Source organism: Besnoitia besnoiti, chromosome VIII, assembly GCF_002563875.1.
Source record: "Besnoitia besnoiti strain Bb-Ger1 chromosome VIII, whole genome shotgun sequence".
Taxonomy (NCBI): Eukaryota; Apicomplexa; class Conoidasida; order Eucoccidiorida; family Sarcocystidae; genus Besnoitia; species Besnoitia besnoiti.
The window spans coordinates 2,983,866-3,051,760 of NC_042363.1; the positions used below are offsets into that span (position 1 = coordinate 2,983,866).

Consider the following 67,895-nt stretch of genomic DNA (forward strand, 5'->3'; position numbering starts at 1 on the left):
GCTAGCGACCGCGTCTTCTGTGGCCTGCTCCCGGAACGCCGGCGACGACGACGGATGAGCACAGCACACAACTCCTCCTGTCTCTCTCCCGCAGTGCGTGCCTGCACCCGTCGGCGGCGGAGCAAGTAACGCGACTCGTACACTTGGTAGATTCTGCGGCGCTTGGCCGAGTCGCTGACAGCCGGCGGAGCGGAGTCGCTCCCTCCGCACCCACAGACGCCCAGTTTCCGTCTGCAGGTGGCCGCGTCGGGGCAGCGTGCAGCTTCCTGCCACCGCAGCACGCTCGCATGCTTTGTCACAGACAACCTCATCACGTTCGGCCGGCCTGCGGCGTTTGAGCCCGACAGCAGTGTCTAGCCCGTCCGTCGCAAACGCCTTGTCCCAGCCTGCATGCGCCGAGTTCTCAGCCTCTTTCGCCCCTTCTGCGGCCTCGGTCCCGCGCGTGTGTTTCTCACGTCTGTGCTGGCCTGACGGCAGACACACAGCTGAATCCGCGTCAGCTCCTTCCTCCGCGCCGAGCGAGGCCTGGAGTGGAAAGAAGGCCTTCATCACGGAGTCGCGCGCCTGCTGAACGAGCGAAAGTGCACTGGAAGTCGATGGCGAAGACGAGGGGCCCGCGCCGCTGGCCGCTGAGCTCCCTGCCAAGCTAGAGACCGCGGCCGACGATTTCGGCTTTGCTTTTTGTGCCTCCTCAGCATCGTCGGTATTATCGCCACAGGACGAGTCGCTATCGTCTCCTGGAGCTGCCGGATCGCTGGCAGCAGAAGGCACCTGTGCGGGAAAAAACGAGTTGATAAAAGATATCAAGATGCATAGACGCGCAACAGTGCGAAAATGAGGCACCCAGCCAGGGCCGACGAGAGTGAAGACGCAAGGCGCGACGGAAGCGCTGGGAAAGACGAGAAACCACGAAAGAATCAAGACGAGTGCATCTTGCCGCGCAAGCGGCTCACTGGAGACACCACGCCCTATGAATAGCCCCGAGCTCCGTGCGTAGTGTCGCACCCAGACAAACGAACAGTTTGATCCCGAGACACACCGCAACTTTTCTCTGGGCCTGCCACTTGTACCGGCGATGGCAAATCGTGGTCAAGACGGAGCGTGGCACTGGAAGCCTTTTCCAATGCCACGCTCCCTCCTCCCTCCGTCTTGCCCGTTTACCCTCTCACCTCTTGGCGTCCTCTTTCGTCTGTATCGTTTAACATCTGCGGCGCTCCCACGCCTCGCTCCTCCTCTGGCCTGTTGCTCCACATCGACTCGCGTCTGCAGGCTCTCTCCTTCTGCCTGCTCGCTCGGACGCCTTGATGCCCGCCGCACGCCCCTCCCTGCCCCCCCTCCTCCTCTGCTGCCTCGAGTCTCCTCCCGTCGCCTGCCTCCGCTTTGCAAACTGGCTGCAGCTCGGACTGCGCCGAGCGCGAGGAAGGCGACACGCGGCGCGACGCGCACCTCGCGCGCCGCTCTGCCGAGCGCGGCTTTCTTGCGGTCGCCAGCGCGCCCGACGGCCAGCCCACGTCGTCGTCGGGCGCGCTGCCAAGCTCCGCGTCCGCATTCTGCCTCGAGACGCTCGGCTTCGCAGACTCGGCCAGCGACGCGCTCCGCGGCTCCTGTGCACGCATCAGGGCAAGCAGCTCCTCCACTTCGGCCTTCAAATCCGCGAGAAACTCTGGCGGCGGAAAGCGAAACTGTGAGGGCGCGCTCGTGGGCGCCACCGCCGACGCCGAGGCAGCTGTCGACGGAGCCGCAGACCCTGAGCCCGCGGTGGAGGAAGGCAACAGCGGAATCGAAACTGGCACGCTGCTGCTGCTCAGAGTCGCTCGATACTGGAGCGACTTCTCGCTTTGCTGCAGCACAAAGGTGCGCACCGAGAGGCAACGAAACAGACACAACAAAGCCGCGGTGCACGACGTGAAGGCCAACGAAGCTGTGGGAAGTGGACGAAACAAGGAGCCACGAAGGCGAAGAGAAAATCCGTGAAAATGATCATCGCGAAAGAGACGCAGAACTGAGGCCGCCCCTAACGGGAGCTTCTGAGTACAGTCACGCGCATCAAGCACTCTACGCACAACTTGTCCACCCGCGTGCCGACACGCCCACAGGAGCACAGCAGAAGGTGCCTACTCTAAACATGTGCATGCAGGCACCCGCGCATGCGCTCTTACCCATCCACCCATCTCTCCACGTTCCCACCCATCACTTCTCTCTCTGCGAGCCTTCCCCTCACAAACACACACACACGCAACTACAGCGGGTCCGCTGCGTGAACCGCCTTCTCGCACGGGAGTGCCTCCGCCGCAGCAGCGTTTCTGTTTAGGGAGAGACGCCTCACTCGCATCTGCGACTGCGCCTCCTCGCGCCTTCGCCGCTCGCGGTGGGCATCTCGCTGGGCGGCCTCGCGCCGCCGTCGCTCTCGCTCCAAGTCGACCAACGCCTTCTGCAGCTCCTCGCCTTGCTTCATGCAGAGAAAGTTTAGCGCGTCGAGCTGCCCCGCGACGCGCTCCAGCTGCCGCTCGCGCAGAGCCAAAATCGCAGTCGCGGACTCGGGGGAGAGCGCCGCACACGCCGCCAACGCGGAGCCCGCCGCTGCGGGGGCGGGCGGCGGCGAAGGCGGTGGAGAAGCGACAGACGGCGCCCGGCGCGCCCTAGCGAGCGGGGAAGACGGCTGAGAGACCTCGCGCACCGCCGTCGACGAGGCCCGCCGCAGAGGCGCTTCCGCCTCGCTGCCGGCGGACGCGGACGGCGCAGCAGACGAGGAGGCGGAGAGCGCTGCGCCCCTGGCGGCGCGAGGCGCGAGCGACGAAGGAGACGACGTGAGGCCAGGAATGAGGGAAAACGATGACGTACACGCAGACGTGGAGGAGGAGGCAGCTGCTTCTCCTCGCTCTCTATCGAGGTGCAGCCCTCCCTCGCTCCGGAGCGCCTCGTCTCGCGCGTTCCCCAGCGCCTCCGTCGACCGTCTCTTGTCTGCATCGCCACCGCTCTCCGCGTTCTCCGTTTCGCTTCGCGCGTACCTCCCTGATTGCTCTGCGGCGCCGCGCTGGCCGCCTTCCGCCACTTTCTCCTCTCCCTGGCGCCCTTCGCCCGGTGCTACGGCTACGGCTGCCGCGGCGGCTCTGTTCTCAGCTGCCGAAGCCGGGACCCGCCCCGGGGGAGGCCCGCCCTCCTGCGCGAGCGGATTAGTCTCTCGTGGCTGCGCGTCTGCCTCGCGCTCAGCTTGGCGCTCGCGGAGGAGCTTGATCTGCTGGCGCTGCTGCGCCTCGATCTTCTCGAGAGTCTCCAGGCGGCGGTCGCGGAGCGCCAGTTGCTCCTGGAAGTAGGCGAGGTTCAGCTCGAGGATGTGCACGAGTTCGTCGCGTCGCTCCACGTCTCCACGGAGCTTCTCAGTCACCCGCTGAAGCTGCTCTTCGATGAACAACGTGCGGTCGGAGGCGAACACGGCGCGCAGTTCCGAAGCCCGTCGGGCCTCCACTTCGGCCGCCAGCCGGTCCTCCAAGGCGTGCACACGAATGACGTAAAACTGAGACAAAAACCAGAGACACGGACGAGAAAACAAACAGGCAAACATATCTCCAAAATGCAAGAAAGGCTGCGCAGAGGCAGTGCAGCTTCACGTTGAAAATAACGACGACTTGAAGGCGCTCAGCGCGGCGAGCACGCATGCCTGGCAGACTGCAGCCCTGACCGCCACCACCGTCATCACCCCAGGGCAGGGCTGTGGTGCGAAACGTGAAAAAAACTTGGGGAGCTCGAACCGAGATCAGAGATACGGGAGAGGGACGGAAGCAGAACACACAGACAGGTGTGCGACAAACCGCGGACGGCCTATCCACCGCTCTGTCTTTCTGTTCGTCTCTCCTCGTAGGCCATGTGTGGACGCTGTCTGTCTGTCCAGATAAGGAAGTCTGAGGGCCCGAAAGCATGCCCAAATACATATTTATATGTCTACGTATATAATATGTATATAATATATATATTTATTTGTTGAGTTTGTTGAGGTTGGGTCGGGGCTCTGCATGCTGACAAAACGGACTCCGCTGCTCCCTGGCTTTCCGCGCGTTTTCTTGCTGGGTTTCACTGGCTGCCTCGGCGAGCGGCTGCGCGGCTCTCGATGCGCCTACCTGTCTCACGGACTCGAGCGTCTGTTGAATCCCGTAAAACTCCTCCATGAGCTGGAGCAGGCGGTAGCGGACGGCGGCGCCGTCGTACTGCTGCTGTGAAGAACTCCCGAGCGAGAGGGAGGACGCCGAGTGCGATACCCCCGAAAGCAGCGACGAGGCCGACAGCACCGGAGACGAAGACCCCGCCGCGGCGGCGCTCGAGTCCTGCAGCAGGCGCGGCTGCTGAGGATCTGCGGCGGCATGAAAAGGAGAGGAAGAAGCGGAGATGATCGAGACCGACGGCGAGGCGTCCGCCTCGGGCGCGGAGGCGGACAGCAGTGAAAACCGCTCCGCGCTGCTGTAGCTGCTCTTGCGACGCTGCGGAGAGAAGGCCGCCAGAGGCGAAGTCGGCGACGCCATGCCGTGAGGCGAGGAAGCTCGCGAGGACGGAGACGAGGCAGAGGACAGCGAAGACGCCGACGACGCACTCGAAGGCGAGCGAGAGGACGGAGAGGAGGCCGGTCCCTCGGGAAGGTTCTCAGCTGCTGGGGCCTCTGGCGGGGAGGCAGCTGGCCGCCTCGCGCGGCCTTCGAGGAGTGGCGAAGAAGCAGCTTCGAGTGCCTCCGCGCCCTCTCCACGACCCGAGGTGGGATCCTGGTTCACTCGCGCTTCCTCCATCGTCGACCGCCAGGCACCAGCGCCGCCGCAAAGATAGGCGGAGGATGGCGCCGGAGGAGCGCGCGCAGGGGCAACTCCAGTCGCCGCACAGCGAAACGACGGAAATAACAGAAACGACAGAAGAGAGTGGTCCGAACAGCAAGGCCAGAGACGTTGAGAAGCCAGAGTCTGGCTGACAGCAAGCCACATAGTACTGGTGCTTCACACACGGCTTCAGAGTCGTCCGCCTTGAGTGAGACAGGCACAGACCAGCCTGGGTAGCCTTGGCGAACGCCGCGTGTCGGGGTGTGTCTTTGTCGAAAGAGCCGTTTTTCAAATTGTCGTAACCATTCTATATGTATAACTCTACTGGAGGCGGAGAGAAGAACCGCGTGAAGAGCCGAGCGCCGAGCGTCGAGCCTCGAATGAGACTGCGAGCCCCAGAGTAACCGCCCAGGCGCTGCGGCGGCACCAACCCGGGACCCCAGTGGGCTGAGGCCACGATGGTTCCACGAAACGCAGGCGATTCGAGGCCCAAAGAGAAGCGAAAGCTCCCCGAGAAAGCTACGCGATGCTCCTGGGCTTGACTCGTGTTCCGGAGCGAAGAGCCCTGCACACGACAGTTCGCACGCGTGCGTCCGCGAACGGCGGCGAAGAGCCTCCGCTGGCCGCCTTCACAGAAATCCGTCTTTCACGAGGCAAGGCTGTGTAAGTGTAGGGTGACGAGCCATATCCGGCGAAGTCCAGGATTCGAGGCAAAAAATAGGTACAGCCAGACGCGCGCTGGCGCGAGACGACCGAGTCGGCGACAGTGCCTTGGCTTTTAGCGACAACTTTTGAGCGGCGCCTGGCAATGTCCATACCGTTAAGTTGGAACGCCCAATCGTCGGCTGCGTTTAGAGCCAGAGGGACTCGGGAAATCCTTTTTATAGGACGCTCTCTCTCGCCGGCCTGTCGCTAGCCACCGTATCTTGCGAACAGTTTCTTGCAACCTTTTCCCCGGTGTGCATGCAGGCAGCTGCCGGACGTGCGCGTCTCACAGACCCTGTCTCGGGGATTTGAGCGGCTTTTTCGTTTCATCCACCCTAGATACAACCTCGTGGCGGAGAGTCGAAATCAAAGACACTTTTTTTCAGGGGTACGCAGGAAAAAGAGGGAAATGCAGGGGTAGTTGTGCAGAGTCTCGCTGCCATGCGTAGCCGTGAAAAAGCCGAAGCTGGCTGAGGCGGCGCGCCTCGCTGAAGTGAAAAGAGCACCGGCGGTCATGAATCTGAGCAATTTGATAGAATCGCTGAGACTGATTCGCTTGCTTCAACGCAGTCTCATACAACGAGCAAGGTGCCAACGCGTGAGTTTTGCATCCTTCCACAATTCGAGAGGAGTCTCGAAGGTCTGACGAGTTCTCCCGATGTGCTCTTTCATTTGAGGCTCTCAAGTCGCTTCCACAGCTAACAAGTGGCACCCTGAACCGAGCACAGTCTAGTCCGTAGCGGGGCGGACAGTTGAGCGTTTCAAACGGCGGATAGGCGGCAAACGCGGTGGTTTCATCGTGGTGTCGTCGCGCGCGTGCCGGTTTCGAACTTACCTTCTTCACAAGCTTTGCCGAAGCTGGCATTCTGCAGCAGGCACGTATACACGCCGAGCCCTTATGGCGTGATAGCACTGGAGGAGGCCAAAAAATGCAGAAAGGCACGATCGTGCCTCCTGTGGAGTGCCAGTGCAGTTCTATAATCATGTCCGGTGTTTCTCAGGGCACCAGAGCTTGCCAACGGAATGAGAGAGGGGCGCAACGCCGAATTTCCGCTGCTTGCCAGTGAACAGTGCAGGCGGCAGACAAGCAGCTCTTGATTTAATGGCTGCCGATCAACGCTCACTCGACACGTCGTGACCGAAGCATGCGGACACGAATCAGGTGCCTATGAGACTCGAACAGCGACAAGGGGTGGGCTCACGCAGGAAACGGCAGGCTGGCAGGGAGCTTCCAGCTGGGAACCCCGCCTAACTGCCACGCGCGGACAGAAAGCAGAATTGAGACCACGTAGTATCCAGGCTGCTCCACGCTCGATTTTGCATGTTTTTGATCTTGCTCTGCACTCTTATCACCACATCGTGCTGTGCTCCACGGAACGATGTCGCGGGCGCGCATACGCCATGCCGATAGCAGAGGAAACGAAGTTGTGGTCGGAAGCGCTAAAGAAAATGAATCCACTTTCGCGTTCTGAATCTTGCCTTTCGTGAAACCTGCAACACGTTTGGATTGGCTGAGGCCATGCAACCCCGCGCTGCCACGTGAGTTCTCCACAGTTGCTTAGAAAAGCAAGATATATGTCCATCTTTGCACGGATTCTCTGAAGAATTGTTTGTTCCCCCGCGTTATTGCCATTGCACATCCGGTAAGCGCCAGAGGCGGAAACTCTGCTGCCTTCTTTTCAGCTCAAGCGCGTTTGCTACCCCGAGACTGTTCGTTAGGTCAGCAGGTGAGTAGGAATTAGACTACAGCAACATTATCTACTTTACAAAGGCCAGCGCACGAAGGCAGGGTGACACTGGCACGAGGCACGATTTCGACGATGAAAGAGGATACGCTACTCTAACTTTCTGGCGTCACTGCTCGCGGAGCAGCCGCAGATCTGGGACACAGCGCATGCTCTTTGTACGCATTGACAAAAGTGATGAATGAAAAATCGCGTCACAGGAGCATCACGAACAGACAAGCTAACACCGCCGCGCGTCGGTGGCAGCGTGTGCGCTACCATGGACTTTGCGCGTGCACCGAGGACGGTATCGGCGGGAAAGCGTGCGGAAAGGGAAAAACCATGCAGAGGAACCTGCAATTGAAACTAGACAGCGGAGCACGTTCCAAGTGATTCCTCATCCTCCCGGCTTCGCGTCGGTTGAGTTTAAATTGTAACGGCCCCTGGCCTGTGCCCGCTGCGCAACCGACTTGCCGGTACATGTGGCCTCCAGTCTTTCTTCGCGAGCGTGTTGATCGGTGGCAGTCAAGTGGCCGCGAGAGCTAAGACTATGGGTCTACGAGGAACTCTGTCTCATTGGTGGCGATGCCGCCCGCGCCGCGCACCGAGTTGAGACGGTCGCTTCTTCGTCTGATGCGCTCGCGCAACTCGCTCACGAGGTCCTTCGCCCGGACGTCGCCCCCCACGCTCTGCTGCAAGTCGACCGATTCTGGGATGCAGGCGACTTGCCACTGGCAACTCTGCTTCCCCGTGGCGCGACAAAGGAGGTCGGTGTCCGACATGCCCCAGTAGATCTCTGCGCCCGCGGGGCGGTCGTCGCTCACGATGACCTCGTAGGCTCCTCCGGCTTCTTGCGCGGCTGCTTCCGCGGCCGCAAGGCCCTCGGCAGCCCTAGACGGGCTCGCCTGCGGCTCGTGCGAGGCCCCGCCAGCGAGCGCCCTGTCCTCTGCACTCTCGACTGGGGAGGCGTCCACGACGACGGGCTCGGCAACTCGCGGACGCAAAAACAAAAAACACTCGCACCAGTCGCCGCGCACATTCGTCTCGGCTTCGTGCTCAAGTCGCCTCGCCTCTGCAGCGCGACGCGAGGCCGCGGCCGCCACCTCTGCGTCCGCCGCCGCGGCAGATGCCCGCGTGGGTTTCGTGTAGCACTTCTTTTCCTCCCTCTCAGGCCCCCCCGTCGGTGCTCCCGATGCGCTCGCCACGCGGCTGCGGCCGAGCCAGGCACGCGCGTCTTGGGTGAGAGAGCTGGGGCGGCTGCTGGGTCCGCCAGTGACGCTCGCCAGCGGACTCCCACCCCTGCGTGGGTGCGAGGCGCCGTTTAGGTTGCACTCGGCTGCGATGCTGCTTGTGACAAGCAGTCGAATCCAGATTCCATCGAGCTTCCCAGCCTTGATTCGCTCGAAGCACGCACCGCCCTCCGGCGGGCAAGCGGCCTCGGCAGGAGCCGCAGATGCCTCTTTCGGTTCGGCAGCTGAAGCGCCCGACAGACCTCCGAGCCGCGCAACTCCCTCCCAGTCACTTGCCTTGCGCGGCGCGAGGGCGTCGCGGGAATGTGCTTCCCCGTTCCGCGCAGAAGCGGCGTTTCTCTGCGTCTTCGGACTCGCCCCGGAGATGCGCAGAGACGGGCCTTCCCTCCCAGTGCGCGAGGCCACGAAGGCGTCGAGGTCAGTCAGCAGACCGAAGAGGTAGGGGCGCTTTTCTTTCGCAGCTAGCAAGAGACCCAGCTGCAGCACGAGCTGCCTCCCTAGCTCCCGTTTCTGCGACAAGCTAGCTGCGTGCAGCTCTCTAGGCATCGCGTACGAAGACGGGAGGTAGTCCCCCAGCTCGCCCCGCGAGACGAGGATTTCGTTGATCATTCTAGTCGCGAGCGCCTCAGCGGCCTCGTCTCCGCGATGCGTCTTTTTCTGTACGTCGGTGGCCTTCGCTCCACGATCCTCGAGCTGCGTGTGCAGCGATGAACCCGCAGGCGGCCGCGACGCCGACGGAGGAACGTTCCCGAGCTCCTCCCCATCCGTGGTCGACTCTCGCCCGCCCTCGCTTTGTCTTCGACTCCCGTCACTCAGAGCCTCAAAGGAGCTCTCCGGCTGCGCACGGGCGAGCCGCCCGCGCGCCACGCCCGCCGCATCGGTGCTTCCGACGGAGTTCCTCGGTGCGCGTCTCCCTGCAGCTCCCTCACCGTCGTCTGAGATGCGTGGGGAGTCCTCCGCAACCGACGACGTATGCGCTGCAAGCAGCCTCGCGCGACTGAGTCGATTTTTCGCCTCTTCGCCGTCCCGCGGCGACGGGGACGCGGACTCCTCGCTATCCGAGCTGCGAACCGTTGCGCGTCTCGTAAATTGGGTCACGAGGTCCTTTACGAACCCATCTCGCACGCCGGCGCGCGCAGCCGCCTCGCTCGCGAAGGCCGCCGGCAACGAATGCCGCACGCCCCGCTGGCGAGCCGCCACGACGGCCGCGCGCGGCGACAGAACTGCGTCGGGCGCACGCAGACTGCTCGCGCGCGCCACGCCAGCCGCTGCCGCTGGTGCCGCAGCCTCCTTTGCAGAAGGTTTCTCCAGCCGCCCCGGCGAAGGGGCGCTGGACGCGGTGGTCGCGCTCAAGCAGCGGCTTCCAGACCGCGAGGTGTGAGGCGTGAAGAGATCGAAAACCGTGTGGCCCAGGAGCCACTCGCCAAGAAAGGCCGCCAGCCTGCAGTCCACACTGTGGAGGAGAGAGGCGTGCGCCGAGTGGTAGCGAGACGACGGATCGAAGGCGTAGCAGTTGTTGATCCGAAACATCAGCAACTGGCGCAGCGACAGAAAACCGACATCCGTCTGGACCGTGCTCACGTCGTTGGGAAGAAGCTGATGAAGCGAGATGTCGCCTGAAGGGAGGAAGCAGGGAAACGCCAGACCTCACATCCGAGCTCAGTGGAGGAAATAAAGACACACCCGAAAAACGAAACCACGGCTCCCAGGAGCAGCGCACGATCCACCTCAAAACAATCTAGCTGGTCTGCCCTTTCTGTGGAACAAGTCTGGACAGCCAAGCCGGCGGAGCCACAAAGGGGGGAACACGGGGTATCCTGCGAGCACCTAAGTGCGCCATAGTCAATGGAGGTATCCTCGTGAGTCGAAGACTTTCGGCGGATAAAGCTTCAGCCAGAGACAGCGTCCAGGCATGGCAGCGTGCCCCCGACACCTTTCGAGCCGCGCCGCCCTCTCTCGCCCCCCCTCGCAGAGACGTTCCTGCGCACCGCTTCAGAAGAGCGAAAAGCATGACTCACCCATCATGAGTTCCCGCATCAGCTTGCGTCCGCGGACGGCATCGTGGAAGGTCTCCAACTCGGCGATTTGCCTCCTGGCCTCAGGAGACGGGTCGCTCTCTTCCCACTGCCTCGTGGTCAGACTGGCGCGCGCGGCGAGGGCGCGGCCGCCGATGCCGTCCACCAGCGAGATTGCCAACAAGCCTTTCTTCATGATCGCAATTTCGCTTACCCCTGAGATGGTGCATAGAGGCACGGGCCTCAGGTGGTGGGCATCCGCCCACTTCGACAGCTTCGATCTCTGAGGCTCATCCTCCTCGCCGGTCGTGTGACCCGAGCCAGGCGCTGTATGGGGCAACGCCTGATTTTCTCTCGAATCGGACTCGTGGTCAGCAGCCGCGGGCACCTGACGCGGCACACTGGAATCCGCACAGGTCTCGGGAAGGCGAGCCTGTGCGGCTTCGGGGACGGCGGCGGCCGGCTGCAGAGGCAGGTCGTCTTCCCTTGGAGCGTTCTCAGGGGCCGCCCCATCACCATTTGGCCGCGGGCTAGCTAGGCCCGCTTGAGGAAAACTGGCAGCTGCGTCCCCACAGCTTCCGCACCGAGCGACGTCCCGCAACGAGCCAGCTCTGCTCAGGTACGCCGACGCCGAACGAGAAGTCCATGGGCAGACGCGAGCCCCGGGTGGAGGTGGGCAGCCAGGAGAGACATCCGCTGAAGGGGATGCCGCATCCGTCTCGCCCGAGAAATTCACATGACCACTCGTTGAACCGTAAACATGGCACGCCGATGAGAACGGCGAACCCTCAGCCGAAGTCTGCATAGTGCCGTCGTCTGCGAGGGGCGACCAAGAAGACGGCATCCGCCCCGCTGCCCTAAGGCCTGAGGCGGTCGGCGCCTCGCCCTCGCCGACGAGTACCCCGCTCAGACTGCGGTCGCCAGTTTGTTTCCCTGGCGCCCGGGCTTGTGCTACCGCCGCCGGATTGGGGAGTGAGGACCCCCACGGGTAAAACGACATGGCTACCGCGGTGAGAGACGTGGAAGAAAAACGACGGAAAAGACTTGCGCATGCCCAGAAAACCTAGAGCCTTCAAACAGGGAACGACGTGTTAGCCATAAAATAAAACACTCACTGAAAAACGAAGACACCTATGCAGCTCTGGTCCGATTTGCACACATCGGAGCCCCCATCACAGTAAAAGCTGCACGCCCTCATGCGCGGGATGCCCAGAGTGGCTGCTACCATAGTAGCATGACCCCAGAGGATCACGATCAGAGGAGAGAGAGGTGGAAATAAGCTTTCTGAAGCCGCAACAGGGAGTAGAAATCGCGTGTGAACCGGGGGTATGCGAGGCCACCTGTCTGCCGCACACTTACGAGGCGCTTTGTGTCGGGCGTGCCCTCCGCAAACAAGGAAGCCGAAGTCGAGGCATGGAACAGAAAGAAGAGCTAACGTACCAATGAAAAAGCCTAATGGGAGATAACCTCGTGAAGTGGCGGAAGGAAGTTTGCGCGAGTAGCTGCGTTTCGGTAACTTCCTCGCTCACACGAGTGCGCCGCAGCTGGCGTCTGTGGCGCACAAAACCGCATCATCTTCCAGATGAATGGGAAGGCAACTAGAGAGTTCTCAGTGATGCCGCATGGCCGTATGAAAATGCGATGATGCCTCGAGAAGACACCAACACCCTTTCCCCATTTAGTTTACGCTGCACTGCATGTCGCAAGTGAACGCAGCACTAGAACACGAGAAGGGCTGAAGGAGCCGCTAACACATGTAGAGAGCCACATGAAAAAACGGATATAACGCCGATATCAGACAAGGTCATTCTTTTGGCATATCCTGGTCTTGCAATCAAAAGCAAACAAAGGGAAAACGAATGCTGACGACAAAGCATGCAGGGACCAAGATGGTCCCGTTCGTGCTAGTAAAAGCGTCAGCCACGGACCAAAAAAAAACCTGCCTATGCACATCTTCTCCAAAATCCTCAATCCCGTGCGGAATCACATGACTTAATAGAGAGTAAGACTACAATGCTAAGGAGGGCAGTTGTCAGGGAGCCGAAACTCACGCAGCCACTGGCGTGCGTCACAGCGGCTGGCAGCCTACCAGGGTCGCCGCACCCTTTGGGTAATCTTCCCGAAGCACGGGACGATGCTTCTGGGCAGGAGGATTCCGTGGGGTGGAAGGATCCGTCCTGCGCCTCACGCACTTTTCCAACAGGACACAACCGACCTAATAAGATTCTTTCACAAGCGATTCGCAAGAGGTGCTGAAACTGGTAGAGACGGTATCGCATTTCCGTGTTTGCGGAGATACACCATAGTGAGCACGAGGAGTCTTCAGTGCCGGAGCATGGCTTTCAGTGCTACGGAAACAACAAGTAGGAACTACGATGGTGGCAATGTGGTAGATGCTGGCAGTGCTGTAGAGAGGTCTCATTGGGCACCGTCTGGCTGGCCTTTCACAAGCCATGTTGGGATCTATTACCGCAGGAAACATATTTGGTAGTTCATACACCCGTCTGGCAAGGTCATGATTGAAAGCAGGAAGTATAAAGCTTAGGTCTGTGGCGCGTCTCTCGTTCATCGTCCCTGCAAACCTGACGCTTCGCGCGTTCCGGAAGACGGAGCGGCTCCCGCGTCTCCCATTATACCCACAAAGCAGTTCTATAAAACGACCAACAACGATATTGTCGGTCTGCGACAATGAAAATGTCGTATTCAGGAGGGTCCCACGCAGGCGGCGACACACATATGTTGTAGTCCTGCTCTCGATGAGAAGCTTGCTGAAGGATGCCGGAAGTCGTTTCTGGCGGTCAAGCATCATCAGTGTTTATCGAACTCTTCTGTGCCTGCCATCAGTAGATTAAGTGTCATATCTAGAGTCTGCCCGTCACGATCTAACCTGCCTCCGAGCCTGCCTCAATTCATAAACCAGGCGCTCATTACGGAGCAAGGCCCACTCTACAAGCTCAGTAAATATCTTCATCTCGAGCCCTTCGAACTGCAGGAATCGCAACGTCATGTAGCGTCAAAATCAGCAAGCCAGTCGCCTTACATCTAGTGAATCCAGCTCGTCAATAGCCTTTTGCAGCATCGCCGCAAATTCGTCAGCCCTGCTCGGTTGGATTCACATGTTGCCCCATCCACTAGCCTGGAAGTTTGCATTACTTTATCGGTTCCCCGCCAACAAACTCCGGCTGATACGCCATTGTGACTCCTTTCTATAAGCTGGCGCTACGTTAACACGACAGATACGGCCAACTCTATATGTAAAGTCTCGGTTGTTTCGTCAAAACTCGCTGATGCCTGCAAATCCAGGTGCCAACGCCACTGACACTGCTCGGCTACTGGAGCAGCTCTTCAGTCTTGCCCCATAAAGAAACAGGATGGAAAAGTTCAACAGGCGACAACCGGAATCCCCATCACGCGAGCATGTCGGCACTACAGCGCAGGACAAGGACCACTGAATTCCCACTAAGTGAGCGGTGTACATCCAGCACCCTCAAATCCGGGAACAGGCCAACAGACTGTGTGTGTGTGTGCGATCTGTATGTAAAAGCAACAGAAGGTGCGAACGGCAAAAGCTCAGCGCCGGCCGCCATGCTAGGGAAAATCGATAATTCAACGTGTCAGCTGTTTGTTTTCTTGGCATTCTCGGCGATCCCTTGCGAAGGTCTCCCTCCGGCTAAAACCTGCAAACGTTTTCTGCGGCGAACCGTAGTGGCCACGGCGTGGAACACCAAAATCACTGATGCACACGATACACGTATCACGACCACAGTAAGACAGAGGATGCGAGACGCTACAATCGACGGAATTGGCCTGCAGTTGAAAAGAACGAAATTTCTGGAAATAAGATTCAAACTCGGAACTTGAGGGGATGAGCAAAAGCTGGGCTCGCAAGCAAAGGTGCGCCATATGGGGGGTCTGCTGAATGACTCAGTTTGATGAAGCCTCTCTGCTGCTGAGGGCCTGACTCAGAGAGACCCGGCATTCGCCAGCGATGGGTCCCAATGTTACGAGGTAGCAGATGTGATGAAGAGTAAAACTTATTCGCGCTCACGTCAACGAGAAGCCACTTGCACTAAACTTCAACAATTCTTTGCCCGCCTATTCATTATCCTGGCCGTAACACTCATTCACCATAACGGAAGGACGCACCATCTGCCTTCCGATGTGCCCAATCCACGACTCCTTTTCTTGGTTGTTGTCGGCTATAAGAAAAAAGACGCGATTTGGAGTGTCCACTCGAAAAGCATTCTCTTTCTGTATGTCCTCATCCGCACTCTTCACGGTACTGCAGTCTCTCAAGTAAAGAACCTGCAAAAAGCACACACGCCGGTACCAGAAAAAACGGTCTTTATGCACCTCATCACGCTCGCGTGAGCCATAGCTGCGCCAGCATAATGCACACCTCTTGTGTCACGATGGTGACATTCGTACGTCATCCATGCCCAATACTGTGTGTCGCCTGGTCCGACTAGCATTGAGGAACCTAAGGACAGCTAATCCTTGGGGTGCACATTCGTGAAGACTCGCCACCGCTGACGAGCCCTCTCGTGTTGCACGTACCTCAGTTGGCTTAGACCTGTAGATATCCGAAGTCTTGTAGCTGCACAGGCAGTACGGAGTCAAAACGAACCAGCGTCGTCTCCAGTCCTTGAGGAACTTTGATTGCTTGCACAGCCAGCCTTCTTTTACCACATCACCCCGGCCGATGGTGATGTCGGAACTAGATGACTGAAAGGGGTTCATCTTCGCCGAGAAGCATGAGCTCTGTATGTGACACGGCACGTCCCGCTATCCTCAGACTCCGTGAAAGAACACCCGCTAATCAAGACAACGACAGGTCCGTGGCGGGAATAATGTCTTCCGGCAGGCCGCCGTCCAAGGCATACAACACAACGGAGTACGGGGGCCGGCCCGGTTGACTTCCCGAACAGTGGCTTTATTAGAGGAACTAGCCAAAAAGATATGTAGAATATTTTATTGTGCACGCCAAAACGACTTGCAACGAGACCGAGACCAAACGCAATAACTGAGACACGGAAGAAACTAGGGCTCCCAACCCAAGCGTTGCTCAGGACTCCGGCACTAGCCACTATACGTTATCACAATAACCCAGTCGAATATACGTCAGCTCAAGCTGGTAGGCGTAATTACTTACATCATAAGGGAGGACCTCGTGGTGCCGAAAAGAATTAGTCAAGATACAGGTACGCAAGAATTTATCGGCTCTGATTGTGCCGCTGTCCTAGCAGGATTTGCATGCGCTGAATGCCCGCTGTCCGGAATTGGCGGCTACACGCAGAAAGCTGGAACGAACGTGCTGCTTCGAAAACCGAGAACGCACAACTGTGACCTGGGATGAAGCATCACCTTTGAGTGTGTTTAAGCCCTGGTTCTTGTGCTGTGGAGTAAATCTGCCGCTTTGGGGGCGCCGTGCTGCAGTATTTGCTCCTGTCTTCTTGGCTCGACTCTCGTTAAGGTCCGCGGCGTAACTCAGTGTGCAAGGCTGTCGCCTGATGCGAGTACGTCAGGAAAGAATAATCACGAACAACCACCCTTTTTTCTTCGTACCGCTATATGCATTGCAACAGAAACACGGGTTGCATCACAAGGTTTTGCTAGTGCTCTGTTGAACAGGCGTATTCCCTTGCTCGTGACGATCCGCGAACACGATTGGGCTTCATACAGGTCACCACACGGATGCAGTCTATCTACTCTGGCAGGTCACAGAAATCTTTTGTCCTTGGGCGCACGCCGCATGCTGCCTGATTGCTGGTATAGCTGGCTTTTATGGATTCTTCTCTAGATCCGCAAGGACTATGGCTAAGAGCCACGTAGCATTCGACGATGCGTCTGGCGGGTCCGTCAGGCTTGACTGGGCGCAACGACGAACTTACGCGCAAGCTAGTGCATCTAGAAATAAAACGGTGCTTCTTGCCTTTGCTGGAAGTACTTGGTAGACAATGGCTTTGTGGGGGTGATCCTGAGGTTATTCACTATGCGAAGATGTACCTTGACGAACCGACTGCGAGGCCTGAGCCATGCTTCGCTTGCTTATTGAAACAGATACCACAGTCTTGGGGCTGAGGTCAGGCAAGGTACTGTTACAGGTTCTGTGCCTGGATGGCTGTAACCTACATCAGCACTATTTCCCAGTGCCCTAGTGCAGAGGCACGGTAGTCCTCGTACGAAGGAATCACTTATATTATATCGCGAGTGCTCGCCTGAATCATTGTTTTGAGATCGGCTGCAGCGCAGCGCGTAGGTTGCTGATTGAAACGTGCTTCATGTCTGTTTTCCGGGTTTGACATTGGTGCTCTGCCTCTAGCTTGACTTCACTGAAACCAGCGTACTGTAGCACTACGTCTGAGGACCGTTCGAATGGAGTGACGATGCAAACTACATATCTGCGGCAAAATAGTAGCACCATGCCACTTTCTCCTGTAGTTGTTGGCGAGGACAACACCGCAGCTGGATCATGATATTCCACGGTGGCGATCGCTGGCATCAACTCAGCTGCACCTCTGTCCGTAACGAGACTCGTAAACGATAGCTATTTCAACAAGGCAATGTGGGGGTCATCAGGCAAGGACCGAGATCCAATCAGCACCTGGATGCAACAGGTGGCGGGCGCCTACCCTGCGTGCCATATGAGGTCACTCATTGCGCGCTTCTGTGACGGCGCGCTCTAAGAAGCTCAGCGTGTTGACCCGCTGAATGTGGAACCTTCGTATGATGCAGGTATTTGGTTCTCTTACGGTACTCGTCACATCAAAGCCCCGGTGCGCAAAGGCCTGATCAAGCTATCCTGACGGTAATGGAACTCGAATCGAAGTTGTCGCTTCCCATATCTTGTGGTGGTGTTCGATTTCCTTCAGGAAACACACGACGTGTGCACACACATGTCAGCCTGGAAATGCTGTGTACTTCCTGGTTGTTGTCCTTCCAGAAGCACTGGCGTCTCACGCTTCTATTGCGTCTCCGGCCTTTAGAGATCTCCGTGTTTTCCTTCTACCAGCCAGCCTTCATCGAGGTCTGTGGCAATCGTGCCCACCCCGGATGCTTGAGAAGGATTCAAAGGCTTCTTGACACCCTCGGAGAATCCGTGTGATCCCACAATCTTTGTTGTCAGTGACGGCGGAGGGTGGGTCGATACGCCGACGTTTGCTGGGAGATTGACAGGCGGGAGGGGGAAAAAGTCGAGCCGTCGCAGAGCCTGGTGGCAGTCAAACAAGCAAAACAAGCGCCTGCGTAACGCGGCCATAATGACTAATGCCGAGGACAGTGGAACACACAACCGAAACAGCCGTCATATGTGGCGCGGAATCGATGCAGGTGGACGGTAGCAAACGAGATCTACGCGGGGGCAAGACTCTGAGTCTGATCCTCCCCAGTCCTTCCTCCACTGTCGCCGCCGCATGACCTCCAGGTTGCTTTCCGTTTCCGCCATACACGAAGACGCAGAGCGAAACTGAAAGCAGACGGTGAACCGATCCGCTGAATCGTTCGGCTCATTCGGAAACAAATGCAAATCGCACATTTGGCGCACGGTATCACGCTAGGCTTACCCTGTCTTCTTCGGCCTGGTTTGGCAGTAAAAACTCCTCCCAGGACTCGTCCATCTGGACGCGCCGCTCTTTGACAAGCCAGTCCTCGGGGCCTAGCAACTGACGAATCGTGCTCACAGCCTCTTGTAAGCCCAAGCCGAACCGAGCGGAAACACCTGGTACGAATTCATACAAAGAAAGCAACACGGCAACCGATGTTAAACCGAGTACCACTACCAGCAACGAAACCCGATTAGTCGGTCGAGACGGAAATGGGTGTAGGGGTTCGGGTGCCAGAACGTCGCGAGGTAGAAGCAAGCGGGTTCGCTGCAAGAGTCCGTACACAAGCCTCAACCTGGCAAAAAACAAACGGGTTTAGGGATAGGGTAACCCTAAACCCGTTTCCATGCCGTTCCGCCACTCTAGTTGAGCTGTGAGTAAGCGCCGAGAAAAAGGCATTCGGCAGAACTCACCGACAATCGGGATCTCGGGATACTGGCTCCGCAGGCGGTAATATAGAGAGTCGAGGTGATAGAGCGACCCCCGGTGAAGGGCGTCGCACTTTGTGGCGATGATCTGAAAGGAGCATCAAGCGCATACACAGGAAATAGAAACAAATCATGCCAGACGTGGCTGCCGCGTCGCACACACAGACGACAACAAAAGACTAGAAGACAAAACAGCCAATCCATTCTGGCCGCCACCTTGCCAACACCATGCACGTTCCTCCGTTAGTCTTCCACGGCGCTACCTCAACCAACGCACTGTTGCCAACGCAACCCCGTTCGGCTGCGTGTGATGCCTCAGCACCAAGCTCAATCGCTTCAGACTCTCACACACCGTCACTCGCCTTCAAATGGTGCCGACGCCTGCCACGGCCCCCCCTCCGCTCCCGCCCGCTCCCCACGACCTTCCACCCCTGAACGCATACTGTAGCACGGCGTTCAGATAACAGGTATCCGTCGAGCTCGCCAACGCGGTGTGTACATACCAACTCCTTCTTGCCTTCGTTGTCTTTGCGATGCTTCATGACCTCTTCTCGCAAATACAAGAAGTCCTCGAGCGGGTCACCCTGTCCGGTAACGCCTGCGTAGTGCGCTTCGCCAGCCTCGCCCTCTGAGGGCGACCCCTGGAAGTCTGTATCTCCAGTCAGCAGCAGACGATCCTTCTCCTCTTTGATCGCAGGCCGGCGGTGGACGGAGCTCCCCCGGGCGACATCGATCACGTAGACAAGCAGGCGAGACCGATACAAGTGCCGGAGGACGCGCATGCCCCTTTTTTTGTCCTGCACAGCCACGACACACCGGGAAGAGACAGTCAAAGGAACGCCCATTCGCGTATGTGCTGATGTCAGCCCCGTTCCGCCAAAAACGCGCTCTGACCCCAAAGCGATCGAAGTGGAATCCGAGTGAACTCCAGTTCATGCGTATCCAGCGGGGAGACGCGTGCCCCCGCGCTTGCCTGAAGGCCGCTTGCTGCCATCGATGCACTGGCAACGAATGCTGGAGCCGGCAAACGTGCGGCGCTCGCGCAGTTGCTTCTTCCAACGTAAATGATACGGGATGCGGAAACCGCGCCGGCGCACAATGGCATGATGAACCGTGTCGCCGATCTCAATATCCTTCTACAGGGATTATTCCACATCATTTATGCTCTAGCGTAATATATGGAGCCGTCGAGCGTTCGTATTGTACCGCTTGGTCGGTGCTTACCTGATGCGCTCCGGGGCAAAGCGCAGGCAGATCCATGAGCTTGAACTCCACCCCATCGACGTAGCGCAGCGTGCCGATGTGTGGTCTGCGCGTTTGTAGGCCTTCCGAACCGATCTTGGATTGGTATCTACAGACAACAAGCCAAGACCTCGTCCACGGGCGGCTTTCGCAGACAACGTCCGGTCCTTCCCAGCCACTTGGCTGAACCACATCACGCAGCTGCTGCCGATGCACATGCGGCGCTGGAAACAGAGCGCGAGACATCAGCCCCTCCGACGCATGCAAGCGGCAAAAGCAAGGTGACAAATCAGGCCGCCGGCGTTGCACCGCGCGACAGCGGCCCCCCCCTCCCCCGCGGTTTATGCGCACCTGGTGACAGCTGCAGCAAAGGCGGTCTTTCCGCTGTTTGGCGCGCCGAGCAGCGCGACGTCGTTCAGCAAGCGCAGCTCCAGCTCGAGGGAATTCCGTTCGCCCGGCTCCGGAGGCCTGCCGTCTTTCTTCTTGAAGGTGCTTGGAGCGATGCCGCCTCGCCCCCTGCGGCCACCATGAGGCTCTGCTTGTCGAAAAGCAGCTGGTACCTGAGCGCGCGCGAGACGGAGTGCAAACGCGACCAACTGACCTCAGTGCGCTTCTTACAGCCCTGCAGATTCAGCGTTTTGTGCCACGGGGAGAGGCACGCGCACGCTGCGCGGCAGAGACAGAATTCACTGAAAGGAGACCCGCAAGGTGGGCGTCGCTCACCAGAAAATGCTCTCCTTGTACCGGCGGCCCTCGCGGCTGAGGCGCCCGGTCGGCACGCGCTTCCTCACGATTGTGCCTAGCGGAACCTGAAAACGAAGATGGCGACGAACGCCGACGGTCACGCGCAAGACGCGAGTCGTGTTTGAAATGAACTCAGGCGGAAATACACGTCCAGATGAGCCAGCGCGGACGAGTTTCAAAGACAGCGGTGTGCACCCGCTCGCAGCTGTCAATGCGCAGGCTTCAGTCCACGCACACAGCTGAACTGATATCTGCTCCTCGTTCGGTGCCGGGTATATGCAACTGGAAGCCACAGCAGGCGCGCGAAGAACGCTCGCCAAAAGCGCAGGCAAAGGCGTGCAACTGCAGCGATCGCGCGGGCTCCGTAGAGCCCTCTCTACGAGCGCCAAAGACCGCCCCGCCGCCGACCCCTCCCGGCACTATCCGAGTCCCAGGGGAGTGGAAGGCCACTGCGCAGCGTAAGCTGTGAGCGGATTCAGGGCCTCTCCAGGATGTCGCTTCCCTCACTTTTATGACTTTGTCCTTCGCATGCAGGCCGCGACTGGTGCCTTCGCCGTCCCCGCCGTCGTCGGCTCGCAGCGTTTCTTCGAGCTGAAGAAAGTCGTGGCACTTTATGTCCGCCTCCAAAATCACATTCCCGCCGTGGCCGCCGTAGCCTGGACCGCGGAAGTTGCGGCTTCTGCGCAAGCAGTCGCAGCGCACGAAACACATTCACCACGAACGCCGCACGCAAGAGACCCCAACACAGTCGCGACGAGCTCGCGGCGGAAATGAGAGGCAAACAGACCTGCGGAAAGACCAGTGAGCAGCTGGAGCGTCGTACTAACAGACCGCGTATAACTGGAAGACTGCCATGACACGCGGGGACGGCGACACACGCTCCGCAGCACGCCAGCATGCAGCCCTGAACCTTCAGTGTATACGAATGCGCATATGTGTAAGCTTCTATCCATGCATTCGCAGACACATAACTGAGCCAATGACAGATGTTGCGCCTAAATCGAAAAACACAACACCACCAGCATCCTCAAGTCGCCCGTCCACAGTCGTAACTGAATTACTTATCCTGCTCCCCTGCACCTCCGCCGTCGCCGTGGTTCCGCGCCCACATCGCACCGACGCGAAGGATCGCGGAGCTCACGTACGAGGTCTAGTATGAAAACAGGTCAAACAAACGTGTGCTTACATACCAATACATATATATATATACAATACAGTTACGCAGTGCCAAGCGTTGTATGTTTGTCGAAGCCGAATGGATAGACGGTCGCTTCAAGCATGTACATGCGCACCGGACTGCGTTTTGCTTCGGTTTGCCGCCGTTACCGGCCTTCGCCTCGCACCACATGAAGTCCACAAAAGGCTTCTCGTAGCGCGGAAAGTTCTCAACGTCTTCTTCCGTCAAGCTCTTCATCACGCTCCAACACGAGGAGGACGCAGGAGGCGGCGCCGCGGAAGACACCGGCGAAGAGCCAGAAGGCGACACAAGAAAGGACGACGCATGCGGCGGCGGGCCTTCCGGCGCCGCGGAAGCAAGCGAAGAGCTGGCAGCTGACAGCTGGCGCGGAGCCGTGAGATCATCCGCGCCAAAAAGGCAAGAGGCCGTCAGAGAGGCCTCGGTGACCTCTGCATCCTCCAGTGAGACGCTCTCGCGGATGCGGTGTCTCTTCAGAGTCCGGAAGGATCTCCGGCGGCCTATGAGGAGGTCGCGGCCGGGGCTGTCGAGGAGCTGTGGCTCGCCTGTCGTCTCTGCCGTCATCGAGGACGCGTCGATGACTGTCTCGTCTGCGCCCGCGGCGGCGTCTGTGGAGACTTCTTCCTGCTCGAGGGGGTCGGTTTTACTCACCCTCGAGGCCTTCAGCTCTGCCAGCACGCGCTCCAGCCGCGCAAAACTCGCAAAGCGCCGGCGTAGCGAACGTGAAGAAGACAAACCCGCGACAAGCGGCGAGCCCCCGACCGACGCCCAGAGAAGGCCAGACGAGTCTAACGGGTCTGAGGACGCGGCAAGCGGCGCGGAGACGCGAGAGGCAAGCGGAGACGGAGGGGAGCAGGGCGTCGCGGGAATCACAGCAGGCGGTGAGGGCAACACCCGCGAGCCTGCCAAAGAGCCAAGCGAAACAAAAGACGGAAACGACTGAGCGGAACAAAACGAGAGAGGGGATCCCAGAGACAGTGAAGAGGGAGAATGAAACGCGAATGCCGATCCCCGCGCTAGGAGAGAATGCGGCGAGCCCCTTGGCGAAGAGACGTCATCGCTTGCCGCACGTGTGGAGGCGGCGCGCCAGTGAGGCCGCTCGGCAGCACAGAATGCGCACTGAGGTTGTGAACAGCGCGCGCCCTCCTGTCGCCGCGGAGGCGCCAAGCGGAAAGCGCTTTGCGGCGAAGAAGACGAAAGCGAAGACGAGGGGCGGGAGACGTGGAACCACGGGAGCGAAGCCGCGCTACGACAGGGCGAGGACACAGAAGAGGCAGACGACGAGGGAGGCGACGGCGGACCCGAAGGAGCCGACTGCCGGGGAGAACTAACAGAGAGGTGAGAGAAACGTCGCGCAGGGGGCACAAGGAGGTGCGCGCGTTGCTTCATGGGCTTCTCGAGTTCAGAACTCAGCAATCGCCGCTGAGACGAGACGGCATGCGCGTTCTCTGTTGCATCTCGATCCCGTGTGAAACACGACACCGCTCTCAACGCGCTGCGCCCGTCTGTCTTTCGGCTTGCGTTGCTTTGCCCCCAAAGGCCGCAGAGCGCTCCTTCAGCCTCTTCGCCACTCCTGGGATGCTGGCCTGAGACAGCAGACGAAGAAGCGACGATGGAGGCTTTGAGGCGGTCGCGAGAGCTGGCGGCGGCCGCACAAGAAGGCAAACCGAGGGAAGGAAAGAAAGGATGCGCGGGCGCCGCGGCAGACAGGAACAGAGGCCGAGGGAGGATATCAGATCCACGCGAGGAGACGCCATCGAAGCAGAGACGGAGGGAACGGCGAATCGCCTCACACTGTGAGCAGCGCGCCATGGTGATGAGTGCGATCCTCGGATATATGCGGAGCTTGTGGCTTTCACGCGAGACGTTTCGGGAGTAGGGCTTACGCGCCTCGCCTCCGTCGAAGCCTCTCTCTCCAGAGATTCAGATGATGCACTCAAAAGGGGCGCTAGCGAAAACACGCCGTCACGCAGAGGGGCACTCAGAAGCCATCTCGCCTAGCCTTGTTCGCCCTAGGCGCCCCCTACAGCGCCTCAGAAAGAAGAAATGGCAGGGGCGTTGTTCGCGAGCGGCCTCAGTCGAAGTGGGACAGACTCGACGCAGACATCAGGAGACGACCCGGAAAACCCCCGAAAGGCAAGACACATCGCCATCTGCGAGAGATACGCACACGCCCTAAACACCCGAAAAAGCACTTGGGAAGACTGGTGAAACAAGACACAGTGTCTGGACGTGAGCAGACCCAGGGACTCAAACTGTTTCAGAATGAGTCTCTTGATGTCAGGCGTTGCATGCGGAGGCGCGTAACGCGCATGCCACAGTTCCTTTTCAAAAAGAACACAAGATAAAGTGCGAGAGTCCAAGAAAGACGGGCAGAAGTCAAGTTGGAGGCAGGCGGTCTGCCGTCTATGCTATGCAGCCATTTTGGGAGCGACCGCGTGCATCTGCTCATTCAAGTTCTTTAAAGCAAACGTGCATGCATGCAGTGTGTGGCTGCAGAGGTCGCCAGCTCGAGGAAACAGGTCTGCCCAGGAAATCAGAGACAACGCGCCGCGAGTACAGATTTTTCTGCTCGTTGAATGCGGCTAAATGAATCGTACCGGAAGGAGAAGGGAGAAGAAGAGTCTCTCTTCCGGGGCATCGGTCTGCGACCCTTGCAGACTCAAAGGCTGCAATGACATGCGAACCTCCAGGCCGTTGACACTCGCGCCCTGCTTTCCTCGCCGCGAGGGTTTCGTTAGCTCATTTTTCCCGCGCTTCGTTCACGATTCAAACTACGAATTCCTCCTCTCTGCCAGCCAGCGTGCCTTGTGTTTCAAGTTCGCTCGTCGGGAAACCTGTCGGCAGGGGAGGGCCCTTCAGCAACCGGGGCCTGGACTCTGCGTATGCATCACATCCTTCATTTCTGCTCCGCGAAAGCCCCGCGTCGTCTTTGCTTGCTGAATCCCCGCCAACTTGTCCTATCTCGGCCTTGGATGGGGCGAGAGAAGAAAGTTTTTTCTATCTCTCTCGGGTAGCTAGCAGCGGTGTAACGCGCCCCTGACTGCGCGGCCTGCGAGATGGCGCTGCCGGTGGCCTTCGCCGTTTTCCCGCTCAGGCGAGCTTTGCTCTCTGCGAGCCACTCGTCTCCCGCCTCTGCCTTCTTTCTCTCTTGGAGCGTCTTCTGCTGCAACACCGCAAGCACGGTGGCAACCTCTCGCTCGCGCCGTGCGCCACGTCCGGCGTCTTCTTCCTTTGCTTCGCGTTTGTCCGTCACTTCTCATCCCTCTCCCGCCGCCTCGTCCTGCATCAGCAGCGGTGTGTCGTGGCGTCAGCCGACGCTTGGCCTTCCTGGAGCTCGGATCTCCGCGTCTCCCTCTGTAGGGCCGAGGGGTTCTCCTTCTGCTTCACAGCGTTATGCACTCGCCGCGCGGTGTCGCGCTTCTTCCACCCTTTCTTCGAGTTCCTCTTCGTCTTCACCCTGCGCCTCGCTGGAAGCGACCAGCGAGCAGGAGTCGGCAGGCGGTCTGAACGTGAAGATCGACGTGAGCAAAGTCCTCGGAACAGGCGCCAAAAAGTCGCAGGACGGCGCCGAAGCCTCGCCGCCCTCAGACCTCTACGTCCTCCTGTTCACCTGCAAACCGTGCGGAACCCGATCCGCGAAAAAGTTCTCAAAGGTAAACTATCCGCCGCCGCCGGTGCCATCTCTCCCTAGAGGACTCTGCGCGTCATGCAACACGTGGCGCGCTCGTCCTCGCCGGCGTCTCAGCCGTCATCATCGTGGGGGGGGAGGGGGGGACGGGGAGGGGAGGGCCGGGGCACTGCGTTGGAGGATTAGCCCTCCTTCAGTCCGCGCCTCGAGTCGCGTTTCTATGGCTGCGGAGACTGAGTCGGTCTGGTTGACGTCGCGTACCTCCTTCTCTGATCTGCAATCGTATTGTCTCCGTCGGCTCGCTGCTCTTCATCAGGCCTCTTCTCTCGTCTCTCTCTGAGCTTTCTCCGCCCACTCGCGTCGCCGGCAGCGCTCGCGATGGCGATGCCTCTGCGTTGTCTGTTTGCCTTCAGCGCGCGTATCACAACGGCGTGGTAGTCATCAAGTGCCCACACTGCGCCTCGCGTAAGAAGCACTGTAAAACGGCACGGAGAACTCTCCGCGTGCATGCACACGCCTACTAACAGGATCTATAAGGACATAGGGTATCCAGTAGTGACACAGCAAGCATGGGCACATGCAGATATAGACTGTAGTCTTTCTCTGCGTACCTTTTTCTGTGCATGATTGGTTGTGGCTTCGCCGCGCTAGCAAGACGGTAATGTGGGTTCAGGGCTCTGAGACCGGCACCTGCATACTCGGTCTCGCCTGAGCGACGGCATGGACGCAGGCTGACCGAGTGGCTGTCGGAAACAAAGCGACGTTTGATATCTGCAGGCCGCCCGTTGCTCTGCGTGTACCCACAGTGCATTTGATCGCCGACAACTTTGGCTGGTTCGGGGAAAGTCCGCAGACTATTGAGGACATTCTGAAGGAGAAGGGCGAAAAACTCCTGACCGCGCTCACAGGTGCGTGTTGTCGCGACCAGACTCGGTCCTACTCGCCCTGTTCCGTCCGCGTCGTTGTGGAGCTGCTCGCGCTCTCCAATATGTAAAACATGTAAATGCACATGTATATATGTATATGTAAGTGTAGTCAGGTATATACTGCCGCTGGCTGCATCGAGAGTTTGCTGTGATCGATGCTTGTGTTCGCTTGCGGCGTTTTGGCCGAGTCTAACGCAGTTTTTCCAAAGGTAGGGGGGGGCAGTGAGTGCGCATGACTGAGCGGAGCAATGCGTGCATGCGGCTGCTTCGAGTGGACTGCCACAGCCAAACAGGGCATCTGTCACCTGCAGATAATTTACTGGGACTCGAGAACCGAGGACGGCTCTGTGTTTGCCCAGCGGTTTCCTGATGGAGCGCATCTCCACGTTTTGTTATCTGCCTGGTGTCTGCAGCGGAGGACTTGCTCGACCTCTCCGACCTCAAGGCATCTGCGGCAGGCGAAGGCGAGAGACGGATCGACTCAAGCGAAACGAAGGAGCCGTGAGAACGTACAGATGGAGGGAGTTGGCGGAGCTTGCGCTACGGATGAAGGGACAGCGCCGTGAAGCAACCGCGACGGCAAGTTCGGCACTTGGAAGGGATTCATCGGGCTTTGTATTTGGCAGCGGCGGCCACGCGGATGCGCCCGAAGCCGCGGGAGCCAGGACCGTTTCCTGGCCGCTTCGGATGTTCGTCCTGGCGAACAGTCGATGCATTCAACGTTCCTTCACGATGGCGGGGCGTGGCGTCTTTCGTGGTCCTGCATCGATCTGGCGAGGCAGGTGTCTTACGCGGTCGTCTTGGGTGAGGTAGCCTTGAGGCAGCGCCGCTTCGTGCACACCTCTACGCCCGTTGTAAAAACACTTTTCACTCGCCTCTCTCGTTTGCTTGGAACAGGTGAAAAACGTGCGCTGCTGGACCGCTCTCGCGGCGCGCCTTCCAGGGCGAGTAGGCGACTTGCTGCGCAAACAATGGAGGGCCCTAGTGATCGCTTCTGATGTAGACACCAACGTTATCCTCGCGAAAACAGACGGAACTACTGAACTGCTCCACGCACGCGCAACCCCTACTGGACACTGAAAGAATCAACCCAGCAGCATCGCAGCGCCTGGAGACTTGCTGGCAGGAGAGAAAAGGGCATTCCCTTCAGCGCGCCCCCGCACTCGTGGCTGCCTCACGTGCTCTTGCACTTTGAAGCGCGCTGTGTTTGTGACGGAATTGAGAGGGCGGTACGCTGAATCCCCACGCTGTTCCGTCCTGTCGGCGCAAATGTGTAGTTCTACGCAGCCGATGTTCGCGGCATTGGGGCAGCACACGCGAGCTCTGAGAGACGCAGAATTGCAGCCGACAAGTTCTCAGCCACAGGTCGCACAGAAGAGCCTTGCACGAGCCGTCGTCGCGTCTGATTCGCCTCGGAACACGCAGAGACACTTTGAATCCACTGCAGCAGCCGACGAAGTTGGAAGTGCTCATCGAGCTACACGCGTGCCGCTAACTACTGTGAGAAGTCGTCCTCAGTCCTAGCTTGAAGAGGCAGACACGTGGGGAGACGGGCGAGCCTGGATGGTGGGCAAGACACGTCCGGACTCTAGTAGCGCCATCCGCTATGACCCCCGGACTTTCAAGACTCGTGTGCGAAGATATGCGTACTGGTGCACAGGTGGGTACCTATTCATCCTGTTCATCTATCTGACTACATCTACCTGCCGCATGGGCATGTCGACCCCTAAGTGGCTGGCAGGCTTGCTTGCTGTCGTCGCTCACTGACTGAAGAAATCGATGCACACCAAACCAGTCTCTTTCTTTTTCGCGCGAACGCGTCTAGCTAACGCAAGTCACGGAGCCATACACGCCTAAGCACTGGCTGGCGACGCAGGGGGCGTCTGTCTCGCCGGTCGGCTTCCTCGTGTGCTGACTCGCGCGCGCGGCCTGCCTCCCTGCCTGCCTCCCTGCCTGCCTCAGGCGTTCTCCGTCTGCCCACGCTTCTCCACAAGCAGAGAAAAAGGCGAGAAAGCGTGAACTGGCGAGCGCTTGTGTTGGGCGTCCGCCGTTGCCTGCAGCGCCGTGGACGCGACACCGCGGCGCCGTCCCAGGGCGGGTCTCGAAGCCCCTGGCTCTGCGAAAAAGCGCGCGCGTCCAGCGCGGAAGGGAGACACGCATGCAGCGAGAGAGCGATGGGGAGAAAAACCGCAGCACCGAGTTCACGCAAGCAATCGACGGCGGATAAATCTTCCAGTTTGCCACCGTGGGAAGAGTCTGCTTGATTTTTCTAGGATTCGATTTGTTTCCTCTCCATTTACGCGGCAAGAGATTTCCTGACGCCCCATTTTTCTTCGCATGCGCCGCCTCGTGGTGTCGCGGCCGCCCCGCCTCTCGTGTTTGGACGTTCTCGTGTCGTCGGGAAAGGATACACTCTCGCCCACGCGGAGAACGCTGCATTTTCCGTTTTCCTCGATTTTGAGTTCCTCTCTTTTCTCATGTCCGCCGACTTGACGCCGAAGCTTCCCCTGTCCGCTCTTCTTCGTGGGGACACTCGGCCGCGCCTCCCGCAGTTTCCCGCCCGAACCATCGGCTTTCGAGAGTCCCTCTCTCTGGCTTCTTCCGCGCAGTTTTCAGCTACTGAAAAGCAATGGGCTACCACGTTTTTTCAGAGTATACGCCCTGTGACCTACTGAATTGTCCTCCGTCGTGCTGCCGGAACTCTTCACGTAAGCGTCGGTAGTTCAGCTCGTGCGCGTTTCCCCTGCTGAGGCTTGGGTGGTTTTTTTTTCCTGTTTACGACTCACGCGTCAGTCCTGCGCCCGCCGCGGTGTCTTCCGTTGACGCGGGACAAAGCAAGATGCCTGGAGATGTGCTTGTGGACTTGCTGAGCTGCTGCTGTAAGAGGGCGAAGCCTTTCTCCGCGGAGACCGCACGCCAACTGTCAAGTCTCAACTCCTGCGCGCGCTCGGGGGCTTCTCGCGCAGAGTCTCCTCGCATAGAGGCGCCACCGCGTTCCACGGTGAACCCGGGCGAGGGCTCCGCCGTCGCTGCCGCTGCCGCGCAGCCTCTCGATCTGAAGTCTGCGCGCTCGCTCTCGCGCGCGTGCTCGGGTCGCGCGCCATCCGCAGCCGAGCCCCTCGCCCCCGATCGTCTCGAAGACACCGAGTCGTCGTCCCACGCACCGTCCTCTGCGTCTTCCTCTTCCGTTTCCTCGCCTCCTACCTCCTGCTCCCAGAGAGCCGAAGAGCGTCAAGCGCAGCGAGTCACTTCTCAGCGCGGCGCGTCTGCTCTCGAGGAGGCGCTGAGGACGCAGGCCAAGGTCGACGAGCAGCACCGAGGGAGCGAGCGAGTCCAATCGTCGTTGAGCAGCGACGAGAAGAAGACGCCTCCGCAAGGCGAACAGCTCGCAGACTGTCACAAGGCTGCGAGGGAGCAGCAGGGCCCGGCCGCATCAGCCGCGGCTCCCGAGTCCGAAGAAGGAGAGAAAAAGGAGACCGCAGAAGCTGTAGATTCCGCAGAAGGAGAGAAGCCGGCGACTACAGAGGCTTCAGACTGCAAGGAAGGAGGGCAGAGGCAGGCGGCAGAGTCCTCAGACGCCGCCGAAGAGCAAGCGGAGGCGACGGAGACCGCAGAGCCTCCAGCCGCGACTCCGGGGTCGCCAAAGTCAGAGACTCCGCGCATAGCCACTATCGCATCAGCGGAGAGCGGCGCCGCAGACGCGTTGCCGGCGTTGGAGGCAAGCCCTGAAGAGCCGCGCGAGCAGCTGCGTCCCAAGGACGACTCAACCACTTGCGCGTCTCCGGAGTCCCTCCTGCGTGCGGATTCGAAGGCGCTTGAGATACCGGACGAGCAGAACGAGGCCAAGCAGACCGGCGCCAAGCAGAGCCCTGTAGACCAAGCCGCGGCGACCAAGCGCGAGGCACGTGCGGAGTATCCAGTGAAGGCGAGCGCGGAAGGCGGAGCGAACGGTGATCAAGACTCAGCGGCTGAGAAGCAGCCTTCGCCTCCATCCGCTCCCCCCGCGGACGACTCACCTGCGGCGTCGACTGGAGGCGAGAAAGACGCGCAAAAGAACGGACGCCTGGATCCTGAGTCGGCTTCAGCCGACGCGAAGGAAACCGACGAGACGAAACAGGTCCGCGAGGAGGCGAGCCCCGAGGCGGACGCCGTCGCAGCGCGCGAGGCCGCAGAACAGGAGGAAACGGCCGCACCAACTGAGAACGGCAAGGCACAGAGCAAGCGCGGAGGACACAAGGGACGTCGCGCGTCGCGTCGCGGGAGGAACTGAGCGTCGAGAGAGGGCTGGGGAGCGCGGTGAACAGCCGCAGCGCTGTCTCCATTTTCGCGTGATCCGAGCCGGGGTGCCGCTCACGCACCTGTGCGACACGAAGACGAGGACTGAGATTCGCCTTTCCTCTCGTGGACGCAGCGGGAGACGTGTACAGAGAAAGGTGTGAGGCCTCGACAAGATGGTTGATAAGCCCGCAAAGAAGCTCGCGCGCGTCGGCGGCGAGAAGAAGCCCCGCCTGAAGAACTTTCAGAAGTTGAAGCGGAAGAAGATGCGCGACGGCGAGGCGGCGCCCGCAAGTGGCAAGAAGCATCTGAAGTTTGCGCAGGGCGCCCGGCTAAAGAGCAAGAGCGAGCGCGAGGAGGAAGACGAGACGCCTTCGCTGGCGGACGATACGGTCAGCACCGAGGACGAAGGCGCCTTCTCTGACGGCTCCCTCCCGAGCATGGCGGAGGGCAACCTGAGCGACCTCGAGAAAGAGGCTGGCGAGGAGGGCGACGAGTCGGCGGACGACGATCAGGACGAAGACGAAGAAGAGAACTACGAGGGACCCGACTGGCTCGCGGACGACGACGAGGAGGCCTGGGCGTCGTCTGACGACGAGTCGCCTGAGGACGTCGGCGCAGAGGGAGGCGCCGCGTTCGATCCTGCCGCGGGCATCGCCGCAGACAGTCCCGCGGCGCAGAAGGAGTTCCGGCGCGTGCTCAAGCAGCGCCTCATGAAAGACAAGGAGTTTCTGTCCTTCCTCCTTCAGGAGAGCGAGAAGCAACAGGCAGACACCGAGCAGGCGAGCGACGCGGAGGAGGACCTAGAGCAGGACGACGAGGAGGGCGTGGATGACGACGAGGAGGCGAGCGAACACACGGTGAAGCGGTCGCGCGCAGAGCCGGAGGAAGAAGATGACGTCGAAGTTCCTAAGAACCTCCTCACGTCTGAGCGGTACGAGCACCTCTGCCACCTCGTCGGCCTCCATGGCGACCGCGAAGACGCCAGGGTTCCCGCCTCGCCCTCGTTGCGCTGCCTGCAGCTGTTTCTCGGCGCGTTTCGCTCCGCTGTGCGCCAGACGGGCCTGCGGCGGGACAACAACGTGTCCAGCGAGGGACGGGAGCTGGGCGAGCGGACGAAAGACAACATGAAGTACAAGGACGGCAAGAAGAAGAGTGAGGAGGGCGAAGAGGGCAAGAAGCGGAAACCCGGAGCTTCGTCGCGCGACGTCAAAGACCGGGGTTCGGGCGAGCAGAAGTCCCTCTTTCTCGTCAAAGACGAAGAGCTGCGCCGCGTGATTCTCCTGCGAACCGTGCAGCAGCTCCCCGCGGTGTTCAGACGATTCCTACAGGCGGAGGCCGACGGGGCGAAGAGCGCGTCGAAGGGGGCGGGCGAGGAGAAGAATCTGCTCGCGCTCACCGCGTCTGCGAACTGGTCGAGGCTTCGGCTGCCGCTTCGCTGGGTTTTTTCTGACGTCTGCCAACTTCTCGTCTCTCTGCAGAATCTCCCGCCGCGAGCCACTAAGGGCAAGGAGGTCCTGGTGCAGGTGCTCCTGTCGCTGGCGCGGAAGAACGATGGACTGGTGCCTTTCCTGTTGCTGTTGAAGAGCTCGTCGCTCGCGAGGCGCTTCCTCCTGACCGTCGGGCGCTGCTGGGCCTTCACGAAGAACGAACAGGAGCAGTTCGCCGCGTTCGCCGCGCTGCGCCAGCTCCTGGTGCTGCGCCACAGAGAGCTCGATCACGCGCTCGCGAAGGGACAGGCTTCCACGAAAAACAAACCCCGAGAGGGCAAGGAGCGTAGGCGCAGCCACGAGAAGGGTGACTCAGGCAGCGCCAGCGAAGCGGCCCTGAAGGAAGAAGAGAAAGTCCAGGAGTTCCTCCAGACGCTCCTGAGGATCTACCAGCAGGCCACTTCGCGAAACGTCGGCAACAACGCGAGCAGAACCTGGCGCGGCGCGAACCGCGTCCAGCTGCTACTAAACGAATACCTCGAACTTCTCAAGATCGTCCAGCCCAGAATCGCCTACCGTGTCGCTTATCAAAGCATTCGAGAGGTAGGCGAATCAAGCCTTAGTGCACACGCGCCCCGCAGGATCCGCTCCTGAAGGAGTGCCTGTGAGCGCGGCTGAAGGCATGAGGCGCTCAGGCCGTAGAATACAATTGAGGGATATGGCAGCCTGTACCTGATACCAACTCTCAGCGGCCATTATGGCTGAGCCAAACAGGCGCTGGGTTCTCGCAGCGTCATCCGTTTCATTACTGTGTGTCGTTCGGCCTCGCGGCCGCTAGTCGTGTGCGTTTGCCGTGGCTGCGTCAGGCGATCGCGCCCCTTCTGCGCGATCTCTTGTCTCTTTTGATCGCCACTCGGCGTGGCTCGACGTCTCATTTGTCCCCTGTCGCGTGCGTGCGGGGTGCGGTCCGTGCAGCTTGCCTTGACCGTCAGGAGCATCATGGTGGTTTCGAGCCAAACGGCGCCTTCTGCCGCCAAGGGGAAGAAGTCGAAAGCTGCGTTTCTGCATGCGCGGCGTCTCGCGACTTCGCAGAAGCTCCTCTACTCGTGGGCGTTCCTCTCCACGGCCCGCCTGTGGGGTGTTTCGTTTGCGTCGACGCCGTCCCTCCGCCCGCTGGCCTTCCCCCTGGTCACGCTGTTGTGTGCAGCTCTCAAGGTCAAGCTTGCCTCCCTCTCGCACGTGCCGTTCTGTCTGAACATCCTCTACGTCCTTCATCAGACGTCGCTGTCCACGAACCTTTTGATTCCTCTCAGCGCGTACGTCTTCGCGCTCCTCGAGCTTCTGCTGAAACACCAAGAGATGCTCTCCAGCGGGCGCTACATTGGCAAGCGGCTCCACATGGAGATGCAGGAGAAAAGGAACAAAAAGAAGAAAAAGGACAAAAAGTTCCAAACGAAAGACGGCGGAAAGGAAAAAAGCGACAACAACCTACACCTGCTGCACGTCCGGGATGCAGACCCTGAAGTCACTCTTAGACTATCTGCAGCCCAACAAGATTCCATGCATGTAAGCGAAATAGCAAACATGAAGACAGGAAATATTCAGATGAGCACAGCCAGGCTTACAGATTTTCGTATATCATAAATATGTATATATATATATATATATATATATATATATATATATATGTTGGGAGACGGCTGTCTTCTAACGTACATATACATCTATTCATACGTCTCAGCAGGGTGCTAACTTTTATCACGCTGTGGAGTCTGGAGTACGACGGCCTGTCTGGAGTCTGCATGTCCCTTCCTCTACCTCTGTTTTTATCTCGTGGGAATCATTTGCGCTGCCATTTTTCAAGGCGCAAAATGCGGCCTCTCCTGCGTGAGCGCTTCATTTGTCTCATCCGATGCGGAGGGAAAGGTCCGCGTCCCCGAGTTTCAAGGCGTCGCACATGCTGGTTTCTATATCCCCCTTGCATGTCTCCCTTGCGTCCTGGCGTGTGCCCTCAGGTGATCGACGGCCTCGTGGGAAGCTTCCAGCGCCTTCTGACAGAGCACCTTGGCTACCTGGTGCTTCATCCCGCCTTCCCTGAAATTTCGCTCCCTATCAAGCGGAGCTTGCGCCGCACACTGAAGCTCTCACGGGTGCGTGGACTCCAGATCAAGTGTGACGGTGCCGAGGATGTTGCATTGCTGCACGCTAACATCACCGTCTGATCTGAAGTGCAAACATCGGCTGGCGTTGTACATCTGTTTTTGCAGTGCGACTAAGGAGGGGGAGAGAGGGGGGAGGGGGGGGGGGGGCAATGGTACAGTTTGTCAACGTGCGTGTTTAGCGAGGGTTAAGGCGTCTGCATCTGCCTTCTCGGCGCGCCATTCAGTGTGGCACTGATGCGATTTCTTGCGTTGAGTTCAACGACAAGAGTGCGTGTGTCTCATGGCTGCAGCGCCCCGAGTAGCCAGCCCTGTGGATTCACTTTCGTTGTTGCTGCTTCGTGTGTTTGTGAGTTCACAGAGCCTGGCGGTCGTGCGCGCGCTGAAGACTCTTCTGGGAGCCATTGAGGGCTCTGCCGCTGTTGTGCAGTCTTTGCGATGCGAGCTGAAAGAGCTGCCGGTCGGTGCAGTTGAAATCTTTACCGAGAAAAAGCAAAGAGCCGCTCTCCCGCTGTTCAAGTTGAGGTGAGTCCTTTCGGACACGTCGCACTCGTGGCGGGGGAAGGGGGGAGGGCGGACGGGACGGGTTCGTTTTACCGTGGATGCGGCCCTGCGCGTGTGCTAGCTATGTCGTCGGGTCGGCGCCGATGTTTTTCACGGCGATTCGTGCAGCCGAATGGGAGACAGAAGGGGGCTGGAATGCCAGTTTCCTTCCGTGTGGCACATCGGATGACGTGGATGAGGAGTCGTGCAATTGCCTGCAGTCGCAGCGACTGTGTCACGCTCTGCGTGTTGCTCTCAGGCTGCAAGTCGTGGAGGAGCGCCGCAAGTTTGTGGAGGAGAAGGTGAAGGGAGAAATATCGGCGGCCGCAGAGCGGAGGGAAGCTGGTAAGATATCTCTCTGTACAGCTGGAACTGCTGTGACACTCGAGCCGAGGCGTCCGTAGCGCCGAGCTTGTACGTGGAAGAGTTCTGCAGGCACCTCCGTGGTCTTTCGCTTCGCGGCAGTGCGGCGCGGTGGCATGATCAGACCGAAAGTCATCACGTGGGCATGGAATGAATGAAAATGGCCTTCCCGCGTTGTCTCTTTTCTTCTTCAATCCTGGACCGGTACCAGGGATAGCAGCTTAGGTCGTTTGTTCTAGCTTTTTTTCTGGTTTCCTCTTCAGAGAGCGCAGCTTCCAAGACAGCGCGACAGCTGAAGCGCGAGCGCCAGAAGCAGCGGCGAGAGACAGAACGCCGTGAACTGGAAAAGGACAGGAAATCGAGAGCCGCATCCAAGGAGGCGAAGAAACGCATGCGCGACACGACGACCCCCGAAGCTGAGGCTGACGACAGCGACAACGAGGCTAGTGTGAAACGCGCAAAGCGACAGCAGGCTGCCGCGAGAGTGCCGATGAAGAATAGATTCTTCCAGGTAGGCGGAGGCGTCACGCACCGTGGAAGCAAAACGCCCAACAGGGAGATAAACGAGCAGAACAAATCTGTTGCTTCAAACAGGTAGCACACATCACAGCTTTGAAGTGACAGGGCGATTGAAGGCTGTGCCGCTGTACTGCCTCGTACAAGTCAGGGTAGGGCCTCAGGCAGCATCAGTTGTAGAACAGGAGTATGCCGAGGGCGGAGACCCCGCTCACAGCAGCGGAGCGTGACAAGGCGTCAAGAGTAGCGTGTGGGCGCTTGTTGCTTTTTGCCTTCTCAGGAAGACGTCCTCGATGAAATCGGCAGCGACTTGGACGACCTCTGAGTTCTTTCGTACTCGTCGACGCGCCTTGATACATCGGTCTAACGCGTCTGGCACACACCTCGAAGCTTCCGCAGGCGGGAATATATATATATATATATATATATATCCGGGTATTTGGGCTGGATGAATGACGCGGACATACGGCTCTTCGCAAGGACTACCTCGCGGGGGAGCTTGTGTCACTTTACGCTTCGTGTCTGTTTCGTCTCGGCTTGCCCTCTGCCTCCTCGCCATTGCCATGGCCCCAGTCTCTGTCGGCTGTCACCATATTTATTGCTTGCCGTACCGTTGTCTCGTCTGCGCTAGTACGATGCATGCGCGCCTGTTCGTGTTTGCCCTGTCCCATTTTTCTAGCACCAACAACACTACGCAAAGCTGGATGTTCGCTTCTTGAACCTCAAGAGCCACAGTCTCTGTCGAGGCGAGCTTGTTACATCATCTCTGAAAGCGGCTAGCGGTCCTGCGTCCGCATCAGGGCCGAGACGCCGCCCCCCGAGGTGGAGGGGGAAGTGATGGCATTCCGGGGCACTTTGCGCGTTTTTCGAAACGGCTGGTGTCACTCCACCAAACGTCAAAAATCTATTTTCTCACAGCACATCTAACCACAGGACACGCGCGGCTGGACAGCAACCGTCGGCGTGGTGACAGGTCCTCGCGCAGCGTCACTGTCGCAGCGAACGCTCTCGGGCGCCTGTGCAGAGAGCGTGACCGCGTGCTCCAGGAGCATCCACCCACCTCGCGCAGCGTCCACCCGCTGCGCGAGGCACAAAAAACAAATTACGCGTAAAAAACAAGCAGAGGCTGTTTAGTGCACAACTGAGCAAATGCTACACGGATGCAGGAGTGAGTGGCGCCTCGCCTTGCCGTAGGACACGCAGAAACTGTCTACCTAAACCTAGACCTATGCGTGATGAACCGCATTTGGAGCGACGGACACACACCCACCCCACACGCCTAGATTCCTTGGTGACCACGTCGCGTGCCCGGGCTGCCCTCTACTGCATCAGCCCTCAGCTGGCGACCACTCGAGATGAAACAGGAAATTATGTAGATGAAATAGGTGCCTTGAGCTTGTTTCTTCTCCCTCCCCTAGATCTACGAATGCGCACCGTGCTCAGGCGACAGAGAGGGTCACTGCACACCAAGTTCTTGCACTTGAGTCAGGGAGCAACAGTGTGCACATCACCGGTGAACCACATATATCCAAACTTCTATACACGTGTGTGAAACTCACACGTTTCATGGACCGAAAGCATGGTCGCCGGGAAGTGGGTGAATTGCGTCGCCCGCACACCAGACATCTCACCAACTTCTTTTTCTGAACATCCCGGCAGGCGTTTTGTGCAGTCCGAGCCAACCTCCGGCATGAGAAGACCTTTCGTGCGGTGGCGTCAGCCACGGACGGAAGCCTAAGAATACCGCACCATGTTAACGAGCTGCCTGTAGGCGCCATTCCGAATCTTCATCAGCTCCTCGTGACTGCCCACTTCGACGACGCGACTGCCGCGGCCGTCTTCGTTGCTCAGCACGACGATCTTGGCTGGCGGAGACAGGCAAGATAAGGCGGAAAACAGACATCATCCAAAACGCCCGAGCCTGCCGCGCCACTCCGCAGCCCAAGATGCTTGCACGGTACATCGGCTCTGCAGTCAAATAGGCCGGACGATCACCTGGGTGAGGTCTCACGCCCCCAAATCCCCGCAGATCGATACACACACAAATATACATATATGTAGATATATATATATACCCATCCGTGCAAGCACTATGACTATCAGAACAAAACAAATGCATCCTGCGATAAAGGAACCGGCATGGGCAATATTTGTGGGGAGCTGGCGCAACACTTGGACACTGGTTGATGCCTACGCAGCATTCGGTCGCCCGAGTGTTGTGTGGTTGTAGCAGTATCGCCGTACTCTAGAATGAAGGCTATAGCAAATGCCTTGACCTACCGCATGGGCAAGCACCCATGGATCGCTCGCCCACGATCCCACGCTAGCGTTCCTTACTTGCGTTCTTGACGGTAGAGAGCCGGTGCGCGACAATAATGGTGCCATGGCTATGGCCCTTCTCCACGAGTTCGTCCAGAGTCTGTTGGACTTGGCGCTCAGCCTCGGCGTCGAGTGCTGACGTCGCTTCGTCCAAGAGAAGAAGACGCGGCTTGCGCACCAGAGCTCTACGAAAAGAGACAAAGCAGGACAAGTGGAGTGGTTGGCTGCTCTATACATGACCGCGTGCAGAGGCGCTCAGACCCGGATGTGGACAGATCTGCTTTCACCCAGTTCTCGATTTTTTCTGAACTGAAGCCGCTCAGTATGCCAAGAGAGAAAAACCCGCATAGTAAGACATGACATACTGGAGAGTCGGCGTGCGTTGTCGCTCCTCTGCGCACAGCACACGGCCGCAGCTAGCTCAAGCCATCTGTGGGCGCTCGACTATGCGACGATGGACTGCTGAGGCCGCGGCACTCCCCCTCTCGACTGGGCGCAGTTGGTGCCGGCCGTCTCTTTCTCACCTCGCGATGGCAATACGCTGTTTCTGCCCGCCGGAGAGCTGACTGCCGCCTGGTCCGACCAACGTTTTGTAGCCGTTTGGGAAGGTGCGAATGAACTTGTCGGCGTGCGCCTGTCTGGCCGCTTCAATGACGTCTTCCTGCAGATGCGCGCAGCAAACGCGGTTTCCAGCGGGAGCAACAGTGACGGAGGGCAGACCACACTCTCCCCCCCTCTGACTTGCGGCTGACGGGACGATCGAAATTAGCAAAAACACCTCGGCGAAGAGCAGAACCGCATCCGTGCCGGAGTGCCACGATACGACGAACGTTGGGTCGGCCGTAGGCAACTGCGGGTTTCGCTCGAAGACGCTGTGGCGGGTAGACAAACCAAAGTCCGCCGCATGCAGGGGCAGACAGGGGACTCTCCGTCAACCTTGAGCGGCTCCGTTCGCAGGCGATACAGCACGTCTCCTACCTCAGAAGCTTCTGGCTTGGAGATGCGAATGTTGTCTTCGATGCTCATGTTGAACAGGACTGGCTCCTGACCGACGAGACCCATTTGCTCACGCAGCGAGCTGCGAAGGGAAGGGCGAAGACTCAAGCAAAGTGCGTGGAATGACGACGCTGCAGGGAAACGCTTTTAGTCTAAACGGCTGGGGCAAGACACACAACGAGGAGATGGAGAGTGTACACAATCGTACGATGAATGAGGAACCCTAAACAGGGGGCTGTCTCACGGCCTCACGGGGTCGCCCACAAGCAAGGCGCAGGCTACGCTCGCGGTGCGCCGCGCGGCTTCCCGCACCTGACGTTGGTTTCCTTGAGCTCGGTTCCATCAAACGTGATGGAGCCCCCGTTGCGCCGCTTGCGCTTCATCTTGCCTCCTGCCTCTCCCGCGACCTCGCCATCGTCAAGCTTGGTAATCTCAACGGTGTTGCGGAGGTCGTAAAAGCGTTCCTGCGGGGGGCAGACCGAGAGGACACAGAGGACACAGAGGACGCACAGTGAGAAGAAAGACGATACGGCTTTGCAGTGGGCGATGCCGCATCGCGAGTTCGCGATCTAGGCGAACGCCCGCGTCGGGCAGTCACTCACCGCAGCGCCGCGACCCTTCAAAGTCCGCATTCTCTCCCCAGTCTACGCGCTGTCTCGAGGCGCGGTGGCGCCGTGGCTCACACATGCGTGAGATACAATCTTCGGCGTGCTCGGCTAACGGGCTGGACCTAACGGCCTCTAAAACCCACGTGTGGAGGACGTCGCTACCACGTCCGCATTCTTGCCCGCTTGAGGCTCTCGCAGATGCACCTCCATCGCAGCGCTGCCTCAACTTGACCCTCCGCTTCCGAAGTGCAGTTACGCAGCGCGGCTAGTAGAACTCTGCGAGAGGCTGCTCTGCGCTTACAATCAGTTGGATCGCCGTCGACTTCCCACAGCCTGAAGGGCCGACCAGCGCCACCGTCTCGCCGGCCTTGACCGTGAAAGATAGATTCCGGTACACCTAGCCGAAACAAAAAACGAACTCCACCGAGCGCCACGCACCTTGAGTCGACCCGCGAAAGACGGTCTAGACAGGAGGCGCGGAGCTCTACGACCTAGACGTTTTTCATCGTCAGGCGTGCGCCAGACCAACAGGCAGGCTCCAGGTTTGCAGGCAACGGTGCACCAAAGCAGGCGCGGTGCGTGCCGACAGACATCCAGCTGGGTGGCGCGAGCTGACCGCACACGGCTCGGCATCGAGACGGTCTGCGGACGAAGGCCAAAACGCGAGTGCAACCAGCTGGATACTCTGAAGAAACCGGCAGCCGACCCAGGCGCGGCTGCTCGTCCCCCGAAATCGCCGACTGCGTTAAACCGGCATCACGCAGCCTACGCTCACACGCGAGAGAATGCACACCTGAGCCTCCAGTCGCCGCCGCGCTCTCCCGACCCGCAACACAAACCACGCGAAGGCATCCTCACTCGCTTACCGGTACAGTCGGTCGCGTCGAGTAGCGGAAGTTGACATTGGTGAACGCGACTTCTCCGCCATTCCCAGAGTGATAATCAAATCGGCGGCCTCCAGAGTCTCTAGAGTCGATCGCCGACGGCTGCGCGGCAACGAATACAGAAACATTTGCACGCAGAAGATCCAACGCACACCCCGAATGATAGACACGCCCCCGGCAGCCGTCTCAGAAAGCAGAAAGATCTGGCAGAGTGCACGTGCGTGGATCGCGTGTTGCCCCCTGGGGGTCCGGTCTCCACATCGGCGCGTTCACGTCTTGCTGAGTCACGATGACCTCGGCATCTGATGAGGCGGTTGCGTTCGACGGGGCACCAGTCAGGTCCATTCTCTCTGGTGCCGCAGCTTCCACAAGCACTACCACGACGCGGCAAGGCCGACATCGCAGTTGCCCCGGGGCGACCGCAAAGAACGCCGCACGCAGATCTGGCGCTGTCCTCTGCGGGTCCACGGGCAACCGCATCGGCACGAAACCCGTACCGTGTCGATCAGACGGAACACCCGCGCCGCCGCCATCCGCGCCCGCGCGTTGTCGGTCGAGAAGAGCACCGTTTGTCCCATAGTCATTCCAGCGAACATGAGCGCGAAAATCGCCTGCATAACGTCTGGAAAGCCACCGCCACCCACGCCCGCGAAGCGTTTGAAGTGCCTTGCGGTGAACTCGAAACCCCCCTGCTGGTTGCAGGCGTGGAGGCCGATGGACGAGTGACATCGTCGCACAACCGGAAGGAGGCAACTCAGCCTCGCTCCGCTGCACTGGACCAGGCGCCATAGTCAACCCCGCGCAAATCTCTCGACATGACGCCTGTAGCTTGCTCCCCAAAGAAAAAGCAGCTCGTGTTCAGCAGCGTCTCCTACCTAGCCACACACACGAGTGTTACAGCTCGAATCGCACGAAAGAGAAGCCGCACCTGTCGCCGTGGCGCCATCTTTGATCAGGTTCCCCCCGTACCACATGCCCAAGGCGTTGATACCGAATTGCACTCCCTGAAAGCAAACATCCAGAGAAGAGAGGCCTCACCTACAGCGACACGCTGCCCGTGCCGCAGCTCCTCCACGGCGTTGCAGCAGCAACGTACAACTGACTGCTGGCGACTTGGCACATTCAACTATGGGTACATATATAGATACGTATATGCATAAATGCGCTGTCAATGAATTTAGCTGCTGTAACCGCATGACCAGCCTAGGACAGCAAAACCAACAGGCACGTGTGAAGGAAGGCGAACGCTCAAACACGCAGCACTGAACCTCGAGTTGGACGCCGCTGACCTCCACGGAGACATTCAACGCATGGATCCACACATCTGTACGGACTGGATTCTCGACAGTATTTTCAGTGTCATCCACGCTCGATCGCCGCGCCTAAGTAGAAATAGCTAAGTCAATCCCCGCTCCTCCCGCGAGGGGCGGCTAGACCCACCTGGGAGAAGCCCCAGAAGAAACCAAGCAAGAGAGCGTTCTTGGCTTGCGTAGCGGGCTCTTGGCGAAGGCATTTTTCATAGCGGTCGATGAAATGCTGCTCAGGCACCCGAGAGAAAGCGCAGCAAAACCCACGCATCGGCGACCAGCACATACAGGCTGGCAGCACGAAACAAATCTTGCGGAGGGTCACAGGGAACGAGGACAGAGACGTGTTCTCCAGCCTGCTCAAAACGCGACTGCGGAGGGAAAGCGAAACGTAGCGAGTTGGACGGTTTCGTGTCTCCTCCACGGAAGCGAGCACAGGCAGAATAATATCAGTTGGCATTTCCCAATCGGGCTCAGAACACGGTGCAAGCGTGCAGTCGTTGTAGGCCCCTTTTGCCTAGGCGAAATAGTCCTGTTGACGCCTGGACGCATGCTGCCGAGTCTTCGCCAGGCAAACCCATCGAGACCGCTGTGGTGGCTGCGTGCTGAGCACGAATCCAAGACTCTGTCGCAGACGGCTAGTTGATGTGTTCCTCTTTTAAGACGCACCACTGCAGGTCACTCCGAGTTGTCGCCGAACCGTCTACGACCAACTCAGCATGGGAATCTGTGGATTCGGAATGAAGAAACCGGTGATCGAGCAGGCGCCTCTCGAACCGAGTCGCGCGCCTAGGTAAGACTTTCTTTACCAACTAGCCGCCTCGAAATAAGCTAGTAAATAGAGAGTCCTCCACCGAAGCGCCTATGTGGATGCGCACCTGGCTCTGCCCACGCCTACCTGCTCCAGGCCAAAAGCCGAGACTACGCGGATGCCGCCCACAGCCTCGATAAGGACCTGTTCGGGGCAGTCCTCCTCCTCGTCATGCGGTTGTTTCTTTCCCTTTTGTGTCGGGTGATCTGCACAGGGGAGTCGAATGAACGCAGTGAATCAGAAATGTGCCGCGTGTAGAGGAGCATCCTCTCGCTCGCTGTCGAGGAAGCAAGCGACGTGCTTGCAACTGAAACGCAGCTTTCAGAACGCCGGCTCACACCTCGAGAGGCAGACCCGTGCCGACGCTCGCACGCGGCTGTCCGAGATAGAGAACGCAACAAAGCGCCTGAACTCATTGGAAGCCCAGCATGAAGTGACGTGATGCTGATTCGCCTCTTCGATTTTGAATATCCCATTCCGGCGCGCACTCAAAAACCTCATCGGCAATAGGTTTTTTCTCACTGTGGGTGTGCATGAACGTTTGCTGCATCATGCTCGCCGGCCCCAGAACGAACAGACAGCAGAGGATGACAAGCGCCAGCTTCCAGTTGCTTGTGAAGGCGATGATGCATCCTGAACACATGCGCACGAGAACCAGAAACGGTCAGAGCAATTGAATGGACTTCCATGCCGCGGTGAGTCCCCCGCAACCCTGGAACTACATGCGACAGTGTCAAAACTGGGTTTGCCGGGAGATGCCAGGAAATCCACCCAGCCGCACACACACACACGTATCTATACATGTATATTTTATATATTTTTTTATATTTGTATATATATATATATACATACATTGACGTGAGAGTCTTGTCCTTGGGAGACGCGCTCAGGGATGATAGAACTACAAATATCTATGATCGTAATCGCATCCGCAACGCGCGTCAGCACAGTGTTTGACCGGCTGCCATGCGTCAAAGCCGAAGGATACCACATATAGTGTCGACAGTCATCCCTACGGCTAGCCAGGTGGCACGCAACCAGCATGCAGGGCTCCAGGGAGCACCTCAGCGTAAGGCTGAATAAATTCGTCACCTATATTTCCATGGAATCTCCAAATCTACACTAGCGAATAGAAACGAGATCGTGGAGCCCTGAGTGACTTTCGTGTTTACCGGCGACAATTGCTGCGAGAGATGCAGCCAGAGCCATAGGATTTCCGCAGCTTCCGGTCTTGACGACGAGCACATCCGAAGACAAAATCGACATCAGAGCTCCTGAAAAAGAAAAAATGCGGCAACGCAGACGTGAGTTTGAACGTGAACCAGCTTTCGCTTCTGTGTCGTTTTGCTGACCAAATACGTCTCATAGGGGTTGAGACGTGGCTGCAGTGCACCACGAGGGTAGCCAGGTGCAAGTGCCACAATAGACAACCATGGCGTCCCTCTAAAGGCTTTTGGCATGCATTCGTCTACCAGTAAAGACGGACATCTATAGAATACGTTTGGTTCATGCTCAAAGGCTGTGCGAAAATGCGTCCTCAACCCTCGTATCATCTGACAAGCCAATGTTGACGACGGGTTTCGGTTAAAAAACAGACATTCCACAGTGGGAAGCGTGCTTGTCACTTTCTCTGTTTGGTACTGTGCTGTTTTCTGGCTTACCGACGTTGTTCTTGCTGTTGTCAAAGAAAGCGATATCCTGGTGCATCGTCTGCGTAAACGCCTTGGCGCGGAGTTCAGACGTCACCTTCGAGCCCATGTACTCGATCCCGAGGAATTTGAGCCACTCGACGATGAGAACGCTGCAGGCCAGCCCTACAAAGGCCAAACTCCACTTGTTCGCCTGAAAAGAGCAAATCGCAAAACAACGAGACTAGCAAGGAGCCTACTGCCCACAGTCATTCTCGCCTCGATATCCTTTCAACTGCACCACACCAAGCATGGCCTGAGGGATGCCTCGGCGTCTACTCTTCTCTCGCAGTTTCGGCGCCAGCTGCTGGTATAACTTTCCGAAATGCATCCGCAGGTTTGCGACTGTACACGCATTTGCCGTTGCAGCGCAGTCTCCCATGTACGTTACAGTGCCGCCACGCAACTTCCCGTATCGTAATTATCGTTCTACGAGTTTGCCTGCAGCACGAAGCTTCTGGGTGTGCCTCATAGCCGATCAGCATGGACTAATTTTGTCTCATAGAGACGCTGGCCGCCGCCTTTCGTGTTCTTGTTTACTTCGCTCTCGATCTCATCCGGGTCCGATTTAAAAAACAGGGCGATAAACCGGGAAAAGATGACAGAGTAGACCGGGAAAACAACGCTGGAAAAACCCACACAGACACGGGAAGGCACACGTCAAATTGCTTGAAAAGCTCGGAGATCCCGCCGCTTCACCGCGCCAGCGAAGCACCTCCCTGTGTTCCTACGACCCGCCAGACGAGTTCTACAGACAGCGTAAGGCTCGCAACTCGGGGTCAGGATGCTACTACACACGCCGCAAAGCGACTAGGCCAGGTCTTGTTCTTTCGCGGAACAAACGGCATCTCTATTTAGACAAGAGAGACACGAACTAAATGTGAGCATGTGTGACGCCGCCCGTAGAGGAAACGTGCACGTGCAAGATGGCTGCGCGGCGAAAACGCCCAGGCGGGGCGCTGCGTGAATGACTCATACACCCGCAACAAGCACGTAACGGGTAGCATACAACTGCATCGATGCCAGAGGACTTTTTCCCTAGTACGAGGGGTCCTACCCTGAGGCACATGCAGCAACCAGAGTGAGGAGAAAGAAAGGCCAGTGCTTGAGCGCGAGGCCGAAGATGCGAGTCATGCGGATGCGAGGCGCGGGCTCCTCTTCTCCATCTGCGGGGGTCTTATTCTTGCCGAAACTCCAGAGGCTACGCTCCTTCTGAGTGCCTGTCACATGGGTATACACAAGACCGCAACAGCATCTCTCGTTGATGAGGGTCTAGGCGGCAGGTCGGACTGCCTGCTACGAGCAGTTGCTCTCCCTGAGTCTGCTCGCCTATCGAATTCGGTTCCTACAAAAACATTTAAATCCTTGAATACAGACCAGGAAGTGGGCGGGCACACGACAACATCTAAGCCCTACCCTTGACCCTGAACTCGTGGCTTTGCGTGCGCGTGGTATTTATCCAGGGTACTGGCGAACGCGGACGCGCGAGGAGGGAGTTCTGTATAGCAGGGTCCCGCTTGCGGCCTCTCTGGGGCCGCCCGGCATGGGCACCCGTCCTCAGGGGCAAAACGCCACCCCCACATCACCCTACCTGTCTCAAGGAGGCGCTCGGAGATCAGAGAGAAGGCGGAGCTGAACGCAGACTGACGCGTACCAAGACAGGAACACAGGCAGAGACACATCGTTAAGGCGCCTCGCTTGGTTTGGTTTGACGCGATGTTACCCTTCACAGCATTTCCGACCGAACGGAATCCTATACAGTGATTGCGAGGTGAGAAGTGGAGAAACTTCTGCGCCTCGCAGCTTTGATGGAGAAACACGGCTCCGCTTACCTGTGCAGAGCAACGCCACAACACCCTTCCCCCCTCCCCCGATGTACACATGGAGTACAGAGCAGCCTTTTGTTCTCTCTGCCGCAAGCCTTAAATAGAGAGACTTCGCAGAAACACGATCGCCCAGCTCGAGAGGCAAGTGGCCTTCACAAGAGGTTGCGCGTGTATCCGCCTTCTCTGAGCTGCTGGCCTCCTACCTGATCGGAAACCCGGCGGCGGCTCATGCTCTGGGGGCTGGTCGTTGCGTAGGAGGCACCAGGTGCGTCTGGAGCGCCTTCCGCGGCGGTGGTCGGTCCGTCGTCCTCGTCGTCGTCGGCGTGCATGCCCACGAGCTGCGACTGAACCAGACTGTAGTACAAGCCATGCTGAAGCGCACACACACACTACGCAACACGCGAAGCCGGCATTACACGTTCCGTCGAATTCAAGAACCCAGCAGAAAATTTAGCAGTGGAGATACCAGGGATACAGAAGCTACTTGTGCTGCATATTACCTCGTCCTTCATGAGTTCTTCGTGCGTGCCTTGCTGGACAACGGAGGAACCTTCGTCGCCTTCTTTGTGTCCGAGCACGATGATCAAATCCGCTCTCTGGATGGTGCTCAGGCGGTGTGCGATGATAATCGTCGTCGCGCCTGTCGTGGCGATCAGCGAGTCCAAGGCAGCCTGAAACCCGGGGCGGAGCGCAGAGGAACTCAAAAGCCAACAGATGCTTTGGACAGCCCCTTCAGCGCCGCCGGCAGCAGACACGTGCCTCTTGCCAGCCGCGGCATGTCCGCAACTACGATCGGGCGCTCTCTGTTTTGAATGCACTCGGCGTGGCATTCCGCGGAGGCCTGCGCGCGCATGCAAGCTTCTGGGTGCTTCCCTTCCGTGTCCTGTCGACAGTGAAGGTGGCGTGGTATCTAAGAACAAAGTCTTCCCTCACAACGCTGAGGGTCGTCCCTCGAACTCTCCGGGCAAAGGAACGACGATCGACCCCACAGGCAATCGCCCCCGCGTTGAAGCCGGGATCGAATTCAACGGAGTGCTCCTGAAAGTAACGTTGCACGCCCGCTCACCTGGACGATACGTTCGGAAGCGTTGTCGAGTGCAGATGTGGCTTCGTCGAAAATCAGAACGGAGGGCTCCCGGACCTGAGAAAACCACAGCACGCAGCAACGCACGGGGAGTGAGGCAGCTGACGCTAACCTTCCTTCTGTGGCTCACGCCCTGACGTCTCACGCTGCTCGCCTTGAAGGCTGTCCGCGCTACAGTTGCCGCGGCTCCCCGGTGTTTTATCCTCACCAGCGCACGGGCGATGGCGATGCGTTGCTTCTGTCCTCCTGACACCTGCGATCCCATTGCGCCGCAGTGGGTTTCGTATTTGTTCGCGAAGTCCGCGATGAAGCCAGCCGCGTTCGCCTTCTTGGCAGCAGCCTCAACTTGCGCATGTGTGACGGGTTTCTTTGAACCCAAAGAGATGTTCTCTTCAATCTGCTCAGCGACACAGCAACGGCAGCAATCGCGCCCTCCGGTGGCGTCATAGCTAGTTGTAGAGAGCTCGGTCGAGCGGGCTGACATGTCGGAAGCGGGTTTCCATCTGAAGCCCTCTCAAGTGAAAGAACAGCGCTCCGTCTCTGCCGAGCGTCAGTCACACAGATGTGGGCTGTGGGCAGGAAGCGAAGAGAGTACAGCTGGAACCCTTCAGAGCAGCAAGTAAGCGAAAGGGCGGGAAACCTAAGAGACAGTGCATGCAGACCGACTCCATAGGCAGCTCCGAACCCAGCGCCGGAGCCTGTGTGCGTAAATCTGTTCCAGCCACGCGCAAGAGGCACAAAAACCCAGCGCGGCACATGTGGCAGTCACACTTACTGTCGCAGAGAAAAGCTTCGGTTCTTGGTTCACCACGCCGAGCCCCGCTCGCAGCGTCTCCAAATGGATTTCTTTCAAGGGCCTGAGAAGAAACACACAGCCTTCGCCTTGGTCTGAATCGCGGAGCTCCCTGCGCGTCACGGCTGCTCGACAGCCTTTCTTTGCGGGGGTCAGTTCAGACTTTCACATCGGCACGACTTGGGGTCGCGTGTGTGCACGCCAGCGTACATCGCGCTCCTGCAAGGAGCCGCAATCCGTGCTGGCCTCGCAGAAGGGAAGGAATCCACTCAAGGCAACTTCAAACGAGCTGCGCGGCTTACGTGTCGCCGAATTTGACCGCTCCAGAGGTGGGCTCGTATTGCCGTTGGAGAAGCTGGACGATGGTCGACTTGCCGCAGCCTGGAGACCACACGCACGCAGAGATACAGCTACGTGTACGAGAGAGCTCGGGTCCCGAAAACAAGGCCTTCGAGAAGGAAACCAGGAAAGTCCAACTCGCAGTATATTTCCCCGGAATAAGCTGATTTAGACGTAGGGACCTGTTGTAGCCTGGTAAAACTTTAGGTATCAAAATAGACAGCAGGGCGTACACACCTGGGCGGCGGCCGTGGCGCCGGCACCAGGCGCATACCGCTGCTTCTGGCGCAGCACATCGACTAAATTCCGGCAAGCAAGAAGCCGTCGTTCGCCGTTTGACCCAGCGCGCAACCCGAAACTAACGACTCCGTTAGGCCGTCAAGCTCCCCCCCGCACGACAGAAAACGCACCGGAGCCTCCGACAAGAGCGACAGTTTTGCCTCCTGGAATGGTCAAACTGAGGTCTTTGAAGATCACTTTCTCAGGGCGCGTCGGATACGAAAACGAAACCTTCTCGTAGACAATGTCGCCGCTCAGCTTCACGTCCTTCTGCAGCACAATTGCAAAGAGGAAACAAATCGAAACGCGATCACAAGCAGCAGTGGGCGGCACTTCGGCTCCGAGACTATCCTCCCCCGACCACCGCAGAGTCTGGCTTCGCCGCAAAGCAGGCATGCACTCGAAGCCAATTAAAAAACAACTCACAAACCGGGTTGCATCTGTTTGGCTAGCCAGCGACGTGCACATGTCCGTGCACGTCCAGCGCTATGATAGAGGCACGGACTACCTCCTCCCCCGATTTACATGGAATAGATTTACAGTATCTCCGAGGGATTGTTGTGGGAAAACAGTTCGCTAGGCGTCGTCCGCGCAAACACTGAGACGGCAAACTCGTGCGTTTAACATGACGACTACGTTCCCTTGAAGTGAGGCAGGGGACGCTCTCCGAAGATTTGCAACGCCTACCGTTCCGGTGGTGTCAAACGGGTCAATCAGGGATTGGCGGGTGATCACTTCCAGCAGATCCCGCGCAGCTTCAGTAGCCTGCATAGTGCGGAAACAGATTCAGCAGACGCCCCAGGAGCTCTATCAAGTTCTTCTTCATTGACAGTCCGCTGTGCACCGGGTCAGTGCTCGTCACTATTGGCATGCGTTAAGTGGAGAGTGACATGTAGGCGGGAAGACTACAACGCATGTATACAGGTGAAAGTGGCTGCATCCACGCTGCGTACGTAAGTGAGCACATTGCTTGCGCTGGACGCGGTCTCACACGCGTAACCGACCCAAACATCTGCTGTTGCCTCTCGGTCAGACTCTCATGCGAGCCACCACCGCTTTCCGAACTGGGGCTTGTCTTCGCCATGTGCATGTACGCAAGAACAGACACTGGCTTCGAATTCTGCTGCGGTCAACCCAGCAAGCCGCTGCAATCGCGTGCGATGCAGTTTGTGAGCAAGGCCGCTGGTGGAACAGATCGTCGACTTACCCGCACATACTCCGCCAAGCCAGGAATGATCTGACCCAGACTGAAAGCGCCGACCATGATGCAAATCAGCACCGTAACTGCGTCGCCTCCTTGAAATGCCGGCTGCACCGGCACCTCGCCTGGCGGCGGAGGATTCGCTGGTATAACAACGGGGTGACAGGCAAACGCAGTCAAGAACAGAGGAGTCAACCATGAAAACACACGTAAACGGCTGTAACACAGCAAGGGGCTCTCGCACACGAAGCACCACGGCGCCACGAACGACAGCGGCGGATCCGTTAGCGGCAGATAAGCCGGTGCAGAAAGGCCACACTTTGGTACGTGGAAGATAACAAGACTCCAGAAATAAGAAAACGATAGAAATAAAGAAATGCCAAACGGCTAGAGGCAGTTGACAGACAGCCGAATGCGGCGCGCTAGTCCGGAATGGTCTTATTTTTCCAGCGCCTATGCAAGTGATAGCGTTTCCCACGTGGGCACCAGGCTCAGGCCACGGATGCAAACACCTGAGCTCGAATGGGGAGGGTGGGCGGGGGGGCATCCAAAGGGGAACAGCGGTCGAAAGAAGCCAAACAGTCCCAGTGAAACCGGGGCATGCGTGTGTCAGAAGAAAAGAAAAGCGCGCTAGCCCCGCTTCGGGACGAGAACTGCGCAGGCAGCAGGGGACCGGTGTGGAGGCAAACATGACGGGTAAACTTACACGCCATCGCCGCCTGGACTTCGCGGATTCCGTCAGCAATCAGGCCACCAGCATACCAGTACCCGAGCGCGTACATGAAGAACACGCACGCCATCAGCGCACCCACAGCTGCAGCAGAAAATGCAAGCGCGTACATGCGTTAATGTCCATTTTGCCTCCTTGTGAGCATGTCTGAACCCGTATTCATACACACTCTCCGGCGACGCCCCATGGGCGCGTGGACACACGTCTTTCCACCGAAACGATATTATAAAAAAGCCTGGAACTGATCGCACATGAAACGGGGATACGGAGCAACAGCCAGCGAGCCCTTCTCTGGTTAAACCGCATAATACTCAAAGAGATAGTCACAGACACGGCATGCTCGTGTGGCCGCCCCGGACAGCACGTTGATGCAGAGAACAGCGGCAGAGCATGGAACGACGTCAGTCCAAACGGCGTGATTCAGGGAAAAAAGGGAAACAGGAAACGAGGCTCAAGCGGGTGAGTCAGCGCTCAAATGGCAGGCACGCAAGTAGCCTCCCAGGACTGAAACCGCGGAGATGCAATATGCAGTATTTTAGAGTGCTTCAACGTAGAGGCCCGACTTTAGGCAAGTCCACCTCTTTCTCAAGCATGGCCGTGCGAACGAGTTTTCCACGGCAGCGTCTGCCAAGCCCTGAATTGGCAGCATGGTTGACTTTGCAGCATTACTTCCTGTCTAGGTGGACTCGGCACTCCTTTTCTTCTGAAGATACTTCAGGTTACGTTATAGGCAGACCTCTACATAAGGCGCAGGCGGAAGTTCACGACCGTGTGAACCGGAGGCTGGCGGCGGTTTTGGATGCCAAGCTTACCAGAGCCTGTGAAGGCGCCTCCCTTGATAGCTGCCTGTTCTGCTCGCTTCAAGTTTGACACATAATCTGAGATCATTCTTTCCTCTCCCCCTAGCGACGCCACGGTTCGGACGTTTCGAAGAGATTCCTCGGCTACACGTCCCGCTTCGCTGTACGCTTTTTCGGCTGAGGGCAGGCAGCAGAAGGGCGCCGGTGTTGTTGCAGCCAAGAGAAGAAACGTGAGCGCACGGTACATGCATAAGCTTCTAGAGTGTCGCCCACAAGGCAGGTCTTGTGCGCATTCAGGTAGATATGCACGTGCCTAGGATGCGGAACGCAGAAGCCATGGAAGTGGAGGGTGTGACGAGCTCGCCAGTGTGCGCGGCAAGCTGGCAGACATGGAGTCCGGAGCCACAGGAATTCAAAAGCAACGAAAACTGCACGGACGCAGGGGCGTGTTTCCAGGTGAGGGGAAAGCGGCTGGCGGAGCGCGATCCAGAAAACGCAAAAACCCACGAGACATCTGCGCGCCGCCGTCAACGCGCAGCAAGGCCGGGGGCACGCCCTGGCCACGCGAACAGAATTTGATTTCGAGGTGATGCCGCGACACCACCGTACACGAATCGCGTTACCTCGCAGAGCCCCCGGAGCACGGAGTCTAGGCGCAACCAGTGAGCCCCCGCCACTGATTGAAAATACTCCGTCAGGTGGAGTTTCACAGCACGAAGATGCGGAACGCAGGCTATATTGGCAACCTGGTGAGAAACTTGTGTGACTCCTCATTATTCTGGTTTCGAGTCAGCGAACCTCAGGATGTCTCACCGCGCTGCTGACTACTCCGGAGCGACCAGGCGAGGAACGCCCCGCATCCGGCAATGACGGGAAGCGCTGCACTGACAACCAAGGCCATCTTCCAGTGTCGGGTGTACGCCGTGATGAAAGATCCGACAAACGTTGCGAAAAACTGCAGTGACTGAAGCAGCCAGAAAGGGAGCACAACAGGTGACCAGCGCAGGAGTTCCGGACGGTTGTCGCTAACACGTGGGTATACTCTGGTCGCTCTTCCGGACGCAAGGGGCTGCCGATCCTCGCAGATTTGCTGGCAGGTCGGTCGCTGATGTATTCGGTGAAGCGTGCCTCTCCACGCGCCTCTATAACTTCAAAAGTCTTAAACAGCTCCCATCTCTCCATTCGATCTAAAAGCGTTTCCAAAGTTCGATGGAGCTGGCGATGTGACTTGCGCCTACCGTTGTGGACTTGACGCCAACGGCAAGGCGGATGGTAGACGTATTTGAGTCCAGGCGAGTCGAGAGAGAGCCTACGTCGTTTCTGTCAAACCACCCTTGCTCCTGGAGAGCAACACCCAGCACCGACACCGTTAGGAATACTCCAGAAGCCGCCGTGAATAGGGTCAAGCTCTATTCACAACAGTGCCCATGTGCTACTACCACAGTTCACGTGTTGCAGCTGCATCTACAGCCCACAGAACACAACGTAAAGCGACACACATCAGTAGACTAAAGCGCAAACACAGGCTCGCACTGAAGCTGTCGGCAGCAGTCCACAGAAACCGACAACGCAAGCAAAAGGGACCACCAGACCTACACGGAAGAGAAGAGGTTTGCGTATATGGACCGTCGAAGGGGTCGCGACAGCGGAGCTTCGCATCATAGGCGAACGTGTTTCCGGTGCTCAGGCGTCACGTCTGTAACTTACCTGCCGGATCAAGGTAGCAAAGTAGTGGCGTTTGAACTTCCCAACTTGGCGATCGGACAAATACTCAAACGCGGCGGCGGCCGCCCATCCACAAATCAGCTCCACGGCCTGCACGAAGAAGAGGCGACAGTGCCCGCGATCAGCCCACTTACTGTCTCGCAGACTAAGTCCCTTGCGCGGGCCGCCGCGAGACCTCCCCCCTCCTGCTGCCTCTGTTTCAACGAGGCATGGCCCTCGACGCTCTCAGCGGTGCTCTTTCTCGCACATCTACGGAGGAAGGTGACCGGTGGCTCAGCGGTGCACGTCTTTATCCTGTACAGCCACAAACGTGTACTTAAACCGGCTCGCTGGCAGAGCGGCGACAGGGTAGTACGTGGAGATCTACATAAACGTGTGCAGACGAACACGCCCGTCGAGCGCAGGTACGTGCGGATGTCGAGATGTAGACGCGCAGAGGGGCAAAGAGACCGGAGGCCTTGTCAGGCAGCCGTTCTCCGCGCGGGGGGTAACACCAACTTCGGGCAGTCCCAGGAATAAACGGGTTGTGCCCTGCAGCAAGGGGACAGGAAACGGCGGGCGGCCCGCGAGGGCAGAAACCGCGACGCCGTCGGAAGAACGAAAGTGCCGAAGCATGCTTACGCCGATTATGGCCAGAACCATCGCGTGGTAGTTCATCTCGACTGTCGTGTTGAGCTCTTTCAGGAGGTCTCCGAGAAGTGAAATGAAGGCGGGCTGGGGCGCACAACAGCAGAGTGCAACTCGAGCTGACACAGTGGCTCTCCACCTGCAGCGGAAGGGCCTCGCACCGCGAATACGGCTCTCGCTCCACTGGCCAAGAGACGGATACACTGCGCATCCCAAAAAGACCGAAACTCTGTAGCTGGGTGGTCACGGTTCATGCCTGAAGCTTACCATCATGGCACCCGCGGAGAGGGCGAAGAAAATGCCCAAAACCAAGACGCCGACCTCGCATCGTGAGATGAAGCTGCAATGGAGGAAGCAAAGTGGCGTCCCACACGAGAAAGCCTTGAATTAAGGATGGAGAAAGAGCTCCAACAGCGATGCTAATAAGGCGCAATAGCTGTCGCGAACCGCCCCCCGCGGTACCAAAGAGCAACGACGGGTGTACGGTGTAGTGTTCAGAAAAGACAGAGCGGCATTTGGAGGAAGACACCAGCAAGGGTGGGCAATGGGCAACGGAAAGCTGTCATTTACTGAAATGGTGCCGTAAGACTGGGGAGCTGCTTGGCCCTCGTAGCCCCCGCCTGCAGAAGACAAGAAAAATCCGGCGAGCACAGAACGCAGAGGGCAGTGATGACTAGGAACACGGCATGAGTGAAGACGGCAAGGAAGAGAAGCATCGAGCAGTGAACTCCGAATCGAAGAAAGAGGCATTCAGCGTGCAGATACAGCACACGACCGGATGAGCCGGTACACGACAGCCAAAGAGGCTGGCCCTGGACGCAGAACTGACCCTGCGTCGTGCTCCACGCTTAGATCACAGAGAAAGATGATAGTCACGGTATTGGCGTGTAAAAGAGTGAGAGAAGCAGAAACGTGGACTTAGCGCAGCCATGATCTATTCGGGGATGAGAACTGGGTAACGAAGCGCAGAATAGAAGTCTTCTCTGTATTCTGCCGCAAAGCCACGCCACGGGAAAGTTGCAGACTGGCGCACGGTTCAGCGTGCATCACGTGCACTGAAAACCGAGACGGCGTCATTTAGTCTGTCCATCCCCATCCTTCACGTACGGGGATGTAGAGTTCACGCGCTGCCGCAACGGCGATTACAAGAGAGGTATCACCGCCCCTGACGAAGCAGCAAGCGTGATGACTATGTCTGCTGTCGCTAGACACCTGTGGCCCCCTCAGAGGAAACAAAGAGCTCCGCGTTCGCGGGGAGAGAGTCCATCGCACGGGACAGGCGCCGGAAACGACCCTGCTCAGCGCTAAATCACCCGGGAAGAAATATTTGTTACGTTGGCCAACTCAAGCAGAGGAGGCCTCGCCGCTGGTGGGGAGACACCTACCTGGGAGGGAGAGGTAGGAACAGTTTTTGCCATCGCTGTCCGTGGTATTGCTGGCGTGGCCGCTCCGCGCTCGCGCAAGGAAGAGAATCGCTCTTCAGCTATGCCATTTAAATTGGAAAGATTGAGTGCTTCTGGTCAGTTCAAATATCAGGGTCACAACGTTCGAGCTGGCAGCGCAAGCGGAGGGGCGAGGGCCGGTCAGCGGCGACCGCGACGGTCTTCCTCGGGGTCTCGGCTCTAAAGGCCTGAAGTACAAGCTGCGCTACTGTTCAAGAACGAACCGCAGCTGGGAGAACCACGAAAGAAACCAGCGTTTGGGAGAGTCGGCCGAAATTGAGGCGAGCCCGATAGTGGAACCCTTCGTCCGCACGGGTCGGGGGGTCTGCTGTCTCGGCGGTTCTGGTTAAGGCGACGGGTGGTGGCGAAACCCGACCTCCAAAGTTAAACGCCTGCGGTGAATCGAAGGGTCTTGACAAACGCAGAAAGCAACCTGCAAAAGCTTGCGGAGCTTTCTACCTTCCCCTAAGCGGAACCGCTCTGGTCGTACACGTCGATCGCGAAAAAGCCACGTGTTGACCCCCCGCAAAGGCCTCCGTGACAGGAGGCGCAGAGCAGAAGAGGGCAGGGGGGGCAGGCAGCGCGTGCAAGCGCGGTGGTGAACAAGTTAGACGTGGTGCGCGACGGGCATGTGGCGGTTCTGAATACATGAGTGACACGCAGAGGTGAATCAAAGATGCCGAATTCGTATCCCCATGAGCAGGATGCATCGTCTGTCGGCAAAAGGGAGAAAGCGAAGCAACCGGATTCCGCTCGACGATGATCGGCAAAGCTGGGAGTGCAAGTGTCTAGGCACAGTTCCTTTTCCTCCCTTGCAGTCACCAGCTCGAGTGGCGAACGGTGCAAGGTGGCAAGAGCGGGCAAGTGCTGCATGGCATATAGCGAAGAGGACAGTATCTGCGGTAACAGCTTGGTTGAGGAGAAGAATGTACTCAGGCACAGGATCGCGGCTTGTTGTGTGTTAGACTGCTGAACAGATTACGCGCGCTTCCGCTCGCCGAGTATAAGAAAAAGTTGCTGCTGTGTGGTGCTCGGTGAAACGATGCCACCTGTATACAGTGGATGACGCAAAGGTTGGGGCGTTCTAGTTCACTCTCGATTCTGCCTTCAAGTATATGTATTTGCAGGACTTCGGTTCCTACTACTGTGCCTTCGTCTGTAATTTACCACAAGAGAACCGGCGGTGTATTGTACAGCGTTTGTCAGCGATCATGGCAGATCCGAAGAGAGTGCGGCATTTGACTCCTGCTCGGTAGCTATATTTGGCTAACAGTGGAGTCGGTTGAAAAGAAGGATGCACCGTCTGTAATTTACCACAAGAGAACCGGCGGTGTATTGTACAGCGTTTGTCAGCGATCATGGCAGATCCGAAAAGAGTGCGGCATTTGACTCCTGCTCGATAGCTATATTTGGCTAACAGTGGAGTCGGTTGAAAAGAAGGATGCACCTTCATTATTTCTCGCCTCGTGAACGCGGTCATGGCGATGCTTTGAAGGGCCGCACCCGCGTTCGAGCCTCGGTGCCTCCGTTCCACTGCACCGCACTACCGTCCTTGCTGTAATGGGAAACTCCTCAACGCGAATAGGCAAGACTAGAGGCAGCACCGATTCATTAGGATCTCTGACGCTTCCCAACATGAATGTTTTTTGTTCAGAATGCTCAACCTGCCAAACGGACGTCATATACGAGTATGGAATATCCATCAGACATGGCACCGGCAGTCGAATCTGCTCGTCGTGAGTTGCACGAGGGTTACCAGTTTTGCAAATCCGAAAAAATTAACGGGGCAATAGGTAGAGGCGCGTATATGGGCAATTCCGTATTGCTTGCCACTAGCACCGTAGGCGCATATGGGTCTGCTGCTGGCCCTTGGTTAGGCAGGTACGGTAAGATCTTCCGTCCCTGCTGCCCAAACCCGCGCAGAAATCCATAATTGAGTGCCGCAGGCTCCGGCTCCACCCTTTGCTGTTGTTCGGCACGAATGCGGCTTCCACGGTTGAGAACTACACGTGAACGATGGCGTACCGTTGAAGCGGCAGAAAAAAGAAAGTATTTCTGCTCCATCGCTGTCCAAAGAAACAACGGGACGATAAAAAGCCGGATGGCCGTCATGGCAGCTCGAACAATCTTGTATCGGATACGAGTTTGATCGCATGCGGCCCTCCGCGCGCCAGTGTCTTTTCAGGGCACCGTCTTTTCCACGGCTGCTTAACAAACTCTAACTAAAAAAAGTAATGCAGACCAGTGCATGCCTTCCGTCGTTGTTGTTCGCGGCGAGGCGTCTCAACCAGCGACTGGAAACGAGCCACCAGCTGCCCTTTATACCGTACACAGGCAGTCCTATGGCCTATGGCCCTGCTAGCGATGCTCCTACCTTTCTCCAAAGGGAAAAAAGGGCGGCTCCTCCCGTTTTGGACACGGCCTTTTTCAATGGGTTTCTCTCATCTGAGGGCCAAAGCACGCACGGCAAACCTAGAGCAGGATATCTCGACCAGACAGCTCTGCGGCAGTAAGGGCGAAGCAGAGCCACGCTCCACCAGATCTCATCTTCAAACCTCACTGCATGTTTTGCCTGGCAGATTATCTGTCCCATTCGACGACAAGTGTCAATTCGACCTGGCGGCGGCTCTGGTATCCAAGCTGCCCTACTCTATCCAAACCCAGGAGCAGAATGCTGGCAGGCTTTGCCCTACTACATAAGGATCAGGAAGTGTTCCAGAGTGTGTTACGAAACTTCGCTCCGGAACGTTGTTTACTGCTCCTCGCGGTAAACATACAACAATCATCTACCAGTTTTCCGTGTCGGTCAGGGTAAGGGCCTAAGCGGACCTTGGACAGAACCGTGTGACTTTCTCGAGATACGTGGCTGGTAAGCCGCGTACGTACCGAAGCAGCGACGCGCATTACGGGAGACCCTCCACGTGTCACAACCGTTTGACACATCGTTCTCTATGTGCCTCCCGGGGCATTTGCTGAGTGCAATGGTTGAGAAAGAGAGGCGTGGCCCCACGGTAGTCATCCACATCTGATTGTGCAAGCAAGTCTGTCAAGTCTGACAAACCCACGGAGACACCGACATACGACAGCTTACAACTTAACACGAGCGTAGGGGAGATTGCTTGCCACGCATGCAAGCGTGAGGCCGCCAGAGTACCTGTTCAGAGGAGTTTTCGTGAGACAGCTCCTTGAAAGTCGAAGTGCGACAATTCCCAATAGTGTGAAATCAGCTAGGGACTCACAGCAGATACGTGCAGCGTGGCACCCAGGAGATAGCAGGCTCACGTATAAATAGCGGAAACAGAGGAAGTAGGCACGCCGAGGCCGCCCCGCACAGTTCTGTCTGCAGCCGTGCCAGTCGCTAAGTACTAACTTGTCGCTTTCCGTTGGCACCTGAAAGGGGTGAAACAATCATATCTGGCGGACAGTGACCCGTCAAACAACTGTAGCGACCCTTGTGCTTGCAGCCCCACGCTAAGTAAACTCCCTTTAGCAAGCCTGGCCCATTCACTATGGAGTAGACACCACGGTCGCCCCCTGCGACGTCGTGATAGGGTGGAGTGCAACAGGTCAAGCAGCACCTTTGGCCGGTCTAGCAAAAACGAAGACAAAACCCGTCGTATGGGCGGCAACTCCGGCGTCAGTCGTGGAGCACTAACTGATTTACCGTTACACTAAAACAGTGGTGCGCAGTTATACGCGAGTGCTTTTCGTGCGAAACGACCATAAGCAAGGGGAGGCGTAGGTACCATGTGCGATACAAACATGAGCATGACGAACTGCATTCCTCGACCAAAACGCCCCCGCCAGGTGTGAGCACTGCCGTTTCCGTAGATAATCTTGATACAACAGACAGCTCAGGCGAAGCTTCACATTACTAGTGTAGACGAACCACCTACGGCACCGTAGCGCTAACCACAGCGGAGTGCAAGACGTAACGCTGGCGCTATTTGCTCATTCCCTTCCATTCCAATCCTCTCAAAACCCTAAACCCCACGGAATCGGATGTCCAAGATCGGCAAACCAAATAGCCTGCAAATATGCGTTGCGACAGGGAGCTTTATGGATCTGTCCGTGCTTCGAGGAGATGTCCTGTGCGGCAACGAAAACGGAGCAACGGCCTGAATCACATTTTCCGCGAAATGAGGGCCCCGTGCGAATGCGGTTGTCAGTGTCGACGCACCCGATGAAAACTACGCATCAGACCCGCGGTGTGCCAGCGCCGTCACCTGCCGGCGATAAGCTTTTAGGCGTTTACTGCACTCGGGCAGAACTTTGGTCGCCGCAGCATACAGCATACACAGGGCAGACACGAAAGACGGGAGCACCACGATGGCCAGTACGTGCACCACGACGATGCCACAACGGAATTCCGGGGAGATCCACCGCGGGGGCTTCCTTCTTCTTCGCGTATCCCGGTGTCAGTGGCGTGCGGGCATACATTTCCAAAAGAAACTAAAACAGATTTTCGCTGACGCGAATTTGTGAGGAGCCAGGAAAGAGTGGCCAAACCAAGGTTGATTCATACAATTTCCTTTGCCTTCGTAACACTCCGGATCAACGTAGTTTTAGTGGTGGTGATGCTATGAAACTAAATTCAGAAAAGACTGGAGGTACAAGTACTGCGGCGCCTTGTCCAGCTCATTCCGTACAAATAAGCATGCGCGAACAAATTCTGCTCAGCCCTGACTCAGGACATGTGGGCGACCCACAGTGGAACAGCATTACACACACAACGAGACTTCTTTCTCTGCAGACGGCAGAGCGAGGTGCGCGCACACACGCACAATCTGCCACTTCGCAGGCCGCGGCTTGATGGCATCATGGTGAACTTCGCCTCGACACCAAACCAAATACCGTGCGCTCTCACTTGCTACTCGTCGAAGGTCCTGTGACTCGGACACGCTGCTGCAGGACCCTGTCACGACCATCGCCTCAGGACGAGTACCGAGCCATGTTGACAAGCTGTCGGTACGCTCCGTTCGGGATCTTTATGAGCTCGTCGTGGCTTCCAACTTCCACAACGCGGCTACCACGGCCATCTTCGTTGCTAAGAACGACAATCTTGTCTGAAATGGGAAGCGCACGGCAAACGCTAGGAAACAAAGTGTCACAATGCGCACAATCCAAGCGTGTCACACAAGCCCGTGGCGACGTCCCAGGTGCGCATCATATCGGTGTATTTTGGACAGAAGCTAAAACACTAACAGCCTGGTAATGTTTCTCATCTACCGGCGCCTGACAAAGCTCTCTCCTTGCAACCTCTGATGCCATATAAGCGTCGGGTCCCCGCCGCACAAAAACACATCGGCATGATATGGGGTGCATGCATGGAAAACCGGTCGTCGTACGTGTAAGATGGTGTGCAGTGCTCGTGACGTGTCACAGTCCTGCCTCTCTTACTTGCGTTCTTGACAGTGGATAGCCGATGCGCCACGATGATAGTGCCGTGATTATGCCCCTGATCCACGAGCTCGTCTAAAGTCTGTTGAACCTGGCGCTCCGCCTCGGCATCCAGCGCAGATGTTGCTTCGTCCAACAGAAGCAAGCGGGGCTTGCGCACAAGCGCTCTGCACAGAGGAAACAGATGTGCGGAGTAATTAAACATCCCAACACTCGGAGCGGACCCCTATCTAAAGCCCAGTATCGCTGAGTGTATCTCTGACGCGACTGCATGCGGCATATCAGCGTCACCGGGGGCAGCGCCAGCAGACTCATCACTGCGGCAGCCAAGCGCCTTACCTGGCGATCGCAATACGTTGCTTCTGGCCACCAGAGAGTTGACTTCCACCGGCACCCACCCATGTCTCGTAACCATTCGGGAAGGAGCGAATAAACGTATCCGCATGCGCCTGCTTGGCTGCGGCAACCACGTCTGCCTGCAGGGGACGCGCGACAGACACTGTGCTACTGCGGATGGAAGGCGCACAGGGCTGAAACGACAAAAGGGATCTCAGAGTTGGACCTGATCAAACCGGAGGGAGATCCCTCGCATAAAAACTGTATGTGGGCAATTTGTTATACCTCAGATGCCTTTGGATTGGAAATGCGGATGTTGTCTCCGATGCTCATGTTGAACAGGACTGGCTCTTGGCCGACGAGGCCCATTTGCTGACGCAGCGAGCTGAAGAACAGGACACGAATCGGCATGCGGAAGAGGCGCTGAGACAGAAGCAGAACGGCCCAGAAAGTGGAACCGCGAACGAAGAGAAGACATGAAGAAAATCCCTGCAATTTATGGGATTCCGCCCAGCGCCACGCTTGCGACATCGATTCCACGAAGTCCTACTGCGCTATAGTAGTTGCGAGAGTGCACCAGACATCCATAAGTCGATTCCGCCATCAAACAAAGAAGGTGAAATGACGAACGTGAATCCAGATGTTTGCAGTCCGAAACCACGACAAAGACAACTGTGGTCCGTCGTCTTCCATGACGGTGAGACAACGATGACGTGCCGCGTTGTCTCTCCATCTCACCTGACGTTTGTTTCTTTCAGCTCAGTTCCGTCGAAGGTGATTGAGCCGCCGTTCCTCCTCTTTCGCTTGGGTTTTCCCTTTCCGCTTTTGTCGTCCCTCTCCACGACCGCATCGCTCTCGAGGTCGTAAAAGCGTTCCTACGGCATCCGGCAAGCGCCCAAAACACGAACGAATAAAGAACGATGAACACGCGACAGCGTTCTGGCCGAAGAAAACAGTGGCGCTTGTTAAACGCCTGTCTACCGGCATCCTCGACAGGTCAGAATGACACACAGGAAAGTGCAACGAGTATGTTGCCACGTTCTCATCCGCCTTGCGGGTCCAGCAGCCGAAGCACCCAGACGCACGAGGCGATAGAGACTGTGGCCTCATACGAAGGGGTTATGCCGACGAGCACGCGTTCTGCCGCCGCTATCATAGTGATCATGCACGAGAGTTGGAGTAATACAACTCTCGAATGGATATCCCAGATCAAGGCAGGCGCTTGTCGTCCCACACCTCTCGCTTGAGTGCGCTGTGACGAATGGGACGTGCCGCCGCCCCCAGCCTTTACTGCTGGTTTCTCAGCCTCTTCACGACACTCGAAACGGATAACGAAATGGCAATATCCAGAACCCCTGGTGCGCGCACCACCCTGCTTCGTTTCCCCTGGCAGAAGCACCTTTTGGCTGGACTTACGATAAGCTGAATCGCGGTCGATTTCCCGCATCCTGAGGGACCCACAAGGGCGACGGTTTCGCCGGCCGCGACAGTGAAGAAAAGATCCTTGTACACCTGAAGCTCACACAGCAGAGACCCCGTGCGGTGAGGCGTTAGCCTGCTGAAGCCACAGATATGCAGGGCCGCCCCTTATGACAACCTCGCTTTGGTCTTGCTTGCCCGTTTGCCAGAGCAGCACGCACACCATGAGCGCACAGCTGGTGTTCTGCCTCCGCTTGGAAACCCGTGAAACAACACAGTTGTCCGCATGCGTCTCGAGGCTTAGATCGCTGGCGCTGGCTTGGCAGGCAACGCAGAGGCGAAGGTGCACCACGAAGAAGTGCCTGGTATTGGATCGGCTCAACGACGGCCGACAGCAACTGCGCGCTGTGCCTTTGTCCAGGATGACGGGGTTCTATTGGCTCTGAGGCAGCCTCCGCTGGCTCTTACTGGCACAGTAGGCCGGGTTCGATAGCGGAAATTGACCTTGGTGAACGCCACGTCTGCCCCCTTTTCTGAGTGGTCGTTGAATCGCCTTCCGCCCTGGTCTCTGGTATCGGTGACCGACGGCTGCGGACACACATTGCGAGAGGCGCCGCCGCGCACAGGGAGACTTATGCACAGCTAGCGAGCTAGCTTGTTTTAGACAGGGTGAATGAGTTCTGTGACACAGCACGCGTTGGCATACAGGCCGCCCGTTTCCGGGCTGGGCCTTCAGCAGGCATCTCCCACGCAGCCCGGAAAATTGCAATCTGACAGAGTAGCTGGCCCCAGGAAGAAACGAGGGATTGATTCTAAACCTTAAACGCCTGCGAAGGCGACGAACAAGCGGAGGGGACTCTAGACTCTGAAGACGATGGGAGTCGGGAAAAGCTTGGCGAGAATCGGACCGCATACGTAGGCTGTCAATATCTAGTGCAAAGTGCTGCAGACGGCTATTCAGAGCCTTGCTTGCTCAGACAGAAAAGAGAGGCTCGGCGCTCACCACGGCCGACAGCTCGTGCAGTGCGAAGCCGCACGCAGCTACAGCACTACATGCCTTTTCTTTTCTGGTTGCTACGGGACAAGCATACCCTCTCAATCAGGCTAAAGACGCGCTCAGCCGCCATTTGCGCCCTAGCGTTGTCTGTCGAGAACATGACCGTCTGACCAATTGAAATGCCGGCAAACAGGAGCGCGAAGATGGCCTGCATGATGTCTGAAACAGCGCGAGGCACAGAAGACGCGCACACGAACTCTCTGCAACCGCTGGAACGTCATCTCGCGGCAGAATTTACGGCTGCAAGGTTGGATCCGGAGGGCCACTGACTCAGAGGTTTTTTGGTGGAGGAAATGGCATGCCACACCCCCGCGTGCGAAAGCGGGCAGGTTATAGGGAAATGTCGATGATTCGCTCATGCAAGAGGAATGAACACCGTGCCTGTGCAAGATAAGGCTGGCCCCTGCGACTCGCGCAAAAGGAATGGACCGCACGAATGTCGCGGAAAAGGGAAAAGCATTACCTGTTGCTGTCGCCCCCTCGGCGATGAGCCGTCCTCCGTACCACATCCCCAAAGCGTTGATGGCGTACTGCACACCCTGAGGCAACGGATCACGCAGGCACAGACGGAGCGCAGCTGCTGGACCTCGATGCCCACCCATCGTATCACCTGCCTGATGCCGCCACAACGAAAACACCAATGCTTTCCATCCCAATGACTCTGCACTGAAACTCTGAGGATGTGATGCCATCGCGTAAGCTGTTGGGCCTATCTGCCTGTGCAAATCTTGAACACGCCGCTCGTTCTGCGTCGTACGTTAGTTTCGGCCCCGCGCATACGTTCCTATATATGGAACTAGCGTAGTCCGGTGTCCTCGTCGGCATCCGTATGAAGCAGACAGTATATAATACTCTACATGTATTCACTTAGAAATACCTAGGCGCTATATCTGTGCAGGTTAGCCGTTGCGTGCGGCGCCTGCGCACGCGAGCATTTGTGCAGTCATGAAGCGTTGTCGCCACATCACAAGAAGCGGGAGCCTACGCCGGTAGCCAATCAGACGCAATAAAAAACGTTGCGTGTTGCACGAGGCGCTTCGGCTGCCACATGCATTGCCACGCTTTGTTTGAGAAGCTTCCAGTGTGCTGCACGCGGCGACTCACCTGGCTGAACCCCCAGAAGAACCCAACCGACAATGCGCTCTTTGCTTGCCTGCTTGCATCGCGCTGAAGACCTTCTGTGTAGCGATCAATGAAATGCTGCAGACAGGCAAGCGTACAAGCAGAGAAAACGGCATAGAAGTTGGAAAGACGGAGAGGACGCAGACAGAGAAGACGAGGGTGTAGGAGTGTCGCCAGTGTTCTTCCCAAGACACAAGCCGCACGCGCTAATCCATCGCAGCCATTCAAATTCAGTTTCCACAGAATCAAGCCGCGTCGTATAAAGGACGACACTAGCACGCGTCCTCCTCCCTAGTAATTATGCACACATTGATGGCTTGCGCAATGCGGTCAGCAGATGGCCTGCTCTGTAGGGGTTGCACACCCGTTGGACGCATACGCGTATTCACCAGAATGAACATATCTGCACGCCGTGAGGAGGCAGGGACGGAAGAGGACGCTCAGAATGTCACATACACAGAACATCGCCAGCGGCCGTCTACGGGTTCATGGATAAGCATGCGTCAGTTTATTCCAGTTTGTGATCGGTATGTGCGCAGGCGCTGAGCCTGCCTTGCCGTTGTTTCGATTTACCCTACTATATTCCGTGGCTGCCATCTCTTGGTCGCCAGTGTGAACACATCGCAGGCTACAGCTGGAGCGTTCTGTGCGCGTGTGTGCACCGCCACCTGTGTGGCAATCAATTGGAGGGATGGGCGGCGTTCGTATGTTTGTTTGGCGTTACTTCGCGCGAGTGCAAAACGCCTTTTGTACCAATGGAAGGCCGACCATCTTTTCTGGATACATGCGGAGGTTGGCGCGCTAAGCGCCTGGTTCCCCCAAGATCGCGTCTTGCGTACTACAGAGCTACTCGCTTAGACAGAACTGTCCACGTTCACCTGTTCTAAACCGAAAGCCGACACCACGCGGATGCCGCCGATTGCCTCAATGAGCACCTGCTCGGGGCAGTCCTTGGCGTCTGCGGGTTTCATCTTGTCTCCGTCGCCTGTGCGCAGCAGCGAGCCGCCACGGGAGCAGAATGACCGTTCTCTGTGAGCTCGTCAGTGATTACATCTGCGGCTGCAACGCAACTGCCAGGTGTGATTCACGGCGGTGTCGTCTTGCAGTCAACAACGAAACTCGCTGCCTTGTGGACCGGCGGCAAACAGGGTCACCTGCGCTCGCACTACTGACCGTCCATATTCCCGCGTAAAGCCTCCACCAGCCAGGGTGCACCCGCGGATTCTTTCTCAGCATCAGCCAGGTTCGGCATCGTCACGCAGGAGGGGGGTAACTGAGAGCGGTAAGTCACTGGTAACACTTGGACGCTTAAAAGTCAATACGCCTGCTGGTAAACGCTTGCCTGCTACGAACAGAATCGAATGTACCACCCGAGCGAACACACACAGTACTGGATCCCGCGCCGCACTCGTCAGTGCAGTTTGAAATCACCTACACTTCTGCCTGTCGCACCAGAGCCGGAACTCCATGCGGGCTGACGGCCTGCCACGACCTACCTTGAGAGTGCAGGATTTTTTCCTCCATCATATTTGCAGGAGCGAGAACGAACATGCAGGAGAGAAGGACCAATGCCAGCTTCCAGCTGCTTGCAAACGCAACGCCACAGCCTAGAGGAACGAGAACAGACGCGACCCCACAATCACCGCCACTGCTTTTCCTCTGTCGCAGAGCTGGTACGCACATCAGTCTCCGGGACGCCGTTCTCTCTAGGACAGCTCCTACGCTTTGCCTCAGCTCCACAAGTGATCTCCGTCCACTAAGAGTCTTCAGCGAAGTCCCTACAGAACCTAAGGCTTCCAGTAGCCAAATAGGTTTTATCGTTGCTGATATTTCATGGACATGTTGAGAACTTAAATACCGACGAACCGGGCTCCCCACCGGCGGCGCGCGGCCAGTGCGACACACAGCCGTGTCGGCGACGGAATATGAACTGCCCACGCCGGCCTTCCGGAGGAAGTGCACGGCAGGCTACACACCAAACGCGAGCGCGTCTAAGATGCGCGAACAGTGTGCATGTGAACGTCTACGAGCTACACGTGTACAAGGTGCAACGAATACAAGCAGGCCTCTCCAGAGAGAAATCCATTACGGTAGTCCAGGTCTAGGCTGCGGCGCGACCACGGGCACGGGCACGCTTATGGGACGCTGCACGTAGGAAGTCACGTGTAAGTGGCTGGCTGTTTTCGAGGCTTGACGGCTACTAAGTGGAAGTCAACAGGCAACGCAGTTCAAGCGGCGTGGGAGGCGACTGGAGTATGTCAGGAAATTCAAGATGGAACGTGGCAATGCAAAAATACGCCGCCGCTCCGTTGGCCGCTTCACTCCAGGCCAGAATAAACACAAGGGCGACAGCAAGGCACGGGAGGTGTATCTACGAACGGCAGTACGTGAGCATAGGATGCATTCACGGTGTCGATTGTGTTCTACTTACCGGCGGCAATCGCAGCAATGGTCGTCGCGAGAGCCATCGGGTTTCCGCAGCTTCCCGTCGTAACCACGAGCACGTCAGACGACAGTATGGACATCAGCGACCCTGCGTCACATGTGACAACGTTTGCGACAACAACAACATGTTTAGTTTCTTTGCGTGCATAGGCGTGTACAGGTACGCGCAGTGGCCTATGCGCGCAGCATCGGCAACGTGTGAACATTCAGGGCCGCTTGTGTGTCCGGCGAAAGACGGCACTTGCGCCTGGAGCGCCATCGCACAGCAGCGCTGACCTACGGTCAGATTAGCCTCGCTTTGTCCTGCTGCAAGGAGCCCGCTGTGTAACCTCGTCTCGGGGCTCTCGCCTTACCGACACTGTTTTTCGCGTCGTCGAAGAAGGCCACGTCTTGGTGAATTGTCTGCGTGAACGCTCTCTGCCGTAGGTCCGTCGTCACCTTCGCCCCCATGCTCTCGATACCGAGGAACTTGAACCACTCGATGAAGAAAAAGGCGATGCCGAGGATCGCGTACGCCAAACCCCACTTATCCGCCTGAGAGACAGAGCGAAAGACAGGGATGCGGGGGAGAGCCGAATTCAATTAGCGCGTTCTCCTCTCGAGTTCCTGCCCAGCCTGTCTCGAAAACACGCATGGTGCCGCCGCGCGTCGCCTAAACTCGAGTTTCCCGTCCAGGACGCGTGGATGTGGCGCCCCTAGGCACACGGTTCGCCTCCACATCGCGGGCGTTCCCTAGACGTTCCAGCTGCTGAGTCGAGGTCCGCGCGGCATGTGCAGTCAGCTGGCTCGCCGTGCTGTCCAGCGTGCTACGAGTAGGATATCCTTTTGCAACCAGTCGCGTGCGCAGCGACGTCGCCGTGTCCCTCCCTCGCTCCGTGAGCAGTTCAGCCTTCCCCGGCGCGTCGCTTGCATCTGGCACACTGCCGCTCACCTCGCGTTCCATCTCGTCGGGGTCCGGGTTAAAGTACACAGCGATGAAATTGGAAAAGATAATTGCCGAGAGGGGAAACGCCGCTCTGGAAGAAAACGAAACCACTCGCAACGTTCAAGGTGAAGGCGTCAGGGGTGAAGGACAAAGAGCACAAGCAATGCATCTCGGAAACAGCACTTTTAA

The 67,895-nt window shown here is 57.8% G+C and overlaps 9 protein-coding genes across 9 annotated transcripts in view; 3 read left to right on the forward strand and 6 right to left on the reverse strand.

The window, feature by feature from the left end:
* Positions 1-4,772, reverse strand: part of BESB_085350 (uncharacterized protein) — a gene marked incomplete at both ends in the record, with an annotated part of 5,441 nt that extends 669 nt beyond the window's left edge. Inside the window, 4 exons of the mRNA XM_029366885.1 lie at positions 1-771; positions 1,170-1,841; positions 2,327-3,514; positions 4,116-4,772. The exon at positions 1-771 is cut by the window's left edge and continues 669 nt beyond it. Coding sequence (XP_029217345.1) covers positions 1-771; positions 1,170-1,841; positions 2,327-3,514; positions 4,116-4,772 — 3,288 coding nt within the window. The remainder of the gene's footprint in view (positions 772-1,169; positions 1,842-2,326; positions 3,515-4,115) is intronic.
* A 3,001-nt stretch (positions 4,773-7,773) lies between these two features.
* BESB_085360 (uncharacterized protein) lies at positions 7,774-11,490 on the reverse strand (the record flags this gene model as incomplete). The annotated part of the gene is made up of 2 exons (XM_029366886.1): positions 7,774-10,091; positions 10,494-11,490. 2 exons carry the CDS (start codon positions 11,488-11,490, stop codon positions 7,774-7,776), a joined length of 3,315 nt encoding a protein of 1,104 aa, XP_029217346.1.
* A 3,095-nt stretch (positions 11,491-14,585) lies between these two features.
* BESB_085370 (AtPH1 family protein) lies at positions 14,586-15,230 on the reverse strand (the record flags this gene model as incomplete). The annotated part of the gene is made up of 2 exons (XM_029366887.1): positions 14,586-14,795; positions 15,048-15,230. 2 exons carry the CDS (start codon positions 15,228-15,230, stop codon positions 14,586-14,588), a joined length of 393 nt encoding a protein of 130 aa, XP_029217347.1.
* A 2,242-nt stretch (positions 15,231-17,472) lies between these two features.
* BESB_085380 (GTP-binding protein) lies at positions 17,473-23,512 on the reverse strand (the record flags this gene model as incomplete). The annotated part of the gene is made up of 10 exons (XM_029366888.1): positions 17,473-17,700; positions 18,053-18,207; positions 18,505-18,607; positions 19,023-19,316; positions 19,744-19,870; positions 20,113-20,277; positions 20,485-20,570; positions 21,013-21,184; positions 21,798-22,602; positions 22,771-23,512. 10 exons carry the CDS (start codon positions 23,510-23,512, stop codon positions 17,473-17,475), a joined length of 2,877 nt encoding a protein of 958 aa, XP_029217348.1.
* A 1,247-nt stretch (positions 23,513-24,759) lies between these two features.
* On the forward strand, positions 24,760-26,762 carry BESB_085390 (DNL zinc finger protein; the record flags this gene model as incomplete). Its single annotated transcript, XM_029366889.1, has 4 exons — positions 24,760-25,356; positions 25,745-25,796; positions 26,138-26,239; positions 26,671-26,762. The coding sequence occupies 4 exons, from the start codon at positions 24,760-24,762 to the stop codon at positions 26,760-26,762; spliced, it is 843 nt and encodes a 280-aa protein (XP_029217349.1).
* Positions 26,763-29,096: 2,334 nt separating this feature from the next.
* Positions 29,097-30,527, forward strand: BESB_085400 (uncharacterized protein; the record flags this gene model as incomplete). Its single annotated transcript, XM_029366890.1, has 1 exon — positions 29,097-30,527. One exon carries the CDS (start codon positions 29,097-29,099, stop codon positions 30,525-30,527), a length of 1,431 nt encoding a protein of 476 aa, XP_029217350.1.
* Positions 30,528-30,708: 181 nt separating this feature from the next.
* BESB_085410 (Noc2p family protein) lies at positions 30,709-35,868 on the forward strand (the record flags this gene model as incomplete). Its single annotated transcript, XM_029366891.1, has 7 exons — positions 30,709-32,565; positions 32,938-33,528; positions 33,978-34,112; positions 34,483-34,646; positions 34,924-35,009; positions 35,291-35,511; positions 35,824-35,868. 7 exons carry the CDS (start codon positions 30,709-30,711, stop codon positions 35,866-35,868), a joined length of 3,099 nt encoding a protein of 1,032 aa, XP_029217351.1.
* A 598-nt stretch (positions 35,869-36,466) lies between these two features.
* Positions 36,467-53,833, reverse strand: BESB_085420 (ATP-binding cassette transporter ABC.B1; the record flags this gene model as incomplete). The annotated part of the gene is made up of 34 exons (XM_029366892.1): positions 36,467-36,622; positions 37,293-37,408; positions 37,881-38,047; positions 38,387-38,523; positions 38,841-38,940; positions 39,171-39,322; positions 39,768-39,863; positions 40,333-40,452; positions 40,848-40,972; positions 41,279-41,354; positions 41,791-41,886; positions 42,556-42,674; positions 42,991-43,101; positions 43,641-43,742; positions 44,130-44,310; positions 44,697-44,781; positions 45,214-45,376; positions 45,748-45,799; positions 46,186-46,353; positions 46,483-46,653; positions 47,049-47,123; positions 47,275-47,463; positions 47,842-47,923; positions 48,162-48,240; positions 48,609-48,747; positions 49,165-49,242; positions 49,685-49,821; positions 50,385-50,492; positions 51,221-51,385; positions 52,022-52,172; positions 52,447-52,548; positions 52,916-53,023; positions 53,555-53,647; positions 53,828-53,833. The coding sequence occupies 34 exons, from the start codon at positions 53,831-53,833 to the stop codon at positions 36,467-36,469; spliced, it is 4,005 nt and encodes a 1,334-aa protein (XP_029217352.1).
* A 6,101-nt stretch (positions 53,834-59,934) lies between these two features.
* The window catches only part of BESB_085430 (ATP-binding cassette transporter ABC.B1), a gene marked incomplete at both ends in the record, with an annotated part of 18,881 nt that continues 10,920 nt past the window's right edge, over positions 59,935-67,895 (reverse strand). Inside the window, 15 exons of the mRNA XM_029366893.1 lie at positions 59,935-60,068; positions 60,403-60,569; positions 60,742-60,878; positions 61,024-61,123; positions 61,477-61,613; positions 62,155-62,250; positions 62,626-62,745; positions 63,249-63,373; positions 63,678-63,753; positions 64,319-64,414; positions 65,215-65,321; positions 65,833-65,943; positions 66,768-66,869; positions 67,135-67,315; positions 67,713-67,797. Coding sequence (XP_029217353.1) covers positions 59,935-60,068; positions 60,403-60,569; positions 60,742-60,878; positions 61,024-61,123; positions 61,477-61,613; positions 62,155-62,250; positions 62,626-62,745; positions 63,249-63,373; positions 63,678-63,753; positions 64,319-64,414; positions 65,215-65,321; positions 65,833-65,943; positions 66,768-66,869; positions 67,135-67,315; positions 67,713-67,797 — 1,774 coding nt within the window. The remainder of the gene's footprint in view (positions 60,069-60,402; positions 60,570-60,741; positions 60,879-61,023; positions 61,124-61,476; positions 61,614-62,154; positions 62,251-62,625; positions 62,746-63,248; positions 63,374-63,677; positions 63,754-64,318; positions 64,415-65,214; positions 65,322-65,832; positions 65,944-66,767; positions 66,870-67,134; positions 67,316-67,712; positions 67,798-67,895) is intronic.